A 52979-nucleotide genomic window follows, 5' to 3' on the forward strand; every position below is an offset into this window, starting at 1 on the left:
GATTCAAATTACTATTACTGTTAAGACATGTTTTATTTCAACGAAATATCGGATTTATTTTTATGGTTGTACCTTAATTATAATATTTCTTCTTCCACTATAATATTAACTTATTTTAATCATTTTACTGTACATTACTAAATTGGATACTTAAAATCAAATAGATTTCTACTTAATTACTAAAGAAAAATAATAATACAGAATCGTGAACATAATTTGTTATGATTCAATTATTCAGTTTTTGTATTTGAAACAATAGTTTCATAGGTATTACAAGGAATCTAAAAAACGAAACTTTTATTTTGAATTTTGTATTATCTTAAATAATTTCTTATTTTTAAGACACGTCATAAATTCTACAAGTTGTCCAGTTGTCTAGTGTGTAAGTACCAATATTATAGAGAAAAATATCCAAAATGCGCAACGGTCGACTACCACAGTTACTAAGCTGCTGCTTATTACCGTCGTATATCAAGGAATATAATACAATAGCAATTAACAAACAAACGACAAAATCGAAAAAAATTAAGGTTTTTAGTTTAAGACATGTTTTAAAATGTGAATAACATTTTTATGTATTAAATCGATTTTTTTAGGGAAGTTACCGTACTATTTGGAGCATTTCGTAACCATCCGTGACCTACTCATAACTTTTAAAAGTAATATTATGACATTAACGACATTTAACAAAACTATATTTAAATTATTTTGGTATAGGTACTTGAATTTAAAAAAAAATAAGTTTAAATCCACGATAACGTTTTTTATGAGCATTTGAAGATAAACTTGGCGAATTTAAATATTATGTAGGTATTTCTTATAATTTAATACTTTAATATAGATGTCAAAAAACATTTCATCAATTAATATACTTAGTAATATAGCCAAATAAGTTCAGTTCTTCGCTCGCTCAGAATCGTTTTTCGTATGTAATGGTTTATTATTGAAATCAAATTCAACACATACATTACAGTGACTTACTCAACGGTGAAAATAGTGCTCTTCATCTACTGCAAAGATGTTATCAACTTCCTCCCCTTTTCGTTGTTGTTCTAACTGCGATTATTTTAAAAAGTACTGAGGATTTTCTATTTTGACTTCACAAAAGTACCAAAATGGATCCAATTTTCTAGCAAAAACCTCCCTCGAAGTTTACGATCAGAGAATTTATTCTATAACATAAAGTGTTTTCAAACACAAAAAACACACATCATTGTTGAATAAAAAAATCTTTTGCTGCACTCAGAATCTAAAATAAAAATATTATGAAGAAGTGCGTTTTTTTTGGATGTTATTATCTCTGTTCTATGAAGCTTTTGTACTTCAATTATTGATTGCGGCATTATGTATCTTTTATCTTGGTCATAAAATGCCGTTATCTGAGACTAAATCAATGCTTCCCACTTCTGTCGAGTAGATTAGTTGACTCGTGAGAGGCACTATCTCAGCTATGTTTATACTCTGAAGACTATTACTACTGATACTATTGGAAGACGACAGTGTTTGGAAAAAATGCGTTCATCACATCCTCTTTCATATTTTGCGATTGTCACTATCTAAGGCTCGTACCTATATATTGTCAGAAAGAACATGATCGCGACTTGGGTCTGAGTCGTCCGAATTAAATTTGTTTTTAAAATGTATGTCCAACATCATTATCAATATATTGTAACGACTAACGACATTTAATCTAGTTTGGTATCGATAAATTCATATTTTCATTCAAATTTAAGATTTTTTAAACAATTATAAAAATACGTAATAATTATAATACATGATTCATACGTTTAAAGCAGGCTACTCAATTTGCTATTTATTTGCACGACAAGATATTTTATGCTGTATTGCTGTATAATTTATATTAAAAATACATTATATTTTATAATTGATAATAAGTATTATAATGGATTGATAACTGAAGAAAGGGGTTAATTAAACTATACCACATACCTAACTAACAGAAACACTTTTTTGTGTCATATTACTTTATGTCTTAACTTAGCTGTTGAATTTCAATACATTTGGCAATGACTGTATAGTAGATATATAAATTGAATAAGTACGGGTATTTTAGTTTACAATAAACTGTATTACAATCTAGATTATCTATTATTGTAAGTTATTATGTTATTATTTAAAAGATTTAATTATCATACCTACATACATAAAACAAAAATGTTACAACGATTTATAGATACCTTGCAAAACGTTTTATATTTAAAGATTTATAATATAATAGTTTAAATGATCCGCCAGATTAACTCGTTCATTTTTTTTTAAACGCGAACATGAACAAGTTTTTTTTTAAAAAGGTGATTGTGATGATTACTTGTTTCTCGCCTTGAATTCAATTTTCAAGCGAACTTTCTGAACACTGACTATAATAGTTACGTATAACACGGAGGGACTAAATAATAACATTTCGGAATTTGAATTTCCACATTAAAAACCTGTAGTAGACAGACTTCGACAGTGGATTTGAGCTAGGACAAGAACGACTGGACAAGGGGAAGAAGTAAGTAGTGAAGAAAGACAGTAAGGAGGAATAGGAAGTGAAGAAAAATCAGGAAGAGGAGGAGGCCGTCTGACTGTAGAGGGCGTGCGCGAAGCTGGTCCGTTCGGCGCGCCGTGCACCCTCGTCAGTCATACCGTCGTCGCACGTTTTCGAAGTTCAATATTAAGACAACGCTGTCCGTGACCGATCATTCTACTCGGCCGGCCACGACGTGCCACACTTACCGTAGCTCGGCGTCCGTAAACACGTTCGTAGTTTCAAAAATCTATCGATGTCGTGTTTTTTTGGTGTACCGTAGTTTTTGCGACTGTCTTGGATTCCTGCAGATCGTATATCCCACGCCAACTAAGAACAGTTCGTCAGTCGTTTTCGAAATGGTTAGTAAATCAACGCTGGTTTAGCCGTGAAACTATTATATTATGTTTAAGAACGTTAAATTTTTTTTTATTTTGCGATGCGATTTCTATGGGTTTACCTGTAACTTATAAGTAATTAATTGAGTACAACATATAATATACGCACAATGTAACACCCCCTCCCACCACTACACGCTTGATGATCGTAAGGCTGGCATAAAGGATAAAAGGAATACCTAAATATTAAAATTTAAGTTTTACAATGATATATTCATATTTTTCACCACTTGTAAATTCCTAAAGTTACTTTTACTTTTAAGTTGAGCAAACTATAATTAACTTAACATTATATACACGATTCAAATGTCAAACTTACAAAGAAAAAAAAATCCTGTAAACAATGATTATATTATTTTATAATAAAACCTTCATTTCCCTTATAATATCTACCTAAATAATTTCAATAATATATTTGCATTCAAATTTGATTAATATTTTTTTTTTCTGTACTGGTAAACATAATAATCATGGTAAAAACACTACAAACTTTTATTTCATTTGTCTTACAACAAATACTTAATAGTTAATTAAAACATATTTTTCTCAAAAAAAATGTATTATTTGTTATTATTATTATTTTATTATTTATTAATATTTTTCTCACAATAATTAATTGTTAAAATAATGTATCAACATTCAAAATAAATATTTTTGAATATTATGTAGATTTTGACTCATAATAAGTACCCACTATGAAAATCGTGTACACTGACAAATTATTTATTAATTATAATTGTTTAAATATCTAGCTAGAGAAGGGTAATCTTAAAATAGACAAGATATTTATACATCTCATTGCTCTCGACGTTTTTATATAGAGACAAATCATAAAATATAAATTGTGAAAACGCAAAAGCGCCTAAAGTTAAATATTATAATATGCATTCTTTGATTAAATAATAAATGTACACACAAAAACCTGTAAACAAATCAAATGCAGTTTTCATTTGTATTTAGTCAATGCGTTTAGTAAATAGCTGTGCCATACTGAAATATCGCAAAATATATTTTAACATTTTCATTATAAGTTATAATATTGTAGATCAAACGTCAACTGCATCGATGATAACAAAGAGAACTATGTTCTATTATTTCTCCTACCTACTAAAATTACATCTGTAATTTATATACTATTACACAGCTATTAATTAATATTCAAAATCATTAAATACCTAGGCATTGTTAAAACAATGTTAATAAAAACATTATACTGGTATATAGACTGCGTCTCCCTTCGCTCACTTTGAAACAAATATGCAATATTCAGTGTAGCACATTATTTAAATAGTTCATCTGGATACAAATATTTATCTTTTCATCCCCATCTAGATGAAACCAATTTGAATTATTTTTTTATAAGTTTATTCATATAATATGGGGTTTCTGAGATTAATTATCTATATGTTTTTTTCGACAAGTTTTTCAATTTTATTTTTGTGAAGAGGTATTAATTTTTTAAAGCTATTGCCTATTTAAATTTATAGTAGATTAAATTTTCATGCTCCATTAGTTTTTTTATATATATTTATTACTTGTGTTATACTGTTTATTCTCTGTATGCTCCGAAAGGTAAAAAATTGACCGTATTATATATTATTATATTTACAGCGAAAATTCTATTTTACAATTGAATATTATTGTAGAATACATTTCAAATTATCTGTTTTATATCTAGATACATTTAGTTATCTTCTACCAAGCATCTGGATAATGTTTTGGTTATCTTTGTACAGCACTGGCAAATGACAATATTCAAATATTGTGCTACATTTTTAAATTAAGTTAAAATCAATGATAAATTCTGTGTTCTGATAAATCTTGAGATTGCAGATCGTAAGATTAAAATTAACAAAGAAATGGGAGTTACCCCTCCCCGAATTTTTAACCAACTGTCACCCCCTAAATATTTTATTTTCTCCATAACTTTCTGTAAAAATCATACATTGAAATTTTACCCATCATAATGTTATTTTAATTGTATGATGCTTCTCTAAATGTATTTATTTGTATAATTTTACTTTTACCGTTTAGCTATGAATTAATTATTTAGTATGATGTGTTATAACTTACTAATTCAGTAACATCAGAAGTATTCTGTTAATGCAATACACGTTTAAAAGATAAACTTTTAAAAAAATTAACTGAAAAGGATCAACAAGTGATTATAAGTGCTAATATGTGACACGTCACACATGATGCGTGTTAACACAGTAATCCAGTTATATTCTTATTCGTTTCTACATTGAAGACATTTGGCATCATATTTCAATATTTGTGTCATGTCACTGGACACGTTCTTTAGCTCAATAAAAACAAACAAATATACTTTGTTCTTGTTTCCGAGAAATAAATAAATAATAATAATACTTACATAATTTCAAATGCAAATATTAACATAGGTACCTACATATTATAGTTACCTACTTATAGGTATATTAATTCAACAGTACAATCCTAACTGTTGTACCTATATACATATTTTATAAAAATATGCAGCTTTTAGTAGTTGTTTGATATTCAATTTTCCCCGAACCCATGCACTGCAAGTCTGACGAATTAATTAAAATTGTTTACTTATTTTAATGATTCTTAAACGAAGTGATTTATTACAATGAATATTACTTAAATGTAATCAATTAAACTTAGTGTTTTTGAATTTAATTAAAATTACAAAGCATTTTTTTTAAGTATATCAGCTAATATAGTACCTACCTGTACAAAACAAATCAAGATAAAATTTAACAAATATCATAACATTCATAACCTATAAGTACGGCAAGTAATGTTATGATTATGTAACAATTTAAAAATATTCCAAACTACTGTGGATGATGTAATAAAAAAATTATAGTATTATAATCAAATTCAATAAAACAAGACCGTTAAATAATTTTGGTTTATGATTTACGAAAACAAACGAATCAGAATATTTTTTTTATGTTTTGTATTTACTATGTTAAGTATATTTTGAATCACTATATTATATTATCATCATGTTGTTAATCAAAAGACATATGAAAACAAAATTTGTATGTGATTACTCATTAGTTATTATACCTTAAAACTGGCCATATGAAATAAATAATTAAAGAACAGATAAATGTATACCCATATAATCTAACCCGAGCAAAAGTATAGTAAAGAGTGTTCTCTTTCACACGTTAACCAGCTTCCGTATAATCAGTTACCACAAGCCAAACCTACTCGTTAGTTTTTAGTTTTAAAGATCGTAAATACATATATATATATATATTTTTAAATTTCTCATTGCACTGTAGATGTTTCATCTGCAAGTCATTGCTGATAATTTCACTGAGTCTTACCAAAATGAGTATGAAATTGCTTTAAATAACACGCGGGTCATTTGTAAATACTTGATATAAGTTATCTGAGTATGTAAGTCAATTGATATTTAATACGTTCAAAGATGTCCGATATTCTCATTGTTAAAATAATTGACTAATTGACAATTTATCATTGCTCCTAAAAGTTTTTAAAATTTAATGGTATTTCAATTGAAACATGGACATAATAAAATATATAGAAGTATTTAACAGTCGTTTAATACTTTAACTGCATCAAATCAGCAATCAAACCTTTAGTTGTTTAAAAAAAAATTATTCTATATTCCTACAGAAAATATAGAAACTACGAAATATGAGTTAATAATATACATCGTAAGTTCTGAAGTATCCAAAATCTATGATAAAACACGATTAAAAAAAGTCATAATCTGTATTATTAATAATACCTGTATATTATAAAGTTTTAAATTATTACACATCCTTATGAGATACTTAAAAGTTTTCAATTGTCTATGAACGTAGTACTAAATAGTATAGTTACTCTTGTTGAAAGGGATGCTTATGCTCACTAAAATATGAGTAAAATGTAGGCAAATTACTTTACTCTATAATGTGTATCCATTGGTCATTTCACACAGATGTCATTACACGCAGATATGCGGGAACCTAAAATTTAAAGACTTAATATATTATAAAACTAAAGCAGACTGTTCGGACTGTTTTCATGTATTCCAAAATGATCCCGTTCTGCTTCCTTTCACGTTCGTCCAGTAGCACGTGGTCAAGGAGACATTATAGGCGATCCCCTCTCCCTTCCAAGGTCGCGGATCTGTTTTTATTCGCATGTCTTCAGAAATAAAAAAGTAGGACCAGATTCTGACCGCGAATTTAGAGGCGACCGTACCTGTAGTGTTGTATTTCGTACGTGTACTTAACGTTAAAATTAAACTGTAATAAATTACCATATTATTAACATATAATAGTGTTTACAGTTGAATTTTTTCCCAAGACAATTTCCTGTCCTCACCATATTTAATGATTAACCGACGGCAAATGAGTGCTAACCATCGGAACAGTTTTTTTAAATTGAGACCAGGGACATACTCGATCACATTGCTCATAACAAGAAAATATGATTTAAACTTCATCAATTGAATCCAAAGTGTTACCACGGTTTTACAATTAAGAAACTCCACATCAATAGCTTGTTGAGATAAACTTTTATTACAACATAACGAATTCAGAAAAAAAAACAATAGAAGTAGAAATAATTTAATTTTTTGCTAACAATTCATTCGATTGGACATATATGGTTATTACATTTTTATTGACATACCTACAAAAAGAATTTAAGACCCTGCCGTGTAGGTTTTATAAAAATTATATACTAATTAGTAATTTTTACTGAAATATTATACACAAATGTTTTCAAAAATATTTCCCTTAATGTTACCTGAAGCAACATATTATTGAAATACATGACAGCCATAAGACGTGTCTATTCTTTTTTCAAAATGAAGTAGAATATATTTTTTTAATACAACATGTTTTTTTGATTTTATTTAAGTCGAAGCCTCGATATAGGACCATTGAGAATACATGTTTGTATACACCTATGTAATGAAATATCTCTCAAGGTTAACTATATGACTTGACTTGATGATGTTCTTATTATTTTAAATTAGTAATAATCTATTAATAATACGTATGTCGACATGTCGTTAAATAGAACAAAATATATAACATTTTTCTTACATTCAAGTAAAGATAGAACTTTTGTATACCTTATTACCTATGTTTAAGTACTGAGTAAACTAGTGATTCAACTATAGGTACAAGGTATTTCACATAATATTATTAATAATAATTACAAAATATAATACCTACATAGTATACTGTGAAATTGATTATCGTTTTGTTCATTTTATAATGCGCTTACATTTTTTTGTAACGCTATATATTATTGTACTATTTCATAAGATTGCATGTACTTACTGTATCATTAACGATTAAAAAAAATAATAACCATACGTGACCACTGTGCATAATTTAAGTCATACTCTATCTTATACCATAAATATACACTGTAAAAGATGAACATGTATACGCCTACCAATATTCATATTTCTATTTCGTAATAATCAACTATGTTATTGAACGCTATTATAATGTTTCCTGAAATTGCGAAAATGACTTGGTTCGTACTTGTAAACAAGAGGGTTTTATCATTATGAATAGAGTATTAGAACTACTGATTTATTTAATTCATTTAATACCCAGATATCCCGAAAAATAATAGGAAATTTAACTAATATTAGGTATTTACGATTAATTTGTACTATAAGTAAATTAATATAAAATGTACGTATTCATATTTTTAGTTAAAACCTAAAAACAACACAGAAAGAATTATAATTCTATAACATTTTTATGCTCGAAATTCACATAAATTTTTTTTTTAATTTACAAGCATTTAATCATTTAGATGAGATATTCATAAGATAATCCTAGACATATTTTAAACTCTGCTAATGGCTGACTTAAAAAAGGTTATTTAAAAAAAAACTATATAGCGTCATAGCGTTGTAACTTAATCTATATTTTAGTATATTTACTCGTATGATTTCTAATAATTGTGTTGTATGTGCGTTAAGAGACATTCTGTATAATAAGTACACGCTCTATTCACATCAATTAGTCAAATAGGGTGCACCTGTCCCGAGATAATTTAGGTACTAATTATAAGTGACCTATTGCTGGTTTCATCATCATCCCGCTTTAAAGAAATCCCTCTAGTACCTATGCTTTGCACAGACAGCAATAACATACATATGAAAATAAATTATGTATCTACTTAACATTACCATGCCGATATGTATTGAATATCAAATTACAATCGCAACTAATTTCACTATACTTAATAATGTTCGAAATATTTTTTATTTCTATAAAACTCAAAACAGAGATTCATTCCAAATTTAGAAATATTTAAGCATTTTATACTAGTTTATTGTGTGGATGTTTTAAAGCAGAATTATTCGTCAATAAATTATAATACCTATATGGTATTAAACATCTTAGATGAATCGACATAGCAGTGCGAGCCTTTGGACAATGTTTGATTTTTTAACAAGAAAAAATGTTGCAAGTGGTGAGCTATATTGGTGCTTAAGAATTAAAGTTGAGTTTAGATAGGTACCTAATCACTAGATCCTTATAATATAATAAACACAAATCGATTAGGTAGGACGTAGGTACCTAACATAGTATGTACACAGTTTTTCAAGTTCAGATTATTCAGTAAATGCGCTCGAGTAGACGGATAAATTAATATTCACTTTGGTATGGTGCTATTATAAATATCTTATTCCAATTAAATATAATAAATAAACCAATTTAACCGTAATATTTAGAGGGAAAAAATGTTTAGTCAGATCACTGCACGCATGCGGGTATTGAAGTGTGATGAGATTATTGAGTGTACAATTTTTTTTTAATTAATATAAAAAATGTGATTGTTTTTTCCACGTTTTATTAATTGGGGTTTAACACAGGATAATCGTAACATGCGTGTGCAGCTCATAAGACCATTTAAAGTGTTGAAAGTGTCACTCGGTTGAAAAACTGATAATAATAACAAAAAGATATTATAATAATATTATAGGTCGCACGTCTCTGAATGCTTGATAGGGCTTCGCAATAATAATTGGAACTTGGAAGTATCAAATAACATTGTTCTAATACTTTACTCGGAAATCACATTTACTATTTTTAATCACGCGTACATAATAATGTTATTTATTATGTTCGCCGTGCGTGAAAAGATTAAAACTGCACCATGTGTTTACAGCCACTTGGCCGTTTGAATCAATCATTGCGTTGGTATTGATAACAATTATTTGCATTGTTCAGTATCTCTTCGCAAAACGTAAAAAACACTAAATTATATTAAAAACCTAATATTACCAATATTCATCAGCGAGGGCGGGGAGAGGGTGTTCCTAGGCACTTTTTGACGTTTTAGAATTAGGAAAAACTCCCTAAAAGGCCCCAGAGGTCCCGTATACCACCTGTTGTCATTATATACATTTTATTTGTTCTAAAATATATGGAAAAAAATTAATATTTAAGTTTTCCATGTTATCATAGATAATTAAATTAACGTACAACATTTTAAATTTACATGTAAAAAACAACTTTTAAAATAGGAGAAATACCATAAGTCCACAAACCGAAAATAGTTTGCAAAATCATTAATTCTGGTGTTGAAAGAACAGCAAAATAATGGTGATTTAAATTTCGTAGGTTTAAAGGATTTCGTTAATTTAAGTAAAGGTACCTATTTAATAGCGTCTTTCATTATACATTTAGTATTACAAATTGCTATTATTATTATTATGATAATTATGTATTGTAAAAAATGTAATTAAATCATACCTTAACATACCTGTATCATAACTAATTAGTTAACGTCACTTGATTTGTTAGGAGAGGGCCTAAATAAAAAAGGGGGCTCAAAAATACAATCTCCTGTGCCAGTATTTTATAGGCACGTGTGTGCAATGTTGCGTATTTTTTTGATACATCGTACGAAACTGTTTAATACTTGGCGCTCCTGAAAATATCATATGGCAACTGTTATCGTTGGCACCGACCTTTATCTTCAGGTATATTCTAATTAAAGCTCTGATTTGTTGGATTGTTCTAGTTTACATAGATACCTACATGAATCTGTCAATTATCAACTTTTAGATCCGTATACTATTAACTTACGTCGTTGTTTTCTTAGAATGAAAAGTACTCAATCGCTCATCAATATTGATAGGTACAAAAATTAAAAATTAAATAATGAATATAAATTGCGGATAACTTTGATGGTAAGTGGAATTTTGCTCTCATGAATCAATTTGTTATGTTTTGAATTTTGGTGGGATGGTATATCGGAAAAATAAATAAACAGTATAAAATACAATTTAAAGAGAGCATTTATTTTTTCGATCTGCTCATGTTGTACAATCAGAGCCGTAGATAGGAATCTAATATAGAGGTGGCAGGGGGGTTCATCATAGTAAAAGAAAATACTTTCAAATAGATTTAAATGTTTTTAAATACCTACATTCATATATTTTCCATGTTGCAAGGGCGTTAGCTTAAATATATTTCATTTTCTTAAAACTTGGTGATTTGCATCTCAATTTGATTTTACTACCAGGTGAATTGCGTCCTTATATATTGCCCTATTAGCTATTAGCACTACCCACAACTCAGAAGGCACCTCGAAGAGATTGGCCAGGAAGTCTTCCAAAAATTTGGTTTTGAATTTGTAAGACATATAACATTTATAATTACAGTATTTGTATTAATCAATAATTTATTTAATTATCAACCTATTTAATAAATATGTATATTTAAATGCCGTGGCTCTGACGTATTCAAATGTAGTCAATATTTATTTTCATATTCAATCATTTTTAGTCATAAACAGTCTTCTTTTTCGACAATTTTTAGGGTTTTTCTTCGTCCGACATATTTTGTAATTTGTATGCATGTTTTGGACTGAATATCTTTTACAACACCAATAAAGTTGTAAATATTGTGATGACCAGAGTACCATCTGTTGTAAATGTTGTTATGCAATGGTTTAATAAATATTCTATTAATTTATTAATTCGCTAATCGAGACGTATTCACCTTAACGGTGAAATCTAACTGGGACTCAATTTTCCTATCTCATTAGTCATTATCATCATCATTTTTTTTCCCTGGACGCAATTTATTCAACTAACCCTGTTGTAAGGGGGTCGAACCTCCCCTAACCCCATCTCGTGTCTACGGCCCTGTGTACAATATGACACTGTATATATTATTATAATGCATAGGACTTTGACCAAGAAAATTGCATCATAACGTTATATACCTCGTTAACACGGTCGATTTTACAATACGGTTCTGTTATATTATGTTCCTCTAATACTCAGAAAGACATCAGAGAATTTAAAGGGTTCAAAAATGTTTTCTGTACTTCAATGGGGGTATGTTTTGAAAATTGCTCACCCTTCTCATCGATTTCAGAATTGTTGAACTTATCTTATTACCTTGGTATCAGAAGTGGAATACTTAAATACTAGACATATGATTTATTAACAATTTTGTTCTTGGTAAGATTAATGGTATACCTACTTATAATAGGGGATTGGGTCCCGACGCGGAAACAATACGAAAGTAGTTCCCAGGGGTATAGTTTGTTCAAAACCAAAACAAAAATGATTTGGTCTTGTAATTATCAGATTTTCGAAATCCACACTCATAAAACTAATTATTTATGGAACGACTCTATTCATAGAACCACGCGTCTAACTAATTAGAACCTTAGAGTCTTTTAGACTTTCAGTCTTAGTGACTGATGTGTAAGATAAATATTATAGACTCGAATCACGCCGAATGTTTTTGTTTTAATTGAATATGTTTATTTTTACTGTCCAATTGCTTGCCTCTCATTGTTCATTCGTATAATGCTATTAATACTTGTTACTTATATATTTTAATATAGAGTTTTATTTATGTTTATCTTAGTGAAATTTCCGTCAGGCGTAGAAACAAATTAATACAACTAAATAAAATAAAAATAATAATTATCGGATAATGTCATACGGGAATGATGTGTTAAAAATGTTAAATGATAATAATGAACTGCAGTCTGTTTTAATGACGTCTGTATAATGTCATGCACTCGTATTGTACGATATCATACAGCTGCTGTTGCACTTATTGTATAATATACTGTCGACGAAGATGATTTAGGTACGCCCCCGCCCCTAGTATCGACGATGTCGTATATGTTTTTATACGAACGCTTTCATACAGAACCAACTCGTTATTATTGTGGTTGATTCTGTGACGCGTTACTCGCATGTCAACTCGTATACGTAGTCATCCAATTTGTCGTCGAACACTTCTATAATCATAAATAATAATGTATACGACGAAATATCTTTCTTTTTTTTTTCTTTTATCGTCATCCCTATGACTTTATAGCTTATTATCGTAGATATTTACTCGCACTCTCCCCGTCGTTTTCCTTTTACCAATTTTTTTTTTCAATCTCAACCCGTCGGATTTCGCAACGGAAAGTTGAATCGGCGGCAACACGACGAGTCGTCGCCCGCTAGACTGCCGAAGCAGAATTGTCGTCCTCCTCGTATTACTGGAAATGTTGACTGTATAATATAGTGTAGTGAACAGTTATAATACAGTGACGTTTAACTTGTATTAAAGGCGTACGTGACTTTATTATTTAATTGCCACCGAGCTTTTTGACGTCTTGCTCGAGCATGTGCGGCGATGTAAATATCGGAAGTCGAGAGTTGGGATTGCGAGATGATAATGTTGTGGAAATCTAATACGATTTCAGAGAAGGATACAATTTTTAACTTCAACGTGAGCGGAGGGCGGGGAGGCTTCAACCCAACAAAACTAAAAAAGCGTCTGTTTTGGAGGGTCTAACAGGGCTCAACTTCCCCCTCCCCCACTTGATTTCCACCTCCGGTGTTATTTATAAAAATAAACCTGTACGGAATTATCACTAAACAGCGAGTCAGTCGTGAATTTTTGATGGCATGCTGTTGCGTCACTCACTCATGCCCTGCAGCAGTGTTGACAATGTGTTGTGTCGTTTGTTTACAAAACCCACAATTATGATACAACTGCGAGTACTACAATTATTCTGACCGAATAAATACATTTTAATCACAAAAAAACGGGTATGAACCACAAACGTTGAAAAAAAACAATTTCACGTTGTTATTAATGTTTTATTTTTATTTTCATGCAAATTATCATAAATTATGTTAAATTTAATTATATATTACACTAGGTCCCGGATAGCACTTGCAATAACTCCAGAAAAATTTTGTTTTAGATTTTTAACATTTAGATATTGAATTTTTTGTATAATTTTTAACTACAAAATAAATTTAAAATAAACGTTATTTTGATGAATTTTGTACAGAAAATGGTAAAAACAACATTTGGTGAAAATGTTAAATATTTACAGTCATTTGTTTTGAATTACAAGAAAATAAGAAAATCGTTCGATAAAAATTAAGGGTAAATTTTGCAATGCCGTCAAAAACTTACGAGGAACCTCGCATAACATTTGCAAGTTTCAGAGCTAAAAACCATTTATTCACAATAACTAAAAAAACTAAACTTAGTCGACAATTTTTTATTCAAGATCTTCCAATGAGTTTCACAAGACCATTATAGATAATTATTATCACAATAAACTTTTGTTATAGGCAGTAGCGTACCAATAGGGTAGCATGAAGGGCAAGTACCACGGGCCCGAGGCCCCAGAAGGCTTGAGAGGGCCCTTCAAAAATGTGGCGATTTAAAAAAAACATTTTATCGTTATTGCAGAATTTTAGTTATTAATAAAACTAAGTTCTAGTAAAATTAAATCACTTTAAAGTAAAATAAATGTAATAACTAGAAAAAACCGGCCAAGTGCAAGTCGGACTGGCGCACGAAGGGTTCCGTACCATTATCTATAAGAACCAGTGGCGGATCGTGGTATGGTGCACAGGAGCACGTGAACCACCCAAAAAAATAAAAAATATATAAAGAATAATTAGATTCCTATCATGGTAATATATTATACACTAAAATATAATTGATTATTATGCACATGGTCTGCAAAAAAAAAAGTTATTTCAGTTTTTCATTTTGAGGAGTGCGTCTTTATAGATTAAATAATTCGCGGAGCCCAAATTGTTTGTGCTCCGGGCGGCCGTGTAAATATAAGCAACATGTCTCGACTCGTCGGTTAGTAATATATGGTAATTTGGAGCACATTCAATGTGTGCCCCAAACCTATTTTTATCAAATCGCGATGTCGCGTCGATCGTTGAAACGTAAAACCGTACATTATCGGATTATCATTATCCGTTTATATTGCGCCAGTGTGCTCTCGAGGTCAACTATTAACTACTTTAATACCGTCAATATCAATATAATATAAAAACAGATTAAAAATTGACATATTGTTACGAATTTAAGATGTTTAGAAAACTAATATTTTTACCATATTACATAGGTATTTTATACATTTCTTGTGCACCACCTAAGGTGAACCTCACGAGCCGCCACTGATAAGAACGGCAACAAAATCATGTCTGTTGTATGGGAGCCCCCTTAAATATTTATTTAATTTTATTATTAGTATTTGTTGTTGTAGTGGCAATAGAAATACGTCAACTGTAAAAATTTGAACCGTCTAAGTATCACGGTTCATGAGATACAGCCTGGTGACAGACGGGCGGACAGACGGACAGCGAAGTCTTAGTAGTGGGGTCCCGTTTTACCCTTTGGCTACGGAACCCTAAAAATGACTGATACACGCTACACGCTTATAGGTGGATTATATTTTTACGTGCAGCGTTTGCCCGCATACGCGCGGCGACTGCGATATTGCTATATTAGTATTGATATGTAAATACAATAATTATTCTGGAACAGAAATAACAAGAAAACGCACTCAATATTTAGAGTATAACCTTGAGTCTAGGATTAACGTATTAAAGTCTTAGAAGTCTGCCGATTTCTCGATTCGTTATCAATTATCATTTATCATATACACTATACGGTATATTATACTGTCCGGCTGAAAATTGAAATAGCCGTCGTTTTTCGATATTATTTTGTCATTAGTTATTCTGTGGTCAGTCGTGAGTCGTCATTCGTTGAACCAAATAATTGATATTCTGATCATGTCGAAAAAAGTACCTAGTGGCTATGAAAAGCGTAAAAAAAATGCAAGAACAAGAAAAAGTATCAAAACTGCCTAAAAATAAGTGGTTATTTATATTATTTTAAAAAAATAAGATACATATTATAATGTGTAATAAAGAATGGCCATATTATTCATAATAGTATAATAAATATGTTTTAAATTATTTATTATCTTTTATAACAGGGGTGTGTCTAGATATAAATTGTGTGAGTAATTGTATGTTCTTCATATTACAAATTTGTAAGACCAACCCGAAGGCAAGCTGGATTTTTTTGCCACGGGCAATCGAAATTTTAGTTAAGCCACTGGTTATAGGCTGTAATTTGTTAGCTATAGGCTATAGCCTGGCGAAAAGTTTTCATCTCGTCTTTATGAATTTAGAAATGAAATAAGATTCAATGGCCATCGATCATAATTTTTGTAAAGTGAACATGTTTACCTTAGTTATCTAGTTATTCAATTTGTTCTATTACTCTTATATAATATGTTCATATTTAAATGCACTTAACTTGAGTCTTCAAGGGATAGAATAAAAAAAATTTTTTTGGTCAAAGCTAAAATTGAATAAGCAATAATAAAAAAATGTGGGCAAGTGGGTATATGTCTCTTCTTAAGGTAGTTTTCGAGCATGACATTTTAATGGATGTGTTATATTTTAATTCAATGATAAACCATTGCATACGAAAAACGATCCTGGGCAAAGACGGCGTGTCATCCTACCACGGGTACTTGAAATAATTTTAAAATTACCACATAGATAATTAAAAATGTTTATAAAAATCGAAAATATTTCATATGGCTATGAATAACTTTTTTTTATTAAAGGTAGAAAAACTAGTGAAAAATCTTCTATTACACTGTTTAATATGAGCTATGAAAAGAGAAATGGGATTTTGATGAATTTTTATCAAAGTTTGAACTTTAAATGCCCAGAAAAAATCATCCTGCATCTGTATCTTTAATATTTTTGAACTGCTATAAAAACATCTTGTAAAGGAACTTCTCATTAAATTTTCAAGCTTTTATACTAAGCAAAAAATTTTTTATCGACAATTATTTAAAAATGTAGGTACATAATTCAAAAAAATTCTCAAGGCTTATATAAGGTTATTTATAATAGCTTAATAAGAGTCAATATGAGTATTATTACCATATATGAAAAATAAAAATAAATATATTTTTTGAAAATTTCAAATATCTGCGGTAATTAGTTTTTGAGTAACACCAAAAAAATAAAATCGATTTTTTCAAAAATTGGTTAGCTTAACCATGACTATTTTTTTTTTCACTTTTTTAAACTATTTTTCTAAAGCTCACTAAAACTACTTGGAACCATCAATTTTTACCTCTTTAAAATACCAGCTAGATTCAATTTTCTATCAGAAATAAATAATAATGATAATGTTGGAAGTTGGAGCATTTTTACTTCAAATAATTATAATGCATTCATTCGCTATAAGCTCACAATATAAAAAACACACATCATTGTATAACTATACATTCATCGCTACGGAATTCAAAATAAAAATTATGGGATTTTTGTCTATAAAAGAGAAACTATGATCTCTTACGATTTCAACTATCTTCAAAAGTTTGTCATAAAATAAATTCATTTTTATGTAAAGTAGGGCCAGGGGACGTTAGTAGTACCTTCAGTGGAATCTAGACTGTTTAACTATCTAAGGAGTATATTAAATCGTATTGTTGATATTATAATGTTAAAGTAGAATTAGGTACATAAATTATCTATTGTATTCAGATTCACCAACGATTTCCCCGGAGTTAGACCGAAGATTTGAGATTAAGATGGCTGTGAACAAACTACAAACGGCATGACTTGTTATGGTCAAATTTTAAACTTCTCCTGGAGCGACAGGAGTGCTAGCATCATCCAAAAATCTAGAGGATTTGTCTGAATAAATTGGTACTGTTTTTTTTTTTTTTAGAGTAGCACGATGTTCTGGTGCTGGCGGCAAACCCCTGGGAGATATCGCGGGAGGTGACAGCTAGAGGATCCTATCAAAATAGTCCAGAAAATCCCAAATAAATTGTTAAGCCATCATAATATTCAATAAAAGAAAAATAATAATAATAATAATACCCCTTCGTGACTACGCCACCGAGTAATAGTCTACTACTACTGTCTATTATACTGTTCGGTAGCCGATTTGTCTTTTCTTTTTCTTGAGCCCTACATTATATCATACTAGGTATTATTAAAGTATTACGCAAGTGCACTTTTCAAATTTTATTCGCGCACTGCACTAAGGCACATAGTAATATAGAATACACTATTTTCTAATGGTGGGGTGGGGATTAAGATTTTTTTAATTTAAAATATTAAAATTAGTTACCCGCGCACTCCACTGCCCCGACAAACAAATCATTTTTAAGTTGCTGATCAAGTAATAACATAATATATCGATTTCCTTTTCGCATGTTTCACTATTATATTATTATGTACACCACTTAATGTAATTGATTTAAATGATTTATGGACAGATGTCGTTTCTAAACCGTAGATACTGAAAATATTTTAACCACTTAATTATAATAATATTATATATATTATATATTATAAATAATAAAATAATAATATATTAATATGTAACATCGTATAAGATAATATTGTAACTAATCAGGAAAAAAAATATTTAAACACAGTTAAAAGTAATTTTTATTGAATTGAAATGCTCTTTATAGTCATTAGCACGTAAAATACGAATGGTTATGTGTACCTGGGTAAATACATAACAAATTCTTTGGAAGCTTCTCGCGGTTAACAGTACTATATCTATAAATGAATATTATATTTTTTATGTTTTTTATTAAATATTTTTATTACATAAGCCAAGATACAGCCACTCACCAGTGACAAAAATAAGAAGATTGTGAAATTATCTATAATCGCATATTTTTACATTTTTTATTTTAGAGCTTCTCAGTAACAACTATTATAGCTCAAATCGCATATTTATAGTGGTTGATCGTATGATATGCTAAGTGAGCCCAAAGTTTGTTCCATATGGTACAGATATTGAAAATATGAAACTGTTATGGTGCATATTTTGGCATATTTCGGCCTTTTGATGTTTGAACGACTTATATTACTGCTTTAACTGTTTCATAAATGATCAAAAATAATTGTTGTTTACACAAACAAAATTACTATTTAAATTTTGGTTTTATATTTATCAATTAAAATATCAAAATAAATTGATAAATAGACAGGACATGTCCCGCAATTGTAATGTCTTTAATGGTATTAATCTATCGGTTGGCACATACTTATACCTCCTCACTTATTAAGATAAGATAATATTGATTCAAAATTCAGGCCATAGATATGATTTATTTATTAAATGTTTATGATTATGATTTATGAAGAAATAAATATTATTTCCGAGCGCCGATTTGGCTGGTTTTTAGTGCATATAAGTCCACACACTAAATTAATAATAAGTGTACACTATACCGGAGGGGCCAACTTTTTCCGGTACTGTACCAAATAAATAAAAAAATAATGGGGTTGTGCCATAAAAATGTTAACACTTTTTCATTCTATAAACGTATACAATATATCTATTCTATTTCTTAACACGACGCACTTTTTTACGATTAATTTAAATTAAAACGGTATTAAATAAATAATAACAAAATTGAGTTTGAAACGACAATAATATTTCATTATTGAGCGAAGAAAATGTCGTATAGTGACTTAGAACACTTATGCCAGATTGCACAAACAATCACTAAACATTTAAAGGGCCAATAGTGAGTTAATGGTCCCTTGAACATGATTTAGTGGTTCTTGATTAATCCATTAGATTAATAAAGTATATTGTATACGACCCGGACATTAAGTACTTAAATTATATTTTTATTACAATTTAGTTTAGACCATTTTTTTCTCTTCGGAATGATGTATTTGTTTTTTTATTACCATAATAATAATATGTTAGATAAGGCAAGTTAGGTTGAATTTATGCATATTGGCTATTACCTATACCTACTGAACATTATCAATATTTGGTTGAAATAATTTAAAATTTGCATTGATAGCTAGTAATGATGTTGGGTTATTATATCCGAAGCGAATATGTCATCAATGATATCAAACGTGCTTATGCGCCACAAAAGGCAAGTTGGTTGGCCTGCCCTATACAAACATTATGAACACGACAGCTTAAAACCACCAAGGAGATGTGCTTATTTTCGATGTGCTTATTAGTTAAAAGCTTAGTACATATTTTCATCACAATAGAGCCAAACACCCACGCCAAAAAGTTATCTGAAACTAGTTATCTATCTTCTGCAGTGTTTACCGCTCTGTAATCTATGTTTGATCGTAATAATTAACGACCGATAATGTCTGTTGCACTATAATTGCAGTGCACAGTCGTGCGTTATACTGAGATTAGTGTTGTACGAGTTCTTTCATGATGATATATAATTACTCATACAAAATGCGGAACCATCAAATCGTGTTGGATACTACTCGCAGGGTATTAGTTTTCACATGATGAATGATGGTCGTGTTTGGTCATTGATCGGCAAATAAATATACATAAAGCACTACCAAAAAATAAACACTGCTTCCATAATATTATTATACAACTGCAAATTGAACTTTTTGTCGACATCGCATGTTTACAGTGCGATTCAGAAGGATAAATTTTCCACGATAATGGGTTCGGGAATTATGGGAGCTCTGGTCATTTAAAATGAGAGTAATTAATATTCACTTATCTATCAACATGTATAACGTGTAAAAAAAATAATAATAATTCATCAGACATGGGTATTTTAGAAATCAAAACTTAGCATCGATAACCGTGTTTATATATGTTATTGATATTTTATTCACAGTTTGAATTTTTTATGAGAAACCTTGTTTTCATTTTTCAATCCTAAGCTAAACAAATTTTTGCGTAAATACTAAATATCCCCGTTTGTCCTTAATCTATTTTTGGTTTTTTTCCGACGGTTTTGAAAACTGCTAGGAATTTTTTACTTCTGACCACCTCCCCATCGAAGTACCGACATTATAAATTGTCCCACCAGACAATTTTAAAGTAGAAAATCGAAGTATTTTTCCAAAACATGATGACAAACACAAAAAACACACCATAGCTCCGCTCAGAATCTTAAATGAGGGTGAGTAATGAGTATGCCTGGTGAATCACCCAGCTGTATACAATATAACGACCGTCAACCACAAACCGTTACCCACCTTTATACATATATATATATATATATATATTATATATTATGTGCTTTAACGTTTAATATATTAAACGCTGTCCAACATTGTCCATGTTTTCCTCATTTTGACGGTAAACTTTATGTGTTCCGGGTTAAATTCGTTTGACGTTAGTACACAACTCTTTCTCCGATCGACTAAAAAATAAACTTATGAACAATCTTGTGATCTTTGACCCGCAAGAAATTACACAATTTATCCGCAAAAGGTTCCACGTCGTCGGGTCGCCCCTAAATAAATGTGTGCCGTTGTATTATTATAGACTACATAGTAACGGCAAAGTAAAAAATAAATAATGAAAATAGAACTATTCCAACTATAGTATATCTACTACTACAGCCACTGGCCTGTCTTCTATTGACTATTTTTCAAACATTTCGACATTTTAAATAAGGTTTAAAAAAATTACCAGTTTATATACTAGTACTAGTAGATAGTACTGTATAAGAGTCATCAGTGTCATAAGTCATAACTACCGGATGCGGTATGGATTGCACATCGTCCCCAAACCAATAGGCCCCTTGTCGGTGTGTTAAAATAAATTGTATTGCCGTGGATGTAAGAAATTTTATTTGAGTAAGATAAATAAAAGAAAAAAATAAGCTTGATCATAAAAATATTAAAATATAATAAAAATGCATAATATTTCAATCATGTATATATATATTATACATGTACCTATACCTAACTGTTTATTTGTTGACAGCGGTATTTTTTTTACAATTTAACAATTTTGTTTTTAATTTATATTATAAAGCTATATTAATAGCTATAATAATTCGTTCATATTTTGCAGCTGCATTAAGACTGTAGAGTACTTATCTATATTACCTACAACAGAATTATTTTATTTATACTTGTTGTTCGCGTGTTTTCTCCAAAATAGAAAAAAAATCTACATTTTCCAATCTTTCAAATTGTTATATTGGAAAAGTAGATGAAAAACGTCTGTCCAAGTAAGACTATACAGGTGCTCTGTAAATCTATAAAAAAAAAAGTTCCATCCATGAAATATTGTTATATGAATCACACTTCACTTTATAATTATGGGGAAAAAAATAATATTAGAATGACATCTATAAAAATATTCAAAACAATATTGTTGAAAGCAAATCTAGTAGAATACTTATTTCTTAATCAAAACGCCGGCTATAATCTTAGTATTGACATTAGGTAAATCATTTTTTTGAAAATAATATTTAGGCCCCAAATCAAGGTTTGATACCATCTCTGTGATGTGTGGTTGCGGCATTATTTTGTACTATTAATTTTATTTTTTCCCGGATTTACAGTTGGTTTTTGGGATAACTTCATCGATGTCAATGTCGACGCACTGTTTATAGAGCATAATCACAGAATATTTTGGTATTCATTCCACTCATTATCAGTGGTTTAGTCTAAAATAAATATCAATTATTAGAGTTCAATTAATTTAATAGCTGTTTTATTATGTAGATATATATATTGTGTATTATTTTATTTATTCAGGTATTTTATTTTGTTTATTAATTTAACTTAAATGAAATAATACACAAATAAATATGTATATACATTTTTACCACTGTGTATAGTATATAACTAAACAATTTTATTTTATTTTTAGCTATTTAATGTAATATATTGTTATGTTCTTATACGTGTTTTCTATGTGTTTTGATAGTAAATGTATCTTACTCGATAGTTCTTAAAAATATAATTTCATTTTATTAGGTACCGCTATTATACATTTTAATTTTTAATACTCGTTAAATCTGTTTTCTTTCTAAATAGTTAAATGTTCGTTTTTTAGATTCATTCATAATGGCTAGAACTTTAAAACATCCATACATTTAGCCAGTTTATACTTTGAATAATAAATATTCTTATTGAACGTAAGCTATAACTGTTATTACATTTTTTTAGACGATTTTAATTTCTTAGTTTTTTCATTATTTACTAATAAATATGTGTAAATAGTGTTCTATAAAATTGTATATTATATGATTATAAACTTTTAAAACCAAATAAATAAAAATATTTTTGTTGAATCACTCATTTTAATTTAATATCTCTTACACTAAACTTCACCTGCAATGTGTGCGGGTGTTAAGTGACTACCACTCGTACTATTTTTAACAATTTTAATTAAGATGAATAAAAAAAAATCATTATTGTGTTCAGCATTACATTTTATTTCATTAAAATTATACTTAACTTTTCTGAGATTGAAGTATTATCGTGACAATTATCACATAACTCTTAAAAACTAAAAAAAAAAAATGTAATTAAATTATAAGTATAAAAAATAAATCGTCATTGTTGAAGCCTTAATGGATAATAATATAAATGTAAAAATAATAATATAATCGAATGCATTTATTATTCAGTATTTATAGGTATACCTATATCGTTAATCTATTAATTATTACTTTTTTGACATTTTAACATTTTGAAAAGTGTATTATATAACGATTCGTTCTATAATGTCCATTTGTGATTGACAAATTATTATTGAATTATTTATCAGAAACAAAGCTAAATGGACAGGCATTTTTATGATGTTCGTATATTTTGAAACTATGGAACCCCTAAAATCACAGAAAGTCAGTATACTCTACATAAACTGAGTCATTCTATCTCACCACATTTGTATGCTTATAATGGGCAGATCACAGTTAGACGGTGAATATAATATGTATTATGTATGATATAATATTTAAGTGTAAATTAAAAACGATTATCATCTGCAATTAATACGTATTTTCCAAAACTCATAATAATTCGTACTCAATACTACAATGAAACAAAAACCGTTTTTAGATTGAAGGGTAATTGACAGATAGTTGTTTGCAATTGTGATTAGTGGCCATAAGATGAATCGCATAAGACTCGCATAATATTAGACCAAATGGTATATTATGCGTATTTATGCGTTGAAGAATCAATGCAGTTGTTTCAGCTGTCGCATCTTCCATATAACAATGTTTGTGTATGCTAATTGTTTCGTGTATATTGTATCAAAGACATTAATTCTTAAATTGTAAAGTTTTTTTTTATTAAATTAGTATTTATGTAGCCTGTTTGGATACCAACAGGTAATTTGTCAATAGGTAGTAAATTATTTATGATAGTAATTTTTATTTTGTATTAGTGGCGAGACACAAACACAATGAAAAAACTCACATCCTCTTTGGTTTTAACAAAAAAGTAAATGCATATTAACAGTTCAACGTTTTAAACCAATGAAAGGTATTTAATAATGAATTAATTTAGTAATACCATAAATGCATTATGCGTAGATACAAGTAATTAAAAAATCAAATCAGTGAGTATTTGATCATTTTTCACAACAAGTCAAGTTGTTACGACAATATTTCAAACAAAACCTATAAAAGGTTGTTTGTTATTTTATTGTCGTTCTTTGATTCTTGACAAGCATATCATTGTGTTCATCACCCTTAAATATTAATGTGAATTGCAAGTGCTATAATATATTCTCTTTATCGAAAAATATTTACATAATTTGAGTATAAAAATGTATGTTTTGTGGGTATTTTATAATATAGAATATATAAATATTTACTCAATAAAGCCGTTTGAATACGACTTTCACGATTTCATATTGATTTCTAAAATATATTAAATATTAAATATACCTATACTTATATAGAGACAATACCAATTTATTCTGCTTCCATAGTTCCATCAAACTAAGGTTGAAATAATATAAATTATATAACTCGAAAATTACATTTACCACTTGTCGTCCAAAAATTAAACTTTATTACTTTAATCAAACGAACAATAAACTTCTACGGCCCAAATATAGAGTGGTATACCAATAAATTCAAAAGTCTAATAGCAATATGATTTACAACACAAAAGTATTTAGTATAAGAAAATTAATTTTTTTTGGTACATTTCAATCATATAATACAACGTTTAAATATTGAATCCAATTTTACTTATTATAACTTCATAACTTAAACTTATAACTATTGTAAGTTCGTTAGTAGTAAAATAAATTTATAATTATTATTATTTTCAAATTACATAACATGAATGTACGATTCTATAATGTATAAACGATTCTGCAGAACCAAGCTGTTTGGTATAGGTTCATAGCGCATAAAAGTACTAATAATTTATAATGTGCATATAATATATACCATGTTATAGGTATATAGGTCATAGGTGTCTAGGTATATTTATAAATCTAGTATTTTCTAAAAATATAAAAACTTTCCTTTTAAAATTATTCTGAATACGCCATTGTTATATGGAGTGTACACAAATTGTGTGAAGAGGGGTTTTGCGAGTATAATTAAAAAGCTTTTTTTCAGTTATCTTATATAATATGTAAGCTCTAGAATGGTATAACATACAAATAAGCAGTGGCAGCATGGTTAGTTTTAAAAATATATTATAACATTATATTATATTAATACACAGCTCAAGGGTCTATCAAGGCTAATCAAGACAGCGTCGTTTAAATAATTTATAGTTAGTTTGCAATAATAATATATAAACATAGGTTTTTTTACAGTGTAATTTTTATTTGTCGATTTGTCCTGTACCTATTAATCAGCTTTTACTACCTCAATTTGCACATCATAGAATGTACACTCCGTGTAGTAAGAGCCCGTAAAAAATATGATTTTCAGCTTTTACTGAGTATACAAACAGTAAATCCTAACATTAACTAGTAAAACCTAGCTCTACTCAGTGATCGGTCATTTACGGTAACACATACAAGTACTCACAAAATGCACTAATTATCTATATTATATCAAATAAAACAATCTTATTTAAAACTAAATGTGTATTTGAACGTTTTAAACGAGGAAATAATCAAAGTTTCAAAATTAGAGAGTTTTTATAATAAACTTTAAACACGAAAATCTAAACTTCTTTATCATACATAATTCTAAGTCTGAGCGTGTTTTGGGTATAACCATCGTAATATCAATAATTGTTTTACTTAACCTGGATTGAAATTATCTTCCGTTTTACCAGACTAAAACGTAGGTAGTAATGAAATTGGTGAGTTCGGTGTATTCAAGTTTTTGATATAATAGGATTAACCGCATAGTTATTCCAGCACTCTACACCATATTTTGTCCCGAAATGTATATATTTTCTAATAACGAATAGAATAATATAACATTTCCATGTATACATTTCGCGTTGATAATTGTAATTTCGAAATGCAGAAGCTGATGTTGTAATTTCAATTTATAAAAACGATACATTTAAAATAAGATTAAGAGATCAGATTTTTTTACATTGTAGTATACATTAAACGAATTACACTGCAGTTGACATTACAACTCCCAGGCTGATTTTATTTGTTAAATTATTAGTTTTTAATGCTTTTTTTACGTTGATGTTAGTCTCCTCCTCCGATAGTTGTTAATATTCACTGCTTTGAAAAGAAAAGACACAGTGTGTATTACTTACGTATCGTGTTTTCATCAAGTGCGAAAAACGAAAAATATTTTCCAATGACTTTGGTTGTGGGCATCCACACGCGTTTGCTAGCAGCACCTTTGATCTCACACTCATTCAGTCATGTCGAAATTTGAATCAAAAATATCCAACGATATTCTATAAAAACTTGAGGAATTTTTTTTAAAGGCCAAGATCTCAGACCTTAGAACAATATAATCTCCTTACACGGGGTTACGGTAGTGCAAAATCATGAAAACATCTCAGGTATGATGTCGTTGAGGTTGAGCGTATGAAAATCACTAATGGGATAAACTCTAACTCGTGTGCGTCATGACATCTAGTTAAGTTTATCATGCACTTTAGCTTAAGTTTTAAGCTTACAAATGGAAATAAGTTATGATTATAGGTACCTAACAATGTTTATAATATAAATTATTAAAATTGTTATTTCTAAAATCAGAAAATGTAATATTAACTATGTGCTTATGGTGGCAACCAAGCCATATTTTTTAAAAGCTCAATGTTTGTAATTAGGTACATTGTTTTTAAGTTTTCAAATTTGAATACCATGATTTTTTTTAAACGTTACGAATAATGTTTTTCATAAGTTTGAACAAATATTTAAATAAATTGAAATCCGCAGAGATTCGTTTTCCGAATACTATGATTTATTATTTCACCTAAATGCGTAATAAAGATATAAAGCAATATTCTAAATCCTAATCCTCGATGAGCCCGTGTTAGGCCACTAACAAGAATTATCATAAATGTTTTATATTTTAACCTAAAAATCTAAAAAAAATATACAAACACAGTTATTTTTACAGACATTTAAAGTTCAAATTTGGACAAGATTACATATTATTAATACCGAAAATAACGTTTTTAGTTATTTTACTGAAATTTAAAAATACAAATCGTGGGTACTTGAGACTCAGAGAGTCGGACATTATTAAAGTATATACACTATATTATACACAATGACATTTCTAAATGCAACTTTTTGGCAAAAATGTATTCAACCGACTGTAATACTATAATAACGCATATTAATAAAATAAATCACTTTGATCACAATAATACCATACAATTTATTAAGTAATATTATAGGCTGATGGGCCGTCTTCGCACAGAATTATTTTTCGTTTTCATTCAATGGCGATTTAATTTAAAATTAACACATCCGTCACAATGACCTTCTGGTCTCTATATACAGCAAAACGTTACCCTCTTACCAGATTTTTTTAAAACTGCATACATACTTTTGGTTGAATGTGGGTAGAACTGTTCTTTGTATATGCACCTAACTCAGTTTTTCAAGTACCAAGAGTACCTCTCCGAATCGGTCATTTAGACACGATATATGGTACGTCTTATTAAAGAGGTAATTCCTGCACTTTTTTTTTTGCACTATAATTTGTTTGCTACAGGTTGAACAATACGTCAATACCCTTATAACTGCAGGGTTTTATACTTCCAGTGGGTAACTATTAAGTAATAGTGAACACGATAAGATGAAACTTATTTATTATCAAGAAACAAACACGAACTTTGAGAAGTTTGTGCCCGGTGAGTTGATTAAATAGCCCCTTATTGTCATAGGTAAGGTAAGATTTCATTATTGACCCATATTCATGTTTCAATGAATTTTACGTCTGAAATATAAACTATTATATTGCATTAACTACAATATATTTTTCAATTTTGGTTTTCTTTTTTCTCAATTATCGTGCTTAGCTAATATTGTTTATTTAAAAAACCAAGTGGCTTGTATGTACCCAACCGTACGTGCTGAGGAAACGTATAACTTGGACCACGAATAGTTCGTCAGATTACCTGCCATTAATTAAGCTTATCTACATTTTAAATTATGTTTGTAGAACTGCACATAATAAATACATCATTTTTAAAGGACAATACATATCCAAATAAAGTGGTATCAGTTACGATGCAATATTTACATAATACGTAATGGATATAATATTCGATTTTTTAAAATCCTATTTGAATTCTTAATATTTTTTTTGTTAGATTGAACATTCAATAATGTCTTAATTTTGGTTTTGAAATTATATAGTTTTGCAATGTCATTATACTGAAAGATGAAATTATAAGTTCCATAACTAAGTAAACTTTATTGAAAATTAAATATTATTTACTCTGTTGTAATTTGTAGCCTTCAGTACCTACTTAAAAAATAAAACTTTTTGGATATGAGATCTCGTATTCGGATTCAAATCTATGCTATTTAATTTCATACCCTAAATAATAAAATTTGAAAATGATTAAAAATGTTCTTATTTTTATAAGACTTAAATATCACGATGATTATAGTAGAATTATTCTCTACATATCATATTTCAATTAGTATTTAGTAGGAACACTAGGAACGTATTGTTTTATGTTATTTGTATTGAAATGTAAATTAATACTTTTTATAATAAACTAAACCATTGTAATATTAAATACCTACTTAGTACTTATACACCTATAGTATTTTTTTTTTTTTAGAAAAAACACTGGCCTCTTTTATATCAAAGAACAGTATGCAATTTTTTTTCTCGATTTAATATTAATACGGACTTTTTGAATGATGATCCGAGCACATGGGACACTCAAATTAGTTATTTACACGGGAAAGAAAGTGCATGCTCGCTAAATGTAGTAAATGATACAGCGGAAAGAGCAGTTAAACTTATGGAAGATTTTCACGGAACCTTAACCAAAGATGATAAGAAGTCTGGGTTGCTATTACAATGTATACAAGAACACAGAAGACTATATCCTGATTGTAAAAAGGAGACATTGAAAAAAAAAATTTAATTAATAAAAATGTATAATAATATTTTAAGAAAATAGTACTTTCACACTCAAAAGTCAATATATCATTTAAATTATAATAAATAAGAAGAAGTATGTAAGAACGTAATTTATAGAGAATTTTATTATATTTAAAACATATTATGTAACAAATTTTAATTTTCCCTATTGCAATTGAGATATGTATAAAAATGTAAAATATGTCATTAAATTATGAATGAATTAATATACTCAAATTTCAAATTCAAGTCGGCACGGGTTAACCTTAATAAATTGACTTGAAACTTTTTGTAGTTCATTTTTTCATTCATATACACAAATTAAGTGGATGAGACCAACAAAAATGAAAAAAAAAAATTTAAGGGTCATCCTAACCTATACATACATAGTTTTCATACTACGTCCATTCATTTTTAAACTACAAATTCAGTTACCTATAGTTAAACAATTAAATCTGTCATTCCGATAACTTCTTAACAACTAAACATGTCTAGTAAGTAGTAACAAAACAATAAAAGATATAACAACGCATTGTTCATAAAAACAATAAATTAACTATTAAAATGTAGAATTCATATTCGTTTGAATCTATATATATATTTATGTATAATGATATTATGTTAACACAAACTAACAAAATATTAATAGTAGTAAAAATGTATCAAACTAAAGAACTAATGTACCTATATATTATTAAAATTATCATTTTACATTATATAATAATCGTTTATTTTCGCGTCAGTACACATGGCTTTATTGCGTCAAGTTTTAGCGAGTTAGTTCTAATTTTATGATGATGAATTAAGTACCACGATTTATTATTTAAACATGTTCACAATAACTTACAAGTTAACTCTTGATCTCGTGCCAAATTCCTAAATGGTTTAGTAAAATTTAACGTAAAAGAAAAATATGGGCAATACGTATAATTTAAAGTTTTAATAATGGTTAAAAGCCGAATACGTACAGCACTAATGCATGTTTTAACTTTTTATACCAAGAATAGCTAAGATTTTGACCCTGACTTAAACTATTTTTATGAAAATAACTTGATATCTACTTTCAACGTTACTATCACTTTCATTTATATGTTTAATATTTGTGTTGAATAAATAAATAAACAGACTAAGAGTTTAATATTAATTTAATATTAGTATTAAACTCTATGTGTACCTGTACTTTGCATTAAACAAAGGTCGTGCAAACAGTTTTCTTAAAATATGTTTAATTCAACAGTGAACGAAATGCATTTTATAATTATAAGATATCATAAACTGTTTGTTAATGTAAGGTTTGACTGTCTTGGACCTCTGTTTAGTTCTTGATAAAATTGCTTTGTACATAATTTAATCCATTTGTAACACTCTAAACGGTTCTAACAAGTACCCAACGGTTGTTGAATGTTGATGTTTTTGCATTTGTGGTAGGTACTCATTCAAATGTTTCAATACTACACTGAACGTATTTTCATTATTATTATATTATATTGTTCCGTTTTCTGAAAACTACTTAAAAAAAGTTATATTTTCCTTTATCTTGCTTTGAAAATTTCGGTATAAACAACTGTAAAGTGTTAGAAGAGGAAGTTCATACTGCTTTAGTACTTGTCACAAAGTTATTTGCAACTTTGCTCATTGAACAAAATAAAACAATATTAAAACCGTATTATTTTTGTTTGAAATGCATTGCCATAATAAATTCTAACCTTGACAATTATTACTAAGTTTTTTTCCTGCTCTCCGAGACAAGGTTTAGCTACATCACACTTTATGTAGGAAAATACTAACATTTTAATGTTATTTAGAACTTTCATTTTTTTTTTTAGTTTTATGTTTTATATGTGTTTAAATGAAGTATTATAAAATAAAAAAACAAAATAGATTTTTTCCTTATCTTGGAGTAAACCTACCATAAATTTCACATTTTTTCACCCTAAGTCTAAAAATGTACAACTATATTGGTGAATTCTAAAGTTAAATAAGTGAAAACTATCTTCTAAAAATGTAGAGTGGAATTTAGTTGACACTTGTATTCTTATACATATTACCAATATTCGTGGTATTTCAATATCAGTTTCAATACATTATAGAATAATTTTATAATACTCGTATAATATGTCATTAGGTCATTAAAATCAGAAGTCTATCAATTTGTGCTGCTATCTAAAACACAGTCAAAAACTCTGAAATTATAAGATATTTAATAAACCTATACTTTTTAGTAGTGGTGAATACAAGGGAAGTAGGTGGAGAGATCACTTTCCCCTCTCACAAAGTCAAGTTTCCTTCACTGAAGACGTATTTTAGTTAAGAGATGATTTTTAAATTTTAAACCAAAACACCAAATAGCAACTTCTGTAAAGTTAGTTTAGTAAAGCCGTAGTTACTAACTGTAACACGTTGTAGCTGTAACATGTTTTACGTTTGACTGAATCACAATGTTAACACCTTTTTTACATACAGCTGAATGCCTTAGGCAGTATAGGTTAATAAGACAATAAATAATAAATGTATTGATTTTACGATCATCACTCATCGTCATCATTCCAGGAGGAGAAGAAAGATTTATCAATTTAATGTAGTTTTAAGTTAAGTTTTGTTGTAAATCAAGTAAACGTATTATTTAAGTTTAAGTGTCGTGGTACTCCTAAGTAGGTAATACATATTTATGATAAATAAATATTATCTAATGGTATAATGTTTATTTTTCATTCAAAATAAATAAACAAGTAAGAAAATGTACAATCTGTAAAATTAAAAACAACGAGTAAATTTGGTGTGAGATTACAATCAACACTCGATGGCATGATAGATGAAGTCGTCCAGGGGGCAATGATATTAAAAATTCAGCTTAATTGGATTAAATTATAATTATTGTATGTAAGAATATATTTATAAACGTATAAGAGAGTTCGGGTAACCAATTTCATGTTAGGTGACTAGGAGGGCCATCCGGAAAAGCAATAGAAGAAAGTTTGATACGACTTTAAATTTGAAACTTTAGTCGATCCATATATTTGGATTCCTTAAGTTATTACAAGATGAAACAGTTGTATGTAGAAAATAATTGTATTATTAAAAGAGATGATTAGATGGAGAAGATGTCTTAGTTTATGTTTTAGTCGGTTTAGAACAAATCATTTTTCAATATGGTAAGTATGATGGGAAGTGGAACATTACATAACCTCTCATATTGTGACGTAACACATAAATGTACAAAAGTGGTTTGACGTATACCTGTAACGTACAACATTGTAGCCTTCCCGTAGACCATGTTTAGTCCAGAATATGAATACCTACAGTGGGCATTAAGATTTCTGACAATTTTCGTCATACAATTGGAAGAAAAAAAGTCACGTTGCCGTATCGCATTGCCAATACGATTGATATACTTACATAAAAATAAAACGAAAAACTATATTTTTTAATTAATTTTTTTATTGTGTACGATTAACACTTCAGTTTGAACGTAATTAACATAATTATGCTTGAATATTATTAAAGATACAAACCATAAGTATATATATTATGTTCCCCCAAAAAAAAGTTATACCTATTTATTATACGATTAAATACTCCGAATAAACGAATTACGTGAGGGTCAGGTACCTCAAATCTTTTTTATTTGGTCTATATTTAAACCACTGAACTGAATTTGTTTTAAAAAAAAAACACGATTAAAATTATAAGTAATTCCAATATTATTACCTACATAATTATGAACTCGCCATTCAATTTACCTACATAGTTTATAGTTTAAATAGTTTTGAAATCGACAAAAACTTTTGCGTACGACTTTTGTCCTTTTTTCGTCAAACTCTAGGGACAGATTTCCATAGAAAATAATAATTTATTGTGGTCAGTTATATAGAAATACGCGATCACGTTGAGTATGCAATCCATTGTAAATGTTATATCACAATATATTCTGTAGTTTTTGTACGACGAATCGGTCCGTTTAACCGCAATGATATATTTTTCTAACTATTTAAACAAAATTCTTTACATATTGATGTGAATTATTTTGTCCTCTGTCCATTCGTGAGCGATGTTCAATTTATTTTCAATAATAAGTGTTGGAGACAAAAAATTCATCGTTGACGTACACTTGAATTGTTTTTTCACGTTGCATCATAATTTTCAATTAAGTTCTAACAGTTGCACCATTGACTCGTTAAAAATATATCAATTAAACTTTTTCAAAGCTCGTTCAAGCATACAATATGCGAGAAAGCAATTAACATTTGTATATTGTAGCTAATTGACTACAACATACTGTTAAATACAATTATTTCGAATAAAGTATCAAACAATGGACAATCTAAACACTGTTTAAATCTGATATCCGACGTTTAATATTCGGTCGCTTACTGTGTTAAAATGAATGAAAACAATTTTAAGGTATGCCAGTTTACTGTTTTATTTCTACTAACACTTTAAGCAGTAAAAAGCTCCAAACATTTCACCCGCTGATCAGTAATTTATCAACAATTGGACATAAGTGGTTTAGTGCAATAGTGGTTAAGACCTATGAGATTATAATAATAATTCATAATCAATTTTTCGTAAGCTCACCAAAACGTTTTCGACCAAAAGCTTTTGAAATACTACTCGAGTGAGACGAAATTAAGAACTTAACCTTTTTTTCCCAATAAAACTGTTGATTGTACATGTATTATGTACCTATAGATTGTACACAAATAAAGTTAAAAAAAACTTAAAATACAGTTTATTGAGTAATTTGATTATAATTATAATTTGATTTTCTAATCTCCACCTACTATAATTTTACTTACTTAAAGTTTTGGGCGAATAATACTGCAGCTGGAGTAAATGCACACTTTGAATGCAGTTAAGCGCAGTATGCAGTAGATTGTTTACTGGATCTCTGAGGGCTAGGATAAATAACAATAGTTTCCTTTTAAATATACCGTCACTAAATAAAAATGTTATGAAATATTATAAAATGTTATCAAAAACCAAATAACTATAAACACATTTAAAATCCTAGAAAATGCATACATTTATATGTACTCACTAAATTAAAATAAAATTATGTAAGATAGTATTTGAGTAAGCAACATATGGCCATCTCCCTACATCCCTTCTTCGTCATTGTAATATTAATTTCAACTTTTATATCCATAAAGCGCTTACCATAAAAAAAAAAACCCCATAAATAAATTTAAGCAAGCACACATTAGTTTAAAACAAAGACTTGACCTTTTATTTTTGGAAAGCATAACCACCGAAATTATGAAACACATTTAGCCGAAAAAAATCAAACCCCCCGAATTTACGATAAATTATAATTCTCTACTACTTAAATAGTACTACTACTCATAACCATAAAATGTCGTCTAAATACTGACGTCATATCGTCACACTTTGAAGATTTACCGTTGAATATTTTTTTATTTCACATTGAGAAATGTTATGTTCGACTATATCACACGATTGAAAACGTTTATATGATATAGCTCTTCAGCTGAATAATTAAAAACACTTAAAATGCATAAAAAGCTCACCAGTTACCCAAAAAACTAATACAAATATACTACAGGGAACGTATTTATGCGAAACTTCGTCATATAATTTAGTTAGCTATCGAACGATTATTCAGCACGTGATTTTTCTTTTAAAATTACAATTTGGTTTAAATGCGATGAAAAAATAGGTGGACAAGTGTGTACCGCAATTCTGTACAGTGATTGTTGAGTATAGTATTGGAATGGATGTGTTGGACTTGAATTCAATAATAAATCATTTCATACTAAAAACGGTTCAGAACTGCGAAGGTGTGTCATCCTGCCGTACATCAAGTTTAATAATTAAAGTCCGCTGAATATCAAATATAGACATATAATAGTAAGACATTTAAAATCAAACGCTCATAAAAAAATCAAAGTTACTGTCCCGAAAACTTTTTTTTTTTTGATAAAGGAGTAGAAAAACGTGTTGAAAATATTTCATTAAAATGTCTAATGTTGGCTAGAAAAATAAAAATTTGTAGTATCTAATTTGTAACTGACATATGATTTACACATTTTCGGGACTCTGATGAATTTTGTCAAAATTCGAACCTTAAATGAAAAATAAAAAAAATTCTTTAATATTTTTGAACTACTATTAAAACATGTTATGAGGACTCTTGCATTATATTTTAAAGCTTTTTTAACAAATTCAAAAAGTTTTTATCGACAATAAATTTAAAGAAATTCAAAAATTTTCTCTAGGCTATAAATGTCTAAAAAATTGAATCATACATGGGAATTTCTAAAATAAAAATCTGGTGAAATTTTCTAGTGTCTACGGTTATTACATTTTGAGTTACGTTAAAAAAATAAAATAAATTTTTTCAATGATTGGTTTAACATACAAATTACCATTTTTTTTCACTGGTTTTTGTTTTTCCTGACAGTCTCAAAGAACACTGGGAATTTTCAATTTTGTATTTTGAACTCCCGAATGCACCAAATACATTCGCTTTTCTATCGATGAAGATACTGATGTAGAAAATTGGAGCATGTTTACAACCCCAAATAATGTCATAGAAATACATTGCAATAATCATTATAATCTAATAAAAAATATGGTTGTATAAATAATGGGTTGGTAAATAATAAATTGTAATAAGTTACTTATACAGTTATACGTTAATTCTTGGATAGCGTTTTAATAAATGTACAGAATTATGTATCACATGTTACATTTATTTTTATTGTTTACTATTTTTTATTTTAATTTTCACGGTAATTTTTTTTTTGTCTTATTCCACCGCAGCTCATTAATTATAAAAACGCGTCTTCGATTTCTTCAAGACTAAAAAACTGTAGACCACGGACACACGATATAAGCCACTTCCTTATGTTATCAAACTTTTTACATGCATTTCAAAATTAATTTTCGATATTCTGAACAAGTATATCATTGTACTCAGTCGTTCGATAAAAATTATTAAACATGTATGGCAACGTTTGCAAAAAAAAAAAAATAATAATAAACAGAGCATTCTCAATCGGAAAAAATCCATTCTCAATCGTACCGTACTCAATTTTATCTTACCATTTGGTTCAACTCCAAAATTCTATCACACATATAAAGTATTGGACATTTATACCATGTTGGGATGTAGATATAAGTTGTAGTTTATTTTATCCAGGACCCCGTGAAAGGTAGCGCTCTCCCTGTTCCATCTTTAAAATATCCAAAAATATTTGGTCCATCTATAATATCAACTAATAGTACTTTGATATAAACATTTTTTTTTTAATTCTTGTTTAATTACGTTCTCTACGATGGAGTTTTTTAAGTGCTTGCAATGCATTTCTATTTTCTCTAATGATATCGTTGAACCCTAGAAACGCTTAACAATACGCTCTTGCCTACGAAAGAGATTTTATTTTACATAACACACGGCACGTTTCGAGCATATTAAACCGCATATATTATACCCTCCATCGCTGCATAATATATATCAAAAACACAGTCACACGTATTATATAGGTTCCCACTATTTGTGAGACTTGACGACATTCATATTTCACATACATTTATAATATTATACGTCTTTGTGTTGTATTGTGTTTTCCGCGTTATGTATTATAATATGAAAACGAATATTTACTATTCATGTGATACTATGTTTTGTATATTTTTAAGGTGGTATTATGTCATCCGAAACACCTAAATGCAAATTGATGCTAGATCGATACACTTACGTTTAACTGATAAAACTTTATATTGCGCAAGCACAGTGGCAACACATCATCGTTATTTTTGTGTGATTTAGGGCCGATCTTTCAATGTCCTGTTTACGTTTAACGAGGACACTTGACCGGTGGAATTCTGACAGGTTAACCGATACTTAACCGGACATGTACAGGAACTAGATTAAATGGGATGAATCGAATCTTCGAATCTACGTACTTACCTACGAATATTTAGAGATATATCGTCGAGATATACCATCAGCGCAAAATGTGATCAAAAAAAAAATCCCAAAAGCGAAAAATTAAACATCCCCTAACAAAAAAAAAAAAATACCTACTCTAACAGATCACGGATGTGTGACGAAGTTGTAAACTATTAAGTATAAACATTGGCAATAAGGTATAAAGATTACTCATCACATTACGGTCAGCCATGTACACATATACATATAAAACTGTTAATATAATACAGAAGGTGTAAACCATGTTAAGTTCAATAGCTCTGAGCCAACAGCAACCCACGAGCAAACGAAATTATGATCACAATATTCGTATGTCTTTCGTCATACTATATATTTTAATATTTGATTAAGAATATTATGTAATAATAATACATATCAACTGGAACTTATTGTTTGATCTATCTCTCTTGAAGCTTCCTAGTTACGGTTAAACAAATGGAATTCATAGGGCTGTTAACCCCCTCCCCACTGAATTACCCAAATATACCAGTTTTTATAGTTTTTTAGGCTTAAGACATCTTCCGGTTGATGTTCTTTAAATACCTCAATCGAATTGTAAATTTATGTACTTAGACTGTGAAATTGGTCATTCAAGTGACGATGGTATGATTCTAGACCATTGGTGGTACTAGGCTCTTTTGAAAGTGGACCAACCCAGAGGAGTGGTATAGGATATAATATCTGCTGTCATTTTCAATAAAATTGCCTTAAATATCATCGAAACACGCTGATATTTTTCGCTGTCAGAACTCAGGAGCGATAGAAAATAATTCTTGAAATGCATCAGAAATGTCAGTGGAAGGTAAAAAAAGTCAATCTTGAGAAATAATTTAATCAATGTGAAATTTCAGATTAATTATGGTCGTATAGGTACCAATTCAATTGAATATAGTAATTTTAAAAGATTATCAACTGCCATCGTGATTTTTTACAATAAAATAAAATCGCAACTAATATTGATCATTGTATTACTTGGTGTAGAAAAGTTCACTATATTATTCGACTAGAAAAAAAATAACATTTAATCTAAACTAAGATGTTCTGTATTTCAGTACCACTTTTCAACATTCGTCTCAGTTTACTACATACAACTTACATAATATTATACATTCATTGAAATGGGATGGATGTGGCACTATTTTTCGCTACCAACTGAATCCCAATAAAATCTTTTGGAACGAATTGACGCCCGGATAGTCTTGTAGATTATAGGTGCGTATTAATTGATTCCACGTTGTAATAATAAAACTGAGTCCCATCAAACATTGAAAACAAACATCTTCGTTCTCGGTTTTATAGACTTATTAGGACTCTCAGTAATACAGACAAATTTTACGCGGGTCAGATATGGTTAAATTTTTTTTTTTAATTTTAATTTTGAACATTTGATTAATGTGTGCGATAAGCGTATGTATGATTCCGTTGTTAAAAATAGTAATTGAGTTGAATGTTTTATGTTGGTAAAAACGTAAGCGATAGATTTTGTTTAAAAGTATTCAAATCTTGTTAATTGTCTGGAATGAAACTGCAGCCGCATTCATTCTCCAATTTCTTTTTCTTTGGTCCTGATATAATTTATTTTGTTAACTATATGTGTTCATTTCTTATTTTTACATATTATGCGATCCTAATTTTTACCCGATGAAAGTCATTCAAATTATAAAAACGATATCACGCATTCGTCTCCATATTATACCTATATACGTACTGTTGATATTTATTTTTACATTTCTAAAGCATGGACTCAATTATTATATTATTTTTTTAAACATTCAGGTATGTGGCTCAATAAGTTTCATTGGTAGAAGCAGTGCAAGCAATTTCTACAGCAATTCAAACCCACACCTCCGATAAAGTCTGATGGCAACGATTTATCCTCAAACGATTTTTATTATTTTGTTGTAGTTCAAAAAATATTAACCGCAGAAATTCGGAACACCCCACTATTGCCTGTATAACTCAAATAAGTATTCATATGCACAATAACATTTTGAAAATAGTCAGAACAATTTTAAGATATTTAAATATACATTTAGAATTGTTCTCAGTCAAAGAGCTAGAAATGTATATTCAGATCCCTCATAAGTTATTCTTATAATCTTATAGCTATAATACAAAGGCTTCATTTTTTTTATTTTTAAGACATCTGACGATGCCCAAGTTGAATATTTAAGGTACACTTGAATCCGATTATCCAGAAGGGTGAGTTCCCAGTTTTCTTTTTATTTATAGACAGATAAAAATATTTGAAACGTATTTCAAATACAACACAGATACCTACACTGATATTTTATTTAATGAATTGTATTAATATATATATATATTCGTATTACAATACCTACTTGAGACTGATGAGTTTAATAGATTATAAAATTTCAAGAATACAATTACATACAAATTTTTTTTTAACACAGAAATTACATACTTACTACAATTATGTTTTATTTTCATTTTAATATATTTGATATTACTTAGGTAATGCATATCTTATATATAGGTAATATTATAGTATCATGATAGGCACCCAGAGTATTAACCAATGTACTGAATACCCCTAATTCAAAATTCTCAGTATATATATATTGAACTTAATTTAAAAGATTAACTAAAAAATGGAAAAATATAAAATTCACTTTAAATAATCTTATGTTTCATTCGACGGATGCAACAAATTAAAATACGTAATTGAAGTATAAAAAGCCTTTTGATGGTAATATTAATATATTATTTATCGTCATAATAGTATACTATGCACTTGTGAATAATTTATGAGTTTTGCTTGTAGCCATTAATGATTAAATGATTTAAAACAATTCGGACGATTCGGTGAAAACATTTTAAACAGTTCAGTAGCCTTTCCATAAATGGGTAAAACTAATTTTTATTCGTCGAGAATCTGTGTAAATAATAGATAAAAAGTTCAAATTCAATTATTCTACGGCGTCGACCTCGGTGTGTATAGGCGCAGGTATAGCTGTGCTCGCTGCATCAAACCAACGGCAATAATATTGTATTATATGGCATTATGGCAATATTATATCTTCCCTTGACGTCGTTATAATACTATATTGGTAAGGTTTATTTAATAAAATATCAACGAAAAAGTTCCACCCTTAAAAGACCGGTACAATGGTACTGGTTATATTATGTGCGTACCCACTGTGGTGATTACTTTATAAAAATGCATATATCTAAACCAAGTCTATTTCAGCCGCAATATGTCTAGGCCCTCTCTCGTTCAAAATGATATAAAATAAAAATATATATTCTCGTTTTTTCCAATTCAATATATGGCACTACAAAATGAATCCACTGGCGTATTAACCATGTTTTAATAATATCCCGTAACATAAAAATCTACAATAGAAGGCCCAGACTCTCAGATATATATTATTGTCGATAGCACTCACTTCCATTATAATAGTAAAAATTCAAAAAAAATCTACCTATGATTAATTTTTTTTCGCACTCTATATGATTATTATATGAATAAAATATATAAACTACTTAGTACTTATAGAACAAGGTTTGGCGATTCTAATATTAGAGTTCACTCGTTGCGAATATTCAAATCAGCAGTTTTGATTGAAACATTAAGTATTATTAATTTACAATTTAACTACATAAAATAATAACAATGATAATAAATCTCTTAAGGGACGACCTATCTTCAAAATCATGCCGATCGGCAGGATCATAAGAATGTGAGATGAACATTATATCTAAATCGTATATATTATACCCTCAATTATAGTCTTATCAGCTTTGGTATATACCTATATATTTTATTTAGCCTGTGTCTATTGTTGATTGGTGCCCTTTATAGTTCATACAATAATGAAACTAATGTTATGTAATGCTAATGAGTAATACGGTATAAATAATGTTAACTTACATTAAATATATAAGCACATCATTAAAACTCTATTTTTAACTTAGTTTTTTTTTTTTTTTTTTAAGAGTCCCTTTAATATTATATATTCTACTGTATAATATTGAAAAATTGAATTAAAAATAAAAAAATATTATTGAACTCATAATTTACACATTCGTTATTTGCTGAAGTGAACCTAACCTACTCACCTACTTAACAATAGGCACTTGCAATAATGTGGTTGGGTCATTAGTGTATGGTAACCAACATTTTACTCTTGAAATCTCAGATCTTGAAATTCCTACTGTATAGCTTTTCGTATTTAAATAAAAGGCTCTATACACAAGGCGGAAATGGTGACAAATATTTTACCATCATAATAATAACGAGAAATACGCACTTGGTATTTAAGTACTTCGATTTGAAAAATGTGTGACCTGAATTACAAAATCATCAAATACTTGAAGAGTATTTTTTTTTTTTTAATGCCGATAATGTATAAATATATTTATATTCAAATTCAGATATGTGTGTGTCTATCAATACTTTGCATGGTTTACTACATCATTGTAGTGGTACATACTAGTATACTACTCGCATCCTAAAAATTATTTAATGGGTAAATAATTGCACCCGAATCAAAAAAGTCAACTTGCCTACTTGGGTTAATTTTTAATAGGCACTTGGGTCCAAACATATTTTTTTATAACGAAGTTGGCTGAGACCTATTTCGCCGATTTATATTAATGTTTAAACGAGGTATTAAGGTTTGTTCTAACTATCGTCCAATGTCACTAACCTATACTCAATAAATAAAAAAACTCAATTGTATGAATTTCTATAGAGAAATCGTCAATTTTTTCTGAAAAACAATTTGAATTTGGAAAAAATAAAGGATGTTCTAGAGCACTACAAACTTGAATTATTTGTATTTCTGATTAACTTGACAAAGACGACTTCGTGCTTGGAATTTTTCTTAATGTAACAAAAGCATTTGACAGTGTGGATCACAATATTTTGTTAAATAAAATAGATATGTATGGCATTAATGATGTGGCAAATAATTTAAAAATTTTAAATAATATAATAATAATATAATATTTTAATAATTTCATTAGACATTTTTTTGGAGAATCGGTGCAACGTGTACTAATTAATGACACTTATAGTGATAATAAAACTTCTAAATTTGGGGATCCACAAGGAACAGCCTTAAGGCCATTACTTTTTATTATTTATTTTAATGATTTAATTTTTCTAGAATGTGATGGTACTATTTTCTGTAATGCAGATGATACCACAAATCCTAATATCTGATCCTAAAATATGTAAATTGATTCCAAAAGCTCGTCAGATTATAAGTCTTATCAATGAATGGTTTATCTGTAACTCACTCGAGATTAATTATGGAAAAACATGTTATATCCTTTCCTCGATTTCGAAAACAACAGTGTTTTGACTGTAGTGAATTTATAAAAGTTCATGATAGAAATTGCAATAGCAGAAAAATAATTTTTTTTTTTTATTTCGATTGATAAAACTAAAGATAAGTGTAGTTGTGAGAGTATTAAATTAATGCATTAAGTGAAGCACCCGGGAGTTACCATTGATCAATTTTTAAAATTAGATATTCATATTGCAATACAGGTTAAGAAAATAAGGACTCTATTCTATAATTCAAATCTCTTCGCAGTTTTTTATTACCTTATATAATGCGAATGTTTTTTTGTGCTCTTGCACACGGTATACTCTTATGGGATATCTGTCTTGGGAGGCTCTTATGATTTCCGTTTAAAACTGCTTAATACGACTGCAAATAAATTACTAAGAATTACTTTTAAAAAAACGGTATCGCACTAGCACCAAAACACTTTATAATGAATATAACCTTTTAAATTGAAACAATTACATGTTAAAGAAATCGTATTAAATGTATATATATTATACTGATTTGAATGAAAAATAATGTTTAACCATAATTACAATACCCTCAAAAATAGTAAAAATATACTTAGAACTAATAAATGCATTACCAAATTTGGTAAGAAAAACCCTTTAAATATTTAATGAATCATTTGTTTTTGGATTTATTATGAAAAAACTATTTTGCTACAGAACTATTTTGAACAGCGCGTGACCCTAAATCAAAACCACGATGGGTGAGATTGCTTCAAGAATGTTTAGTATTAAATAAATGTAGGTAAAGTGTCCCCCGCGTTCGGAGACTATAAGGTCATTGTTGTATAATATATACTACATTAATATTATACTATTGTATAATAAATGTATTTATTCAGAGCTGTGTTAAGTTGGAACGGACAAAAAACACTATTGCCCGGGGTGCCTTAATTGGTAAAAATTAATATGAGGATGACCGTAAATTGGTTATGGTTCTAGGATTGTTGACAAAACACGTAAATGTTTCGAACCAATCCCATAATACGATTGTTTTTCATTATCTCTTGCATGGATAAAACCAATCATACAACTGACTAATATAATTTTTTTAAAACATAGTTGAATTGTTCTTTTATACAATGCCGTTGATTCACATTTTATGTGATATGCACAATGCACATATATCCACATATCAATATGAAACATTAACGAAATACAAGTGTCAAGTGAACTCGAAACATTGTAGGATGAATAACGACGATGACATTACGTATGTACGCGGGCAACCGATGAATGTGTGTGCACTGTGCACCATCCAAACTCGATAAAAAATAAAAGAATTTCTATTAATTATGTATAAAATATAAAAACATAAAATATGTATATATTTATCCATATTGTATAGGTATCGGGAAAATTGCTGTTTACAAAGTGAGACGAGTGCACTTTACCACCATCTACCATCATCAGATGTGTTTTTTCATTTTTAATTACGAGTAAATGCGAAATTGCTTACCGTGAACACTGCGATGGCAATTATAATTTTTCGGCCGGAATTAATTTCCGCACTGATCGAGGTAGTAGAATTCTGGCAGAACATGCAAATCGAGTCTTTTTGCTTTAGACGAAGGGGATAGTTTTTAGTAATCCATTATATTTATGGATTATCAAACATTTAAGTTACAAACATGTAATATTATACCTAAGCGCATGAGAATAGTGGCATCATATTATTGTGAGTCCAATAATTGGATATTTGATAAACCGGATGTCAGAAGATGATTAACGTTGACCAATATAAAAATATTAAGTATAGACTCTCCGAAGCAGACTTTTAAAAGAATAAGAACACTGAACAGAACATGTGAGTAATTGAGTTCACTGAAAAGTATTGTTTAAACGTGAATGATGAAAAAAAAAACGATCTTCCATTGACATTTGGCAAGACATTTTGGGATATCTTATAAATTACATTATTTTAAATAACTTTTTAAGTACCTGTTAGGTATAGTATTATTTATGTCTTATTAACTTACATGTATAACATACATTTATACATTTCAGACGTGTGTGACTATATAATGATTATCTTATTTTGAATTATGCAGTAGCTATTAATTGAATACAAATAATCAATAAAGGGAACACACACCTTACGTAGGTCAGAATTATACAATGCATATGGCATAGATTACATAATTAAAGGAAAATAATCAAAACCCACTTACGCGTTATTAAACCAATTTCGTAAGTAAAGTGAATAGTGAATAGGTGGGTTTATAGGTACCTACTACAGAGTACGTGTAATTATAATTTATATTGATATATGTTCTTGTTTTTCTCTGAATCGAATTTCAGTTTTCGTTTTTCTAGCAAAGCGTATTACATTGTATACATCAGTGTTTACAATCAATATGGAATAAAACTGTTTAAAAAAAAATGAACGCAATCATCACATCTCATGATTTAATATTGATGTTCAATAAATAAATATTATGATTATCTTAAACTTTTTGCTTGTATTCCCCGTGGAATCCGATTATTGGTGCCGCTTCGCTGTACATTATATAATTTTAAAGTTTCCTTTGGAACGTAAATCATAGTTAATGAAAATTTAATATAGGAATTCTGAATAGTAACGAATGGTATTGTCCCATAAAGAATATCTTGTTTCACAACGTTGATGGTTATATTGACTTTCGATGTCAGCAGTTTTTCCTTGCTCTAAGAAAGTATTGAAAAAATCAAAACATGACAACTCATGCTTAAGTGTAATCAACTTTTAATCGATGTACAAGACTGTCAAAGACTATTAAATCACTCCTTTGTCCCAAACAAAATATGCACAGACGAAATTGAATATAAAAATAATAAAAATATTCTTCAAAAACAAAAACATAATTTTAAAATCAATACGATTCCCGATTCCCATATCCCTTAAATCATAAACATATCGCAAAATGCTGAATAAGTCCACAACACACATACTTGTATTAATATGAATGATTTCTTTTTTCTAATCTTTACTTTGTTCATAATGTTTCTTGTGCAATTTAATTTTTTTCGTTGTTATTATTCAATTTTTAGTATGGTTTTGAGTGAAATATGATTTAAACTAAAAAGAATCAAGTGTAAACACCTGCAATATTGCTAAAAGTTGAAAGGAAAGATTGATTTCATGTATTATTGTCATATTGAACATTAATAATTATTTATTGTAGTATTTTTGTTTGTATTGTCTGTGACTGCAATGCCATAAACAATATGCTGTGTCGTAATTATTTTTTATCATTAGTTTTGGTATCAGTTGTGAATAATGCAAGTGCAATATTCTACTATTTCACGTACTTATTGCATCCTAATGTACTTGGTAAACATATTTTTGCAAAATACTCGCAGTTTACACGTCTATAATTTTCTGGTACAAGATGCTCTCATTTATATGTTATGATCAGATAATAAGATTCATATCGGATTCACGTGTTGCTTACCACATTTCACACGAATAGTGGAGATAAGCAAAAGATAATTTCAGATGTGTCCCCTTCGAATACAATATAAACACAGATGAGGGTTGTCTATGTTTAGTCATCAACGGCACAATTTATGCATGCAATAGTAAAGAAACTTTTATAGTAGGTAACCAAATCTTAGGTATCTAATCTACCTATATCATTTCCAGTAAACTGTCTACAAAGAAAGCGAATTTGTTTCTGTTTTCTAGTAGTCATTGATAATTTAATTCACTAATTCATGACCTAGTATTGTGTATTATAATAACACTAAACACTATAACGTAATGGCAAACTTATAAGGCTGTAGTCTTTACCTTTTCTGTGCACTCGTCGTTTACAAAGGTCCCAATCTACGTACGTGTAAACATATAACATGGTATTATTATTCAAATTTTAAATCAATAATTTCTTGTAAATTTATATAACTATTTTAGCTATAAATATCATAGAATATATGCAAAATCAGAAAACGAATTATTCTTGACTGTTATTTTTTCTTCAAATCAAAATAAATCACTTAAGGCTCAAGGTTGAAAATGAAACGATGCCAATGAAATTTTGTCTCCCATTCCAGTGAAATTATTTGTTCCGATATAATACACGGTATCAACTCCCCCTCTCCTAAGAAGGCATCGGGCAGTAGATAAGCGCAAAAGTATTATAATTAAGGTGGAAACTAAAATATAAAACATAATTTTCAAATCTTGTAGAATTGCCGAAAATTTAAAAACCTGCATCGGGCCCCTTGATTAGAGTTTATTTTGTACATTTCTAAATTATGGAGAACATAATATTGGCTATTAGCTAGTATTTTTAGCATATTTTATTTAAGATTTAAATTTACCTATAAGTATAAATATTTATTATAATTTTAATTTCAAATCGATTATTTCATTATTATAATGACATGCAATTAATGTGTATATTATGTGATGCTTATTTTTTATATTTTTAAACTGTCATTACCCTATACTGATTTATACATTTTTTTTTCAGTAAGTTTACTATCGATGTGAGGCTACTACAAGGTAACAAGTTCAAATCATGGTATTATTTCTACGCATTTTCATATGCATAAGTTGTTTTGTCTTCAATACGTTTACCTTTTGTACAAGTACTGTTAAAACTGAAACTAGTTTCCTGACAACCGTAAAATTGGCTGCAAGTGTTAATACCGAGGTTCCATCTGTGGTGTGGAAACAAAACAAAACAACAAGCGATTGCAGCTTCGAATCTGATCGTAATAATAGTTTGGCACGTTGTGATTCAAAGGCAGAAAAAAATGTTTCGAAACATTTGGCGACTGTATTAAACAAAACCTTAACCACGACAACCAAAACCATCGCAAACCTTAACAAGACAAATTTTGTGGCGACAAACCTAACAACTGCTAAACCGAAAACCTCAAAATCCGTCGCCACTACAACTAAGTTGCCCAATGCCACGAAACCCGCCAAAACCGTACAGAAAAACAATTTTAAGTACCGCGAAGGCACGGTTTGGCCTAAGATCGACAAAAGGCTAAGCGACGCCTTGCACAAAACGTCCAATGTCAACACATCGAATCTCACAGAGGAGATCGTAGTCATGTCGGACTTCAAGGCAAAATATCCAATCAACGAGTGGAAGGAATACGGGTTCTACACGGACGATTACATGCAGTTAATCAACAGTCATTGGTTCAAATTCAGGCCGCCTAATGCCACGTCACACTACATCCTCGGATTTCTGTACGCCGTCATCATGGTATTCGGTTGTTTCGGGAACTCACTAGTGATTTTCATGTACATCAAGTTAGTAATGATTGTTATGAGCAACACTATATAATCATACACAGCACCTAGATTAAAATTTATAATATCGCTTAACTTGCGAACAAACAACTTTGCACTAGATATTATATTATATTGATCCAACCTATGTTTTTTCAGATGCAAATCATTGCAAACGCCCGCCAACGTGTTGATAATGAATTTGGCAGTCAGCGATTTCATTATGCTAGCGAAAACGCCGGTTTTCATCTATAACAGTTATCATCAAGGTCCTACGCTAGGAAAATTGGGTAGGATTCTACAACAAATAAAACATAATATTATATATTATTTATAACGATGTGATGTCATTATTAATTTTGATATCTAACTTTCGTTTCGGATTTTTCCTTTGTAGGCTGTCAGATCTACGGATTTTTCGGAGGCTTGACGGGAACCGTGTCCATCATGACGTTGGCCGCCATATCGTTGGACCGGTATTATGTGATAGTGCACCCTCTGAACGCGGCCGTGAAAACTACCAAACAGCGGGCCAGGGTGTGGATAGGGGTGATATGGATATATGGGTTTTTGTTCTCCGTCATACCGGTAATGGACCTGGGATACAACCGATACGTACCGGAAGGATACCTGACTAGTTGCAGCTTTGACTACTTGACGGATGACAAACAAGAGAAAGGGTTCATCTTGGTGTTCTTTACAGCGGCGTGGTGCATACCGTTCACCACGATATCGTACTGTTACATTAAGATACTGAGAGCAGTTTGGATGACCAGCGAAATGGCCGCCAGCCGGTTCGGGCAGGAAGAGGAGAAGAGGAAGACGGAGATAAGACTAGGATATGTGGTGGTTGGGGTCATCATGCTGTGGTTCGTGTCTTGGACACCGTACGCAATGGTGGCTCTGCTGGGAGTATTCGATCGGAAAGAGTACATCACTCCGCTGAGTTCAATGATCCCGGCGTTGTTTTGCAAAGCTGCCAGCTGCATGGATCCTTGGATATACGCCATCACGCACCCGAGGTTCAAAAACGAATTGACAAAGCTGATGTCTAGAAAAAAGACCCGGAAATTAGAGAGGGATTATGGCATGAAGAAGAACTGGGGAGCTCAGTCGTATTCCAACAAGAGCGGCGTCGGTATCAGGAACCTCTCTAGCTCCGAAGATGAGTGCGTAGAAGAGGTGATCGTCGTGATCGACCCAGATGAAAAGAAGATGAAACGGCAGGGATCGACTTCCAGTCACAAGACCGAAGAGACCAAAGCGCTGGAGACAAAGTTCCCACCCACCAGGCAGGAGAGTCTCAAATACATGCCACCCAGTTGGTACAAACTGCCCAGGACTACGTCTAAGAGCAGCATTATGTTAGACCCAAAACTTACAGGAGACGATAATAATAAGTGATAACGTTCTTGTCGAGCTTGTCGACGAGCCTGCGATGAGTTTGAAGATTTTAAATGATAAATACTGTGATTCAAATGCTAGTCTATATATATTATTATTATATTATGTACAAACATAATATTATATAATCTGATCTCACACTTTGTGTTAAGGGAAATTTACAAACATGTGTTTACGCATAACGTTGTCGTTATGGTCGTAAATGTTTTAGGTGCTTATTTGTACACGTTTGTCGTGTATACTATTGAAATATAAATCCCACACACGTGGCTGCTAACGCATGTTGACGTGATGCACACCACCACCATATGACGGTACGTAATTCGATGCGTCAATAGTAAATCATAATATTTATCTTGCATTGATATGATGATTGAATGCGAGGTCAGGTGCACTCGATATAAAAATTATGTACGTTCAAATATTATCTGTTTGCATGTATATATTTATAACAAATTAACATGACGTGTGATCTTTAAGCATATTACTGCAAAGCTACCGTAAAACCATTATTTTATTATTATTAAATATTGTTTTTATTAAGTTTACAAGCACTATTTTTATTTTACCATATTCCATAAGGGTAGTTTTTGATTAATGTTGAACAGTTTACAACATAATCTCACTTTACACAATTGTACCAAAAACACGAAAGCGGTCAATAAATAATATCCACACACACACACACACACACACACACACACACACACACACACACACCACACACATTGAGTACACACTTTCTTAGGTTTATATTTACCATAATGTACCTATTTTACTTTTGAATCACATATGACCATTGCTCATGCGTGTTGTAAAATATTTCGAAGGTTGAATAACTATTCTAGGGTTAAAAAATAACACAATCAAAACTAGGTACTCAAGGATTTGAAAATATAATTATTTTTAATAGAAAGACATCGATATGTAGGTAAAAAAAATCTACCAGATGACCTTATAATAGTTGGTTACATGGGTTAATATAATGCTTATAGTATTAACCGTGGTTTATCCACGACGGCCAACCACGGTAACACTCTTTTGTGAAACATGTGTTAAAATTAAATGTTCTTCATGACGTATATTAAATTCACGTTGATAAAATTGGTTTTTTTCCCTCAACAATCTCTTTTTAATTCAAATCCGTGTCAAAATAAGAAACTGATAATTTTTAATTGTTTTTCTTTTTTGTAATATTTGAGTTTAACAATGCAGAACTTCACGTAGGTGCTGCATTAGTATTTAAAAATCTGTTACCGATATCTTTACTTCCGGTAAACATGATACACATACATAGGTAGGTACACCTAGAGTCCTAGACGGTGCACTATATTGTATTATACGTGGTTAATAAAATTATAAAATAATAATAATAATAATGGGCTAGTTATGTGAATTGTGAATTGTGAAATTATATGATAAACATTGAGATTTGTGCTTAGGTATACTTGCCGTTGTGCATCGAATTTATGCATACCTACACATTACGATCGTAATGTGAGGTAAATTGAGGACAGGGTGATTAACTTATTTAAGCATATCCTAATAAATTCGTTATCAAGTGAACAATTATTTTTTTACTATATATTTATAAATGTCTAGTTGTATATAAGTTCACGCCAGTATAATAATCGGTGCAATATAATACGAAGTTTTCTCGTTCTTGGAAAGCTTACAAACCGTTATTTTGTCTCACCGGTAAGTTATACGATCTTCGGGTTGGCACATACACTCCAGTGAATTCCATTAGTAGTTACATTACAGTGTTACACAGATATTTCCATAAATTGTTTCGCATCGCTCCGACTACCCAGTATATAGGCAAATCAGAACAGACATAATCAATTGCCATCAATGTATAATAGACTTTATATTAGGTATGATGAACTTTGTACCTATATATACACACTATTATTATTGGTGCAATGGTACTCAATAATCTAATTAAATCCTGAAATTTTTTTATACCTAAATATATAACACTTAACGTACCGCAAAAAAAAATATGGATTTTATTTATCATGTTATATTGCTGTAATCACAACTTTCATAAAATATTTCTGAAACAAATACCAAAATAATAATATAACATTAATACATAAATTCTACACTTTAGTTTTAAGGATATATTCTATGTTTAAGAGAGGGATATAGACATGTACATAATGTGTATGTATATATATTACTATCTTAGAAAAAAAGACGAAATAAGAAATAATTTTAACAGTTCGGATAAAATAAAGAGTACGGTTACACTATAGGTACATAAAGTAATTTGAACACTAATATTATAGATCCTAAAATAAAATGTATCATACACCTAAAGGTTATAAATACGTAGCTTCAATCTGATAGATGGTTAATAAGATGGATAAGACATCACTCGAATAAATTAAGCAAATTAATAAATGTATGTACCTATTGTTGTAATAAATTTAAGAATACCAACATACCCAGTACTTACATAATTACATATTAAATGGATTTTACAATACTGTTCGTTGCATTAATTAAATCGTATATATTGACGTTAATATGGTAAATATTGTTCACACTTAATGCAAAATCAGCGTATTCAATTATGTATTCTTATAGTTACTAGAAACATTTAAAATATTGAACAGAGTAAAATATACGATGAAATATAATATGCTTGCAATTATTTGAACAGTATAACACAGAACTTATTTTATATTATAATCGCTATAAATCTTATACATTTACTTTATCAATTGATATTCTTAAATTCTTTATGCAATAATAATGGGAAAAAATTATAAATATAATATATACATATTATTCGCCACTATTGGTATTGATAGAGTGGCAATATTTGACTGTACTTTGCAGTCAAATTATAAAAACAATACACTAATATGATAGGTAATTGTCAACTTATTTTTATTTATTCAAAGAAATGCAATAAATAAGTTTAAAATTAACTTCTTTATATAAAATTAATTTTGAGTCATTTGATATGTTATGAAGTATGGACATCGAATAATTTGAATAAGAGTAATGATAATATGCATTTAAAAAAATTATGCACACCCGTTTATACAGTAAAAACTAAAAATACGATTCATCCAAATTATTTAACCTTATTAAGTATTTTGACAAAAGCCACTGAATATTATATTAAGGAAAACTAAATTAAGTTTAATAACACAAACTATTCACATAAAACCTAATTCAAAAATACAATTATCTATACAAAATGGCTAACTGGTAAAATTTAATCTTAATAAATGTAAGGAATATTTTAGTACATCAGTACATGTGTTTCTAGTCTTTTAGATACCAAGATAAATATAAGTATGCAAGTACACGCGTTTCATAAATAAATTCACGTGATAATAAGATAGTTTATGATCAATTACGACCGTATTCAGTGCTCGAATTGGTGGGACGCAGGAGGGGGAAACTTCTCTCACATTTAAAAAATATATTTTTAGAGTGCCCCTACTATTAATTTTCTTTAGAACATGGGTACGTACTTTTTTACTAAATAACATGTTAACATG

General features: G+C 29.3%; 2 protein-coding genes across 2 annotated transcripts; both read left to right on the top strand.

Moving 5' to 3' along the window:
* The first annotated feature begins 2655 nt into the window (after positions 1-2655).
* LOC111030430 (melanopsin-like) lies at positions 2656-51735 on the top strand. The gene is made up of 4 exons (XM_022309949.1): positions 2656-2892; positions 47276-48072; positions 48211-48341; positions 48449-51735. Exons 2-4 carry the CDS (start codon positions 47324-47326, stop codon positions 49453-49455), a joined length of 1887 nt encoding a protein of 628 aa, XP_022165641.1. The 5' UTR covers positions 2656-2892; positions 47276-47323; the 3' UTR covers positions 49456-51735.
* LOC111027298 lies at positions 26969-29635 on the top strand. The gene is made up of 2 exons (XM_022305667.1): positions 26969-26983; positions 29231-29635. Exons 1-2 carry the CDS (start codon positions 26969-26971, stop codon positions 29540-29542), a joined length of 327 nt encoding a protein of 108 aa, XP_022161359.1. The 3' UTR covers positions 29543-29635.
* Positions 51736-52979: the final 1244 nt, after the last annotated feature.

This window comes from Myzus persicae, unplaced genomic scaffold (assembly GCF_001856785.1).
Source record: "Myzus persicae strain clone G006 unplaced genomic scaffold, MPER_G0061.0, whole genome shotgun sequence".
Classification (NCBI taxonomy): Eukaryota; Metazoa; Arthropoda; class Insecta; order Hemiptera; family Aphididae; genus Myzus; species Myzus persicae.

Excerpts from the sequence above, each read along its gene's own strand:
- LOC111030430 (XM_022309949.1), top strand. The coding sequence starts at position 47,324 with ATGGTATTATTTCTACGCATTTTCATATGCATAAGTTGTTTTGTCTTC. Across the intron at positions 48,073-48,210 it reads GTGATTTTCATGTACATCAA|ATGCAAATCATTGCAAACGC; the intron begins GTTAGTAATGAT and ends ATGTTTTTTCAG. Across the intron at positions 48,342-48,448 it reads TCCTACGCTAGGAAAATTGG|GCTGTCAGATCTACGGATTT; the intron begins GTAGGATTCTAC and ends TTTCCTTTGTAG.